General features: G+C 39.1%; 1 protein-coding gene across 1 annotated transcript; it reads right to left on the bottom strand.

The window, feature by feature from the left end:
- Positions 1–63294: 63294 nt before the first annotated feature.
- Positions 63295–63894, bottom strand: LOC147489545 (uncharacterized). The gene has a single exon (XM_086574675.1). It carries the CDS (start codon positions 63892–63894, stop codon positions 63295–63297), a length of 600 nt encoding a protein of 199 aa, XP_086430801.1.
- Between the last annotated feature and the right edge of the window lie 8195 nt (positions 63895–72089).

Below are 72089 nucleotides of genomic sequence, written 5' to 3'. Positions count from 1 at the left end.
CACTATATCTGTTCAATAGATCGAGAGTAGAACAAACTTTGATAAATTTAGACACGTAATTAAGTTTTAGTTTACTTACGTTTTGAGTTTCATCGTTCATTTCGTAGGTAAACTTTATATCTTTTTACATTTATCAAATGGCGCCGCTGCCGGGGATCGAACCCGGGTCACCCACGTGACAGGCGGGAATACTCACCACTTTATCTTTTTATGATTTATCAAATGGCGCCGCTGCCATCTTAGTTCACTTTCACATTGTTTTCGTAGTATAAGTACTCTTCTTAAAGTCACCCTTGTTCGATTCTAACTGTGGTTGTCTTTTCAGCATTAAACTTCCTCGGGGAAAAAAAAAAAAAAAAATTGCGCGAGTGCACCTCGTACTAAAGTTATTTGGAAATTAAAAGCGACCAAAAACCGAAACGACCAGCTCAAAACACGTAACTTCGAAGTTTACACCGGCTTTTCTTCCAAAGTGAAGCACCAGCATGGAAATGAATTTTGCCGATTTCCACGGGTTTGATTCGAACTTCGATCTTTCAAGTTTTTCGGTGTTCTAACTTGTTATATACACCAACACGTAAAACAAGACGCTATTCATAAAAGCGAAGCAAGGGCCTTGTCAGGTATTCCTTTCTTCCACACCTCGCATCTCTGTTTAGAGGTTTATACTAGTATATCGAGGATTGTTTGGAGTGTTGGCGTGTTTAGCTAAGTTGGTCTTAGCCTTGTATGAGATTAAGGTGCCGTCGAACAAAACACCGAACGTAATTACACGACAACGTCAACAAACAAGTCTATCTAGTATACCACCCACTACACCTCTAGCTACTATTTCACACACACCACCTGATATAATGCCTGAAGAAGGAGAGACTCCTCTCTCTGACTTCTACAAAGCCTTGAGCGATAGCCCCAAATCTTGCATCGTTCAAGCAGACCCAGTGGGGGATTTCCGAATCCCCCTGATAAGAGCCCAAAACTGTAGTTTTAACCCCTTAATAATCATACTGTTAGACCAATTATGTGAATAATAAGTAAGAGTTAATACTGATTACGTGTTTTTATGCATTTTAGGCTTCAAAGTCCATTATGTGCAGAAATGTGCCACTTTAGCGAGATAAAGGAGCAAAAGTCAGCAGAACTTCCGAATGCCATATCTTTGGACTCAGATCTCAGATTGAGGCCTACCTTATGTCAAAACGACCGGCTCGGAAAGAGCTTTGCAATGGTCTAAGCCTTGACCCAATCAGAGGAGCAAAAGTGGACGAAAAGTCTGTGGAAGCCAACTGCAGCTGAAGAGGCCTTTTTGGACTGAAAGAATTGGGTTTTGGGCCTGATTCTCTGGCCCAAAACATGGCTCCAAGCCCATGCACGATTTTTGGATCTGGATGTATAAAAACAAAAGCTTGACTCCGTGTTAATGGTAGCCAGAGGGCAGTTAGGTTAGGTAGATAGCTTAGAATAGAAAGTAGCCATTAAAATAGCTTCTAGATCTAGATTTAATTGTTTTATTTAATTAGTTTCAAATCATTTATTAGATTAAACCTTTGGATCTTGTTCTTCATTTGATTAGATCAATAAAGTAGTATTTTTTATCAATTTCGATTTTGTCATTTCCATTTCTAGATCTAATTTCAATTCTTGTTCTTATTTCATTTTAGTCATTAATTTAGATTTCATTATTGTTTAAATTAGTAAATTTTAATGCTTATTATTATGTGTAGTTTTAATTTAAATGGAAATGATTGCGAATGATTCAAGGCTAAACCTCCATTAGAGGGGTTGAGAAGCCTTGATGAAAGCTTGATTCCGTTTATCGTAGAGTCGCGTAATTTCTATTCCACGCCGAGGAAATAATTAGTTCACCATGAGAATGGGTTTAATTGTTCACATGCTAGTTATTAATTGGTAGAAATGCCATGTGTAATTAGGGATTAGGAAGAACCGATTGTTACGTATAGCGGTTCAATTCGGATTCTGACGACTTCACTTCGTCGCTAGTGGATTAAGTTGAGTTAAGGTGGAATCAATCCCCTCTAACTCCTTAACATCGAATCAACGTAGCATTCCCATAGTTGTCTGATAATCGACTAGTTGCATCTTGTGGGTAGTTGCACCATAGTTTAGTTGCCCCTTCGTAAAGCTCTCATTGACTTTAAGTAGAGTATTGAGACTAGAAAACAAGCATACGAAAGGACTAAGAGTGGAACGAACTTCCTACTCCACTTTATTTCCATAGGATTGAGAGTAGAAGAATTATTGATAATTGAGACTCGTAAAAGTTTAGTTTTAGTTTACTTACGTTGTGAATTCATCGTTCATTTCGTAGGTAAACTATTCATTTCACTGTTATCAAATGGCGCCGCTGCCATCTTAGTTTCACTTTCGTATTGTTTTCATAGTATTAGTACTGTTTTTAAAGTCCCATTTCACCCACCCACCCTTGTTTGAATCATCATACCGTGGTCGTCCCATTTTAGAGTTGAAAAATTCGAGCAAAATTTACACTTTGGCCTGGTATCTCATCCTTGAGCTGACCATACCCTATGTTCTATGGACGAAACGAGCGACCATACAAGAACAACTGTAATTTGAAAATACCTCGAGCCTTGGCATACGTGTGGTTAAATTTTTCGGTTTCGGCGGTTTTGATTCAAACTTTGCTCTTTCATATTTTTTTAGGTGTTCTAACCTCGCTATATACACGAACAAGCGTAAACAAGGCGCTATTTATAAAGCGAAACAAGGACCTTGTCGGGTATTCCTTTCTTCCACACCTCGCGTCTCCTGTTAGAGGTTTTATACTAGTATATCGAGAATTGTTTGGAGTGTTGCATGTTTAGTTAAGCTCAACTTAGTCTTGCATGAGATTAAGGTCCGGCCGAACAAAACACCGTAAATAATATACAATGTCACACCCGAATTTCGGCCCCAATTGAAAAACATTATTTGTTCCCGACTCTTCGATCTCCGGGTGTGGCGACTCTCCACTCCCAAAACCCATAAACAGTTTAAAATATCGCGGATAATTAAAACCAATAAAAATTTTAACTTAAACAACGGTTATCTTCATTACCAAAACAATTTACAAATGAAAATGCAAATAATCTTATCTCAACTGAAAATCTATATCACCTCGAGGAAAACAAAACTTATCACGAGATCAATGCTAACGCATGAACCACAAGCAAAGAACCAATCTTCTTCAACACTAAACTGTCAAAACTTATCAACTATGTTCATTGAATGAACACACCCGATAAGCAAACATGCAAATCGGGTTGACGATATAAACAATCTTTGGTGTGAGTAATACTAAAATACAAATATACTTATACATATATATACACAATCCACAAGGCAGTTAGTTCCTCCACCGAGGCGCCTTAATTTTCAACGACAAATATAACATCCTTAAGAATAATAATTAAGGCAGGTAGTTCCTCCACTGAGGCGCCTTAACCTCCCACTAACCACACAACAAACTATACACATAATAAATAAGGCATGTAGTTCCTCCATCGAGGCGCCTTAGGTTCAACTAAACAAATAACCAAACAAACGTATAATATACGTACCTCATTTCATGCTCAATCACAGAGTGGGTCGTCTCTGCCCAAGTAATTAATGTGATCCACCCTTCTGCAAAATCATATATAACCATCTATCTACAGATACATCATGAACAAACATATTACCATAATTATATTAATTAAGGTTTTCTTTGCGTGTCCCTAAAATCACGTCGTATCTATGTCTTACCTAGTTTCCCTGGCTACCACAATCGCTACCCAACCGAACATGTACATCCACATGCCTCCCCTTACATAATGAACCACTCCGTGCGTAACTACCACTGGCGGGATGCGCGCACCGTAAATCCTCACACGGAAGCAATTATGTAAATCGCGCCACTATTCGGCATAAAATATTAAGCATCATCGTTCTATTTTGCGAACGGAATAATCAAAGCACTATTCGGTCGCCCGGGGGCAGCCTCGAAGGCCATTCAAACAAGCTGAAGCGCCCGGAAGGGGCGCCCGAGGCCATTCGGATAATCGAAGCGCCGGAAGGGCCAATCACATGAGTTGTGGTAGTCGGGTTCTAGGATTTTCGTTATGTAATTTATTCGGTGTCATACATTAATGACTCATAAACATTTCTACTATATCACGTGCAGGTCAATTACCTTATTGCACTAAGCCATAATATCTAGAAACATCTCAATTATATCTCATAGTCACTTTCGTTCTTTCACGTGCCAATATATTATTGCACTACACCACACTCCCGTGGGCAAATATTTACCAATACTATGCTACCTCATAGTAGCATCTCACATATATAATAATGGAGTGTATATACATTTCTCCAAGATATTGTATTAATATATATATATATCCCAACATATTATATCATGTCACAATGCTTCAACGTATCACATACATTTTGATAGCATATTAGGAATATAATGTCTCCTAACATCTCAATATCGTCACGTGTCAAAAATACACAACATCAAGGTCAAATCTTTCTTAGACAATGACCACCCAATTATACTAGCTTCCACAGCATTTTAGCAGTTGATTTGTCCATACAAAATACAACATAAAACGTAGCACAATTAGACAGTCCACAGTCCACAATCAAAGCCCAATATATATATGCTTTACACACTACTCACGTCAAATCTAAATTAGATAATGACAAACAAAGTTATATAATCTCCGACAACATTTTATTACTATATTTGTCCATATAATCAAATAGGTGAAAAACTGGAAAAAGTCAACGGTCAAAGTCAAAGGTCAAAAGTCAACCGTCAATGGTCAACAGTCAAAGTCAACCGTCAATGGTCAAAGTCAAAGTCCACATGTCACGGTTAAAGTCAAACTGTCCTGGCCAAGGTCAACAGGTCTTGGTCAAAGTCAACAGGTCCTGGTCAAAGTCAACATGTCCTGGTCAAAGTCAAACTGTCCTGGTCAAAGTCAACAGTCAACGGGTCAACAGTCAACCCAACAGTCAACGGTCCTAACCGGTGGTCATTCCACCGGTCCTCACCCAAATCCATATTTAAAAGTTCAAACCCCTGTCCTGGCGGCTAAAGCCCGACAGGTTAACCCGCTATAACCGATCCGCCCAATTGGAAATCTCAAAATTAAGTAGATTCCATGCGACCCAATTCAAATTTTAGGACCAGCCCACATAAACCTTGCAAACCGGCCCAACCAGAACTAATAGGGTCCGGCCCAACTAATTAGTCCTAAGTCCAAAAACTACACAGCGACCTGGAGCACTAGATCGCTCACTCGGTCATCCCTTCCGCAGCAACAGCCGCTCCTTCCAGCCACCCCCAAAAAACCTTCACACACCACCCAAATCTATCTAAGCGAAAATGGTGTGGGTGAAAAACCCCACCACTTTGCTTCACCAAGCACCCCCGATTTTCAGTTAGAAAACACTTCAAAAATTTGTTAGATCCGACCACCATCACTGTTCTTGGGAGTTTTCGAACCCCCACAAACTCTCTACCACCACCATACCTCATACCAACAACCCTCAATATACCAAAACAGTTCAAACACGAAGTAAAAACAAAACAATCAAAATACTTCGATAACTTCGGAATGGCCGAAATGGCGTTTTTGCAGAGGAGGAGGTTAGGGGGCTCAAGGCCTCCCTTCCCCACCACCACCGTGTAGGCGGTACTAACAATTCTTCGATTAATATCAAACATGTACATAAAAAATCCATGGTTGATCGAACAAAAGCGGTCGAGGAAAAGAAATAGAACGGGTGGTTCTTCCAGAAACAAAAATGTGGTGCATTAATGCGGATCGAAAACAACCAAGACTAACCACTCCGCGGTAAGAATAAACTTTGAAGAGAAAAGAGCGGATGAATGAAGGATGAACAAAACATGGTTTTAAAGTCCGATTCGTGTCTATATACTGGGAAAACCTAAAAGATAAACTACTCACAAAAGCAGTTTATTTGGGTAGAAAATTAAGTAAAATCTAAACCGATGAAAATCATAGTTTGATGAGTGGTGAGAGTTAACTCTACTCACTTGTATTAGAACTTCAACGAATCCTTCGTCGTCGAACCGTCGGCGGCTCAACGCTCCCAAATCCGACTCTCTCTCTCTCTCTCCATTTTTTATATTTAATTATTCTCAACCCTATTTTCTAGAAAAATGTGTTTATATATACTTGGGTCCCAAACCCAAGCCCAACAACACCGAGACTGAAAACCAGGCCCACGTATCCCGAGTCCGATCCCATTTTAATTTTGAAAATAAAATAATTTAATTAATTAATAAATAGAAAAATCGTATTTTAAAATATGGGCTGCTACACCAACAACAAAGAACAAACAAGTCTATCTAGTATACCACACACTACACCTCTAGCTACTACTACACACACACCACGATATAATGGGGAAGAAAGAGAGACTCCTCTCTCGACTTCTACAAAGCCTTGGCGATAGCCCCAAATCTTGCATCGTTCTAGCTCCAGACCAGTGATTTTGAGAATCCCTCCAAATATTTTTAATTTGTTACTGTTTTTTCATGGTTTAGACCATGAAAAACCTTATCGGCTACGTCGTAGGATTGAACAAGTCTTAACAACATTCCACCATCCTACGGTTGAGTGCGGAACAAATTAAATTAAGGGTATTCCCTTTCACCTTAGCCCGATAAAGGCGTCTTGGTTAACTGCCCAAAGCCTAATTACGTGGACTTCGTGGGCTAAACTTGTTCACTGTTTATGGAACATTTTACCCACCCCTAAAGACGGATGAGATGCTTTCCAAGATTCATTTCTTTCGACAAAATCCTCATGAATCATTTTCAGAGGCTTGGAATCGTTTCACCGATCTGCTTATAGAGTGTCCACACCATAACTTAGCGAAAGACACGTTAGTTCGTGCCTTTTTCAAAGGACTTCTACACCACCATAAAGAAGTCCTTGACATAATGAATGGGGGTAGTTTCTTAAGCAAAGGAGCCTCGGAGGCTTATAAATTTTTAGAGGACCAAACTAAGCGAAATAATAATTGGGGGGGTAGTGACGATTACTCCCGCTCCGCTAGTTCTTCTTCAACAGTTAAGGCCGCCGGTATGTTTGAAATTAAACACGATTCCGAGCTTAAAACTCTAATCGAATCACTCACTAAAAAGGTAGAGGCCATTTCGTACAACAAAAGCCTATCCCCGCCATGAATGTAAATTCAAAACCATGTAGTTTACGTTGGAGTCCCCGAGCATCCCGACTCCCATCGTCCTATAGCCTATGAACGGGCTTGTTCCATTAATAGTGAACCTAACCCTTGGAGACAAAATCCCAACTCGGTTGGAGAAATAACCAACAAGTCACACCTCGAGGGGTACAATAATCAATATTTTAGGCCAACGCCGCGGCTTTAACCAAGCTCCACTACGACAAGGGGCGAGTCGGGGTAATTTTAATAATTATAACAACCAAGTGCAACCTCGACAAGGTCAAGCACAAGGTCAAGGTAATTATAATAATTATAATGCTAATAGAGGTATCGTTAGGTAAATAATAATTATCGGAATCCACCTATAAATAATTCCGTGAAATAGTTCCAGTCACACCACCCGTGACTACTACACCCACACAACCGATCGCCTTGACACTTTCATACAAGTGAGCCAAAAACTTTTCCAAACTATGGCTCAATCTAACCAACAGCCTTCTACAATCCGTTAATAACTTAACCCAACAAATTGGCTCAAGATAAAGCCCAAACCAAAGGTGTGTTGCCGAGTCCACGCAATACCTAATCCTAAAACAACAAACCACGACCTTTGAGGTAACGGATAATACTAGTAATGAATTTGAAAATGTAGGGAGATAAAATGTCATCACCACTCTCCGTTAAGAGTGGTTGATAACAAGGTAACTATGCCTATAGTTACCCCACCAAGAGTCCCTACACCTACTATTTTACTAGATACGAAATAGAAACTGAATAGCCTACCACTGTAGAGGTACCAGTTACAACACAACCTAAGAAACAGGAAGCCATGGTTAAACATCCAGCTGATACCATAGCTAAATATAGACAGAAACCATCGTTTCCACAAAAATTAGCCATGTTAACTAGGGATACAAATTACGAGGAGATTAGGGGACGTTTTCAAGAATCTAACTATAAACCTTCCCTTCCTCGAAGCTATTAAAAGCTACCACATCATGCTAAGTTTCTTAAGGAATTGTGTACTACTAGGCGTAAGACAAATATACCAAAAGGCGCCTTTTAACGGAACAATTCCCACCTTATCTAAACATAATGGAATTGTTAAGTACAAGGACCCCGGTCGCCCTATCATCTGATGCACCTTAGAGATTCCTATCTGACGACCGTTATTAGACACGGGGGCTAGTGTTAACTTACTCCCATTTTATTTGTATAGACAAATAGGTCTAGACAAGATGCAACCCACTAAAATGGCGTTGCAATTAGGCTGATCGGTCTATTAAGTATCCTAAGGGTGTAGTCGAAAATGTCTTTGGTAAAGTTCGAGGTTTCTACTATCCGGCTGATTTTGTAGTCCTCGATCTGAAATTCGCTAACGACTCTGTCCGATTATTTTAGGGCGTCCGTTCTTGGCAACCGCCAATGCGCTCATTAACTGCGCGATGATGGTTCAATGTCCATGTCTTTTGGCCATCTTCTTTGTCATTGAAGTCAATGTTTTTAAAACAAGGACACAGTTACCCGAATCGTCTATGGATGGAGAGGTTAGCATGATCGAAAGCGTTGTTCGAGATTATTTCAACAACACGTTCCCTGATAGTCATATGCCCAAAATTCTTTCCTTTGGAAAGTCAGATTCCAACATTTTCATTCCTACACTAGTCGATACACATATTATTGATGAGGAAGGGATAGATGATTTTCTTAAAGATGTAGAGGACTACCATAGTAATGTGGATATGACCAATCTAGATGAGGAAGTCGATGAGTTTCTTCGAGTAGGTGAAAATTCACCCTATCAAGAACTAACTTGCACAACATCCACCTCGATTCCCCTCCTTCCACCCCCTTCAAAGGAATCTCGAGTTTGCACTTTCGATCCTTTTGTTTCTCCCCGTGCTTCATAATTTTTAAATCCTCCTAGCAAACGAGATACTTGAAAGGACAAACTATTTGACACCTTCATTTTCAGAATTGAGACAGTCCCTACACACACAATGAATGAGTTCGGTGCTAAAACCACATCCTCATTGTGTACAAGCTGTCTTTCTACAACTTATCCATATCCATCATATTCTCCACAACCATTCACTTTTCCACACTCATTTACTAGAACACCCACTCATTCAAAAATGAAAAATAAGGTGCATGATAGGTTACACAATAGGGTAATCCGACTTCGCTTTCATTTCACTAGGTTGTGTCATAGGAAATCTTGGTGTGTCATTGTGTTTGGATATGTTTTATGTGATATTTATTTATGGAATGATCCACAACTATTTCGGTTGTTGATATATGATCAACTGCATGTTCATACATATATTTTAGATAAAGTCTCGAGTATCTGACTATAAACGACTCAAATTCTGTGTTTGGTGCATTTCCTTTCACTTTAATATATTGGTGAGTGCACCATTAAGGTAACCGGGCCCTCCCTATGGAGTGTGTGGTACATGTAATACGGATCCTAAGTCCACGGTTCACATAGTTCACGTTTTCCAATCTTGCATGTTTTTCTCGGATTTTTGAGTCATGTTTCTCTATGGTGTGAATTATGTCTTTATTGCTTATTGTTTTTCCTTCTAAATCAAAAAAATAAAAATAAAAATTAAAAATAAAAATAAAAATAAAAATAAAATAAAATAAAATAAAATAAAATAAAATAAAATAAAATAAATAAATAAAATAAAAATAAAAATAAAAATAAACATAGTAATCTAGGAAGTCTCGGGAATCTGACTTTAAAAGACCCACTGCTAAAAACAAATTTTCTAAGCTTCGTTGTAAAAAATTTGTTTAGGGGTGTTGTTAAATGTTCGTAATAAATGTTTTATGTCCTATTAGAGTTGCTTAGGCGTTTTATTGTATTACGATTCGGATTGGACATAATCTATTAATTTAGAGTTCATTCGTTCGCATAACTTACGTCATGCACGCACTTCGAGGCGTTTTCCACTATCTCGTATGTCATCCGAAGTCGGAATAGAGTGTTTTATGGATCATTGGATAGGAAATTCCCTCCTGATCATTTCCATATCTCATTCGCAAAAAATCGGACCGTAACGGCGCGCAATTTTGATTTGAAATTCGCGAAAAATCGAAAAAATCAAAATTTCGATTTTGGGTTTGGGGCCCAACCAGCCCACGACCGGTAGCGCTCAGCGCTTTTTACCTTCTTCAGCAACAGTTCATCGTTTTTTTCATCTTCCACCGCCATTAACAAGCTCCAAACCTAGAAAAATAAAAAATTAAAAAGAAAATACCATAAACCCACGCCAAAAAATCAAATCCTAACCCCAAATCTTCTCTAAAACTAAACCACCACAACCCCACCGATTTAAATAACTAAAACCACCAAAAATTCAAAATTTGGTCTTTACCACCACTCCACCACCACCATCGTTCTTTCAGTCGGTCAAGTCAAACCACCACCACCACACCATATTTAAACCATCACTCCATTTCAAACACTAGATGGCTCAACAACGCCGAATTATACCGAGAGCAAGTTTTCATCGCCGACCATTTCGCCCGCTTTCACGGTGACGAAATGGCTAGTAGAGACTGGAATAGTCTCGGTACTTTCGACCGAAGCCTTCTACCACGAAGACTTGGTCCGACGGTTCTACAACACCGGGGAGTTGGAGGGGAGTAGGATTTTGTGATGGTAAGGAAGAAGAGAAGAAGGAGTTGACTCACGGATCATTGGGTTGAGATTCTAAGCATTCCGCCTAGAATCCATCCGAGGCCACTTTACAGAGCCCCAGTTTGACGGGTAGAGCCATTGATGGGCGCATCGCATCAATGGGAGCTACAATACAAACTCCCATTGTGTTCGCCAGGCATCACTCAGGACCAACCACCGGGCTCTGACCCGATGGATTGGTCGGAATGTCCTAGGGAAAGACAAGGTCGGCGACATCGGTCCGACCTGCCTCCATCGCCCTATGGGTACTCCAGAGCGTAAGACGATTTCTGTATCCCGGAGTTTTTGCCGAGCATGATTAGGGGTCGGAAGGTCTTTGGCACCTCTTCCCCGTGTTAATCACCAAGATCATCTTTGAAGATGAAAGCGACTCGGTCCGAGGATTTACATTACCCCCGCACCGTAACACGCGTATCTATAGGGAGTGTGTCCAACAAGTTTGGAGGAGGGCTGAGGATAGAGAAGAAGAAGAAGAGGATGGAGGAGCTGAGAATGAAGAGGAGGAGGATGAGGATGCCTCCGAGGATGAGGAGGACGTGACTCGCTTTGATCGCGGATGCCTTCCGAGAGGTGTTGGTTCGATCACGAACGCATGGCTATGCTTCATAGGGGCATCGCGTTCACTAAACACTATCTGTCAGACCTCCGGACTCGACAGCGACTATTCATCACAACCGAGATCCGCACCCGAGAGAGGATGAGATGGGAACAGTGAGGTATCGAGATGGAAGCCCGTAGCGCCGGTTTAGAGTGGATATGCTTGCACTTCCCCCTCATACGGACTCTGCTTCGAGGACACAACTTCCTACGAGGCATGAGCGCCGTCGACGAAGGGCGACTCGCTGCTTGGACCTTCCGGAGCCCGTGAGCCACCACTAGAGAGTGTGCCCTCCCCACCGAACGCGAAATTGTTTTAGAGAGTCCGAGGATTGATAGTGGTTGTTGTTTTATTTACTTTTGTTGTTTTTATTGTAATATAACTTTTATTTCCGTAATGTGAATTTTGTAGTGGTAATCGAATGAAATTTTAATATAAGGGCCTATTTTCATTATGCATGGTTGTTTCATATTGACCCCACCTTCCCAACTTGTTTGGGGGTGGTTTTATCAATTCAAGCATGATTTTTGTATAACCCTCGTATTAGAATTAATTGCGAGTCAAGGTGAAAATATGGTTGTTTAGGCGAAATATGATCAAGTATCATTGTAGGATGAAATCTAGATTAAATAGGTACATTCTATAATAAAATCAACCTAAAAGATACCGGGTTTGAATTAGAATCCGTGGTTATGAGTTGTTTCCGTTTTCGAGTTTGGAAATTTTAGGATTTCCTGAACCGGCCGTAATTAGTTTTGGCAACTTTCCGATCCTTTTTAGCAACTTTAAACCTATATAAACTTGATACAAACTATTCTCACAACTCACACTACACCTAAACTCCATCACTCACCCTTCACACCCGCGATTCCCACGTTTCGACTTCATTTTTGCAAATCAAGAACTCTTCGGGCGCCACGCTTCCAGAGTAAGCGCAAGCGCTCTACACTTCGACGAAAATTTTACTCGAGCGCCCAGCGCTTCATTGAAGCGACTTCGGCGCTAAAACACTGAATTCCAAAATACTAAGAAGCGGCGCGCTTCAAGTCAAGCGACCGACCCCTAGTTACCGGAATTCCAAAATACAAAGAGCGACTTCTAGCCCTAGTTGAAGCGCCACCTGACTTCCGTGGACCAGAAATTTTCCAGTTTTCGCCAAGCAGTATCCGGATCTTTCGCAGCTATTCCAAAGCGTAATTTTGAGATGACATCTCCAACATTGATACCGAACAGTCTTTTCGAAGATTTGTTCCAAAGCACTACTTACGGTGCTTGGTTTCAGCGAGGTGATCACATCGTTGGTTTGGGAACCTCTTATGGTAAGACCGGCTGAACTTTATTCTCCAAAGACTTGCATCTTATTTTTATAATAACTGCATTTTCTTTGAGAGACCGGATGGAGAACAAGTGTTCTCCATCAACATTGACGAAGAACCAATGGAAATTACCGTGTTCTTGCTAGCATTTGTTCTTGGACTTGCTATGTCCGCCGAGATACAAGACCCATGGTGCTATTAGGTCGATAATATGCATGTCTACACTTATGAGTTTTTGCACGAGGCTTATGGGGCGGGCATTTTCCAGATTGAGGACCAAGGGGACTATAACGCGTTGCCCTTGGTAGCCCAATGTCCATGAACATAGGAACTGTTATGTTTTGGATTATGCTAAACATTTTAGGGGAATGGCGTTTTTCTTCTGTGAATGACGCCACTTGCAGCGTTTTCCTTGCTTTAGCCACGGGACGCCGGTTCTATGACCTTCCCAGAACTTTGATGTCTAGTTTAGCACGAGCCTATACCATGCGGCATAAGTACCTTCTTATGCCTGTTCTAATTTCACGTATTATGCTATGTTTCTTTCCTGTTTTTTGTACACGTTTCACGGATTGGATTAGGGTAGACACGGTGCGACCCACCAATAGTCTTATTCGATCTTTCCGTGCAATGACTTGGCAAGGGTGGCGGATATAACCTCACCAGGTTGCACCCTACACCCCATCAAACCAAGTGGCACTTAATAGGTTAGCAACCATAGATGATAAATGGCGTGAAGCCTGGCAAATTATCATAGCATGGCAGGACGCGAAGGAGCCTCACTTCTTTATAGAAGTGGAGGATGACGAAGATGACGAATAACAAGCGGGAGTGGAGGTAAGTTTTATTTTACGTTAGTGTCCGCTATGTCCCAAGCAATTTAATTCATTAACCCCATAATGGGTAGAACTTCGTGATAGAGTTGAGTCGGTTTATTTCCTATATTAGTACGTTCTAACCTTCTTTTACAGATGTTCCTGAATTTCACGCGCTTCAATGGTATTTTTCCTACCCATTTTATTTAAATGCTTTGAGGACAAAGCATGCTTCTTGTTTGGGGGGGGGGGCATAGAAACACGTGTAATTAAGACATCTGCTAGGATATAAATATGTATAATATGCATTTGTTTTCTAGTTAAAATTTCAAAAATTTAAAAATATAAATAAATAAGTTATGCTATACACTTAGGAATATTGGTATTGTTTCTTTCTCTATGCTCTTAACAATCTAGAAGTCTCCATGAGGTGTTTAATCGAATAATTGTTAGAAACTTAGGTTAATATATAGGTAATAATCTTTGCATCTATCTATAAATATATTACATGAGTATCTATGATTGTTAGCAATAAGTTTCTCAAATCTAGGCTAGAGTACTTATTCTACAAATCCTCGTGAGAATATAGCCTAAAGCCTTATATGAGCTAAACATTTGAGAAATGACACAAGGGAGAAGTAAAATCCGGATAGAGAAATCACACGTCCACTTGCTAGATCACTAAACCATATCCTAAGCGAGAATTTAGGCCCTCTTTGGATCGATATAGCCGAAATTCAAACCTATGAATTATTTTCCTAGTTAGCCCCTCTGAGCCTTTCATTAGCCCTTCCATAAACCACAATTCCTTTTACCCCCGCTAAAAAAAAAAAAAAAAAAAAAAAAATATATATATATATATATATATATATATATATATATATATATATATATATATATAATAAATCAACCTACCCAATTTAGAATAAGTCCGAGAATAGAATGAATGAAGAAAGAAGAAGAGAAAAACCGTGTAAACAAAAATTAGTTAGTGCTTCCGTAAAATAAAAGAAAATAAGTTTCCATCCAAGGAAAAGAAAAAAAAATAGAAATAAAATAAAAACTCCAAAAATAGAATAAAAGGGAGTCAAAAGCCAAAGAAAAGAAAAAGAAAAATATGGCTAAGGATGGAAACAAAGTGTAGAAGCAAAAGTAAATAACAAGGTTTTCTCTAGTTACATAATATGAAGACTCTATTATCTCGGACTTGTCCTTTAGAATATCCATTTCCTTCCTTCTTAAACCATCTCCTAATCCCCGCAACACCTAATAAAGACCTTTAGCTCAATTAGGAATAGGTTAGTGTGATAGTAAGTGGCAGATGTGTTTGATCGACTCGCTTCCCATTGTCATTGAGATTGTAAGGTAAAGTGTGCCCAATCTGCATAATCGGAGTAGCTTAAACTTGAGTGGAAAAATCAGAGTGTTGTTTCTTGACTATTATTGTGAGAACCTACTTAAGGACGCTATTCCGAGTTCTCAGAAACAAACCTGCTAAACATTTTATAGTACTACTCATTGTGTATATGTTTATTGTAGATGATGGATTATTATGCATATATTAACTTAGGTTTTTGACTTGGTTATTCTTGTTCATTGCTAGAGAGAATAACCAAAGTAACTATGCCTATAGTTACCCCACTAGTAGCCCCTACACCTGCTATTTTACTAGATACCAAAATAGAAACTGAAGAGCCTACCACTGTAGAGGTACCAGTTACAACACAACCTAAGAAATAGAAAGGTAAGGTTAAACATCCAGGTGATACATATGCTAAATATAGAGAGAAACCACCGTTTCCACACAAATTAGCCATGTTAACTAGGGATACAAATTATGAGGAGATTAGGGACGTTTTCAAGAATCTAACTATAAACCTTCTCTTCCTCGAAGCTGTTAAAAAGCTACCAGACCATGCTAAGTTTCTTAAGGAGTTGTGTACTACTAGGCGTAAGACCAATATACCAAAAGACGCCTTTTTAACAGAACAATTCCCAACTCTATCTGAACATAATGGAATTGTTAAGTACAAGGACCCTAGTCGCCCCATCATTGATAATGCACCTTAGGAGATTCCTATACGACGACCGCGTTATTAGACATAGGGGCTAGTGTTAACTTACTCCTGTTTTATTTGTATAGACAAATAGGTCTAGACAAGATGCAACTTACTAAAATGATGTTGCAATTAGCTGATCGGTCTATTAAGTATCCTAAGGGTGTGGTCGAAAATGTGCTGGTAAAAGTTCAGGATTTCTACTATCCGGCTGATTTTGTTATCCTCGATACAGAAGTCGCTAACGACTCTATCCCGATCATCTTAGGGCGTCCTTTCCTGGCAACTGCCAATGCGCTCATTAATTGCCGCGATGGATCGATGTCCATGTCTTTTGGCCATCTTGTTGTTGAAGTAAATGTTTTTAAAACAAAGACACATTTACCCGATTCGTCTATGGATGGAAAGGTTAGCATGATCGAGAGCTTCGCTCGAGATTATTTCAAAAACACGTTCCCTGATAATCATATGCCCAAATTTCTTTCCTTTGGAAGTTCAGACTCCAACATTTTCATCCCTACACTAGTTGATACACATATTATGGATGAGGACGAGATAGATGACTTTCTCAAAGATATAGAGGACTACCATAGTAATGTGGATATAACCAATCTAGATGAGGAATTCGATGAGTTTCTTAGAGCAGGTGATGATTCACCCTATCAAGAACTACTTTGCACAACATCCACCTCGACTCCCCTCCTTCCACCCTTTCAAAGGAATCTCGAGTTTGCACTCGATCCTTTTGTTTCTCCTGTGCTTCATAATTTTTTAAATCCACCTAGTAAACAAATACTTCAAAAGGACAAACCATTTGACACCTTCATTTTCAGACTTGAGACAGTCCCTACCTACACCATAAATGAGTTTTGTGCTAAACCCACATCCACCATATCTTCCACAACCATTCACTTTTCCACACTTATTCACTAGGACACCCTCTCGTTCAAAAATGAAAAAGAATGTGCATGCTAGGTTACGTTGTAGGTCTATCCGACTTCGCTTTCAGTTCACTAGGTTGCGTCATAGGAAATCTTGGTGCTTGATTGTGTTTGGATATGTTTTCTGTGATATTTATTTATGGAATGATCCACAACTATTTCGGTTGTTGATATATGATAAACTGCATGTTCATACATATGTTTAGATAAAGTCTCGAGTATCTGACTATAAACGACTCAGTTTTTGTGTTTGATGCATTTCCTTTCATTTCCAAATATTGGTGAGTGCACCATTAAGGTAACCGGGCCCTCCCTATGGAGTGTGTGGCTGTAAGTACAGGATCCTAAGTCCACGTTTAACATAATTCACGTTTTCCACTCTTGCATGTTTTCTCGGATTTTTGAGTCATGTTTCTCTATGGGGTGAATTATGTCCTTATTGCTTATTGTTTTTCCTTATAAAAGTAAAAAAATATTAAATAATAAACATAGTAATCTAGGAAGTCTCAGGAATCTGACTTTAAAAGACCCACTTAAAAAAAAAACAAACAAATTTTCTAAACTCTGTTGTAAACAAATTTGTTTGGGGGTGGGGTATTCGTGTTTCCGTCCTATAATGTTTTATGTCCCATTAGAGTTGCTTAGGCCGTTTAATTGTATTCTGATTCGGGTTGACATAATCTATGAATTTAGAGTTCATTCGTTCGCATAACTTACGTCATGCACGCACTTCGAGGCGTTTTCCACTATCTTATATGTAATACACGGTCAGAATAGAGTGTTTTATGGATCATTGGATTGGAAATTCTCTACTGATCATTTCCATATCTCATTCACAAAAATCGGACCGGTAACGAAGCGGCAAATTTAGTTTGAAGTTCCGCTAAAAATCGACAAAAGTCGAAATATCGAAAATTGGGCTTGGGCCCAATTCGCGTGCACCGGCAGCGCACCTGCGCCCCTATGTGTACACCAACAGTCGTGCGTTTTCTTCTCCAAACCGCCATTAACAACCAACAAAGCTTCAAACCCTAAATAAAAAATATAATTAAAAAGAAACCTAACTACACCACGCCACACATCCAAATCAATTTCAAATCTTCTCAAAAATCTTTCCACCACCACCTCCACCAAGTTAAATCACCAAAAACCACCGAAAAATAAAGAAATTCATGCTGCCGCGCCACCACACCACCACCACCATCGTTGTTCCAGTGAGGTTGTTCCTCATTGCTTCCTACACCTTCTACAAACCCCAAATCAGTTCAAACTTCCAATGGCTCAAAGACGCCAGATTTTGCCAGAGCAAGCATTTACTGGCGAACACTTCGCACCATTTTACGGTGACGAAATGATTAGTAGAGATTGGAATAGCTTGTGGTACTCGACCGACGCCTTTTACCACGAAGAGTTAGTCTGACGGTTTTACAACACGAGGGAGTTGGAGGGGAATAGAATTTTTGTTACGGTGGCAAAGAGGAGGAAGGAAGTAACTGCTTGGTTGTTGGCTGAGATTCTAGGGGCATTCCGCCTAGAATCCATTTTGATGCCACGTTACAGGAGTCCCAATATAATGGGGTAGAGCCTTTGATGAACGCGACTGTTACCAATGGGAGCTACAATACAAGCTCGCATTGTGTTCGCCAGGCATCCCTCAGAACCAACCAGCTGGCTGCAGCTCAATGGATTGGTCGGAACGTCCTAGGGAAGGAGAAGGTCAGCGACATCGGTCTGAACTTCCTCCACATTCTATGGATACTCTAGGAGCAGAAGTATGAGTTCTGTATCTTGGAGTTTTTGCTTAACATGATCAGGGGAGTAGGGAAGTCTATTGCACCTCTCCCCGTGTTGATAACCAAGATCATGCTGAAGTTGAGAGCGACTCCGACGTCTGATAGGATTTACCTCACCCTACACCGAAATCCTCGGATTTATAAGGAGTGTATCCAACAAGTTTGGAGGTTGCCTGAGGATAGGGTAGAGGACGAGGAGGATGGTGGAAATGAGAATGACTCGGAGGATGAGGAGGACTTGACTTGTTTTGATGCTGATGCTTTGGAGAGGTGTTGGTCAGATGCAGAACGCATGGCTGTGATTCATCGGGGCATGCGTTCACTTAATACTATCTGCGAAGACCTCCGGACTCGACAGGCTACTATCTACCATAACTTCGAGATTCGTACCCAGCGAGAGGATGAGCGGTGGGAACAGATGAGCTGAATCGAATCTCAGCCGGTTCGAGCCGATATGCTTGCACGCTTTCCACCTCACGGGGATTCTCCTTCTGAGGATACATCATCGAGGCACGAGCGTCATCACCGAAAGACGAATGGTGTTGGCCCATCAGGAGCTCAGGAGCCATCTCCTGAGCGTGTGCCCTCCGCTACCAGTACCGACGTGTTTAGGGATAGTATAGCTTGATGATTTTTATTTGTAGTTTTATTATTGTTAGTTATTTTAATGTAAGTTTTAATTCCGTAATTTGAATTTTGTAGTGAAAGGGCATTTAATGCCAATATTAATATAATGTCATTATTTTCATCGTATGTGGTTGTTTAATGTTGATCCCACTTTCCCAAATTGTTTGGGGTGGTATTATTTAGTCCAAAGATGATTTTTATATGACCCCCATTTTTTTTTAGAAGTTATTTCGAATCGTATGAGAATATTGCCGATTAGGCATATCTATGAATAAATATCATGGTAGGATGAAATCTCGATAAAATAGGTAGGTTCTATCCTAAATTCAACCTAAAAGATACTAGGGTTGTTTTAGAATCAAGAATATGAGTTGTTTCTGTTTCGGGTTTGGAAATTTTAGTATTTCCGGAAATTGTCGTAAAAACTTTTTGGCAACTTCCCGATCCGTTTTAGCAACTTTAAACCTATAAAAACTTCAGTCATTCTACACTCACAACCCACACTACACCTAACTTCCATCACTCACCTTTCACTCCCACGTTTCCGGTTGTTCTTCACCATTTTCACAAATCGGCAGATCTCGGGCGACTTGCACCCTAGTCTCGCCGAAATTTTTCACTGAAGACCTCTCTTCAAGGTGAGCGACTTCGCGACCCCAACCACTGGAACTCGAAAATCATCAGAGGGCACCTGCTTCCAAGTGGGCGCGCACTGCGCGTTCCGACCCTCGAAACACAAAAATTTCCAGTTTTCTGCGGGTTGTTCCCGAATCATTTGCAGCTGTTCCAGAGCATCATTTTGAGATGACATCCCCTACAATAATACCGGAACAGTCTTTCAAAGATTTGTTCCAAAGCACTACTTATGGTGCTTGGTTTCGCGAGGCGATCACATACGTAGGCTGGGAACCGCTTATGGTAAGACCTAATGAACTTTATTCTCCAGCACTGCATCTTATTTTTATGATAATTGTATTTTCTTTGAGAGACCGGATGGAGAACAAGTGTTCTCCATCAACATTGATGATGAACCAATGGAAATTACCAGGTTCTTGCTAACATTTATTCTTGGACTTGCTATGCCCGCTGAAATACAAGTCCCATGGTGCTATTGGATAGATAATATGCAGGTCTACACTTATGAGTTTTTGCATGAGTCATGGGGCGGGGCATTTTCCGTATTGAGGACCAAGGGGATATATAACGTCGCTTTGGTAGCCTTTGTCCATGAAAATAGGAACTGTTATGTTTTGGATCATGCTAAACATTTTAGGGGGAATGGCGTTTTTCTTACGTGAATGATGTCACTTGCGGCCGTCTTCCTTGCTTTAGCCATCGGGCGTATGTGCCCCGACGCCCTTCCTTCGAGAACCTTGATGTCTAGTTTAGCTCGAGCCCATAGCATGAGGCATAAGTACCTTCTTATGCCTGTTCTAATTTCCGTATTATGTTATGTTTCTTTCCTGTTTTTGTACACGTTTCACGGATTGGATTACGGCCGCGACAATCGCGACCTACCAATAGTATTATTCGATCTTTCCGTGCAATGACTTGGCAAGGGTGGAGGATACAACCTCATCAGGTTGCACCCTACACCCTGTCAGACCAAGGGGCACTTAATAGGTTAGCAATAATAGATGATAAATGGCGGGAAGCCTGGCAAATTATCATGGCATGGCAGGACGCGAAGGAACCTCACTTCTTTATAGAAGAAGAGGATGAGGAGGATGATGAATAAAGCGAGAGATAAGGTAAGTTTCCATTCTAGTTAGTGTCTGCTTATGTCCCAAGCAATTTGATTCTTGTTAACCCCATAATGGGAGGAACTCTTATAGAATTGCGTTAGTTTTTATATTAATATGTTTTAACCTTGTTTGCAGATGTTCCAGAATTTCACGCGTTTCCATGGTATTTTTCTACCCTCTTTATTTAAATGCTTTGAGGACAAAGCATGCTTCTTGTTTGGGGGCATAGAAACACGTGTAATTAAGGCATCTGTTAGGATATAAATATGTATAATATGCATTTGTTTTCTAGTTAATATTTCAAAAATTTAAAAATATAAATAAATAAGTTATGTTATACACTTAGGAATATTGGTATTGTTTTCTTTCTCTATGCTTTTAATAATCTAGAAGTCTCACGTAGCTTTTGCATTAGAATAATTTTTAGAAACTTAGGTTAATATGTAGGTAATAATCTTTGCATCTATCTATAAATATATTACATGAGTATCTATGATTGTTAGCATAAGTTTACGAAATCTAGGCTAGAGTACTTATTCTACAAATCCTGTGAGAATATAGCCTAAAGCCTTATCTGAAAGAAACATTTGAGAAATGACACAAGGGAGAAGTAAAATCGGATAGAAAATCACACGTCCACTTGCTTGATCACTATGCTATATCCTAAGCGAGAATTTAGGCCCTTTTAGATCGATATAGCCAGAAATTCAAACCTATGAATTATTTTCCGCTAGTAAGCCCCTCGAGCTTTTCTTTAGCCTTTCATAAACCACAAATCCTTTTAACCCCTGTTAAAAAAAAAAAAAAAAAAAAAAAAAAAAAATCACCTACCCAATTTAGATAAGTCTGAGAATAGAATGAGGAAGAAAGAAAAAGAGAACAACCTGTGTAAACAAAAGTTACTTAATTGCTTCAGAAAATAAAGAAAAGATGTTTCCATCCAAAGAAAAGAAAAATAAAAATAGAAATAAAATAAAAACTCCAAAAAAATAGAATAAAAGGAGTCAAAAGCCAAAGAAAAAGAAAAAAAAAATATATGGCTAAGGATGGAAACAAAGTTTGGAAGAAAAAGTAAATAACAAGGTTTTCTCTAGTTACATAATATGAAGACTCTATTATCTCAGACTTGTCCCTTTTGAATATCCATTTCCTTCCTTCTTAAACCATCTCCTAATCCCCGCAACACCTAATAAAGACCTCTAGCTCAATTAGGAATAGGTTAGTGTGATAGTAAGTGGCAGATGTGTTTGATTGACTCTGGCTTCCTTGTTGTCATTGAGATTGTAAGGTAAAGTATGCCCACTGCACACTGGAGTAGCGAAACTTGAGTGGAAAAATCAGAGTGTTGTATCTTGACTATTATTGTGAGAACCTACTTAAGGACGCAGTTTCAGAAACGAACCTGCTAGGCATTTCAATAGTATTACTCATTGTATATATGTTTATTGTAGATGATTGATTATTATGCATATATTAGCTTAGGTTTCGACTTGATTACCCTATATACATTGCTAGTGAGAGGTATAGTTAATTTAGAGCATGAATAAGGAAACAATAGTTTTATTTCTTAGTCGTTGTAGTATAGATGAAGTTTGTGAGTACCTTCACTGGAAAACTCTCACGAGGCTATAACTCGTCCACTAGGGAATTCCTAGTGGTTTAAGGCCTTGTTGTATATGGTCAATGCAATCGCACTAAGCGAAACAAGAGTAGATAGAACTCTATTTTTGGTCACTTATTCTAATTTCTCATCTTTGCTTGAGGACAAGCAAAATGCTGTTTGGGGGTGGTTTGATAAGAGCCCAAAATTGTAGTTTTAACCCCTTAACCATCATACTTTTAGACCAATTATGTGAGTAATAATTAAGAGTTAATACTGATTACGTGTTTTTTTATGCATTTCAGGCTTCAAAGTCCATGATATGCATAAATGTGCCACTTTAACGAGATAAAGGAGCAAAGGTCGGTTGCTAAGGAGTTCCGTGATTAAAGGTCAAGATTCAAGAAGACAAAGCCTTTGTAAAGCCCGGTCAAAAGCTGAAAAGTCGACGTGGGCAGAAACAGCACACAAAGTCAGCAGAACTTCCGAAGGCCGTATCTTTGGACTCAGACCTCAAAATTGGGCCTACCTTATGTCAAAACGACCGGCTCGGAAAGAGCTTTCCAATGGTCTAAGCGTTGACCTAATCAAAGGAGCAAAAGTGGACGAAAAGTCTATTGAAGCCAAATCTAGCTGAAGAGCCCTTTTCGGACTGAAAGAATTGGGTTTTGGGCCCGATTTTCCGGCCCAAAACATGGCTCCAAGCCCATACACGATTTTTGGATCTGAAACATATAAAAACAAAAGCTTAGCTCTTTGTTAATGGTAGCTAGTTAGACCTAAAAAAGGATATAGTTAGACCTAGATTAAAAATTTGATTAGTTAGCCTCCATTAATTAGTTTTAGAACTTAGTTTTAGAATTTCAATTAGTTAATTAATTAGTTTTTCATATCTTGTTTTAGATCTAGTTTCATGTTTAATTAATTATTTTAGAACAAAGTAGATTATTAATTTAGTATTTGAATCATTGTTTTATTATTCATTAGATTAATAAAATAGTGTTCTTGGTAATCTAGTTTCATTTTCCATTTACTTATTTAGTTCAATTCTTAGATTCAATTATTTGTCTTTATTATATTAAAATAATTTTTACATGAGTAGTTTCCATTTGAGTTTAAATAAGCAAAGTTTCAATCTTTATATCATGTCTTGTTCGAATCTGATTGGGAATGATAGCGTGATGATTCTCGGCTAAACCTCTATTAGAGGGGGTTGTGAAGCCTTGATGAAGGCTTGATTCGTGTTAATGTTGAATAGTCGTAATTTCCTTTCCACTCTAGAAATGATTAGTTCACCATGAGAATCGGTGTAATCGTTCACATGCTAGTTATGAATTGGTAGAAATGCCATGTGTAATTAGGGATTAGGAATAACTAGATTGTTCTGCGAAGCAGTTCAATTCGGATTACGACGATTCGTCGTTAGTGGATTAAGTTGAGCTAAGGTGGAATCAATCCCCCTCTAACTCCTTATCATAGATTCGACGTAGTATTCACATAGTTGCTTAAATAGTCGACTAGTTGCATCTTGTGGGTAGTTACATCGTAGTCTAATTATCATTTCGTAAATCTCTCATTATACTTAGAGTAGAGTAATTAGACTAGAAAACACAGCATGCGGAAGGACTAAGAGTGGAACGAACTTCCTACTCTACTATATCTGTTCAATAGATCGAGAGTAGAACAAACTTTGATAAATTTAGACACGTAATTAAGTTTTAGTTTACTTACGTTTTGAGTTTCATCGTTCATTTCGTAGGTAAACTTTATATCTTTTTACATTTATCAGCCACGTCAAAGGCAGAGAAAAAGTCAGCATCACCCATATAATAGGCAAACAAGTAAGCATGTGAATAAGGACACGAGTGCTTTGCTAAAGAGATTTGATGGTAATTGTTTGAAGTGTGGGGAAGTTGGGCATACTATTCGAAGATGTCCTAAACCAAATAAAATAGTAGGCAAGTGTTATAAATGTGGACAGTTGGGACACTATGCTAAGAATTGCACTGGTTAATGTTAGGTATGTTTGAATTTGTTGTTTACTAGTCCCTTTATTAGTACTTAGCATGTAAGAAATTATTGTATGATTATGAAAATAAAATGCTGGTTGTTTTAACGGTTAGTTTCTTATGATTTATAATTGAAATTGTTCAACATGTTATAGTGTTGTTTTCCTAACGGAGTTTTCTATTTTAAGTAAGTATTGGCTAAAGATGAAATTGTTATTTTAAAATTTCATATTTGAGTAATTTGGAATTTACCCAAGGAATAAGGAAAACCCTTTTGATAAAGGTTGGATTTGAAAGTTTTTTTTTATATATTGTCCAAGTATGTATATCGTTGGTGTGTGATCCAATATACATAACATCTCTCTGTATGCATCGTTGGAGTTTGATCCAGTGTATACATGTACACCGTTGGAGTGTGATCCAGTGTGCATACCACACATTATTGGTGTTTGATCCTATTTGATGGTAGAGAGTTAGTATGCATCGTTGGTGTGTGAACCAGTGTATACTTGCATATCGTTGGTGTGTGAGCCAGTGTGTATGCATCACATTGTAGGTGTTTGATCCTATGTGATAGTGGACATGGTATAAGTCGTTGATGATATGAATCTGTTGAACTGTGAAAGAATGATTTTAATTAAGTGTTGGCAATTGAAGAAAACTAATTACGTTTATTCCTTTTAAGGTGTGTATACTTGCGTATACACGTATGTCTCATTTTTATATAGGTGTACTATAATTATTGGGTGCAAGCTGTAAATGATGTGTTTAATTTAATCTCCCTGCTAACATGTTTTACATTATTAAAGGTTAGTTGTTGGGATATAATCCGTTAACTTTATACTCTATAAAGAATTATTGTTTGACGTACTGTTGTTTGGTTAATCTATACTCTACCTTGAATCTCGGGACGAGATCCTTTTAAGGTGTGTATATTATAACACCCCGTGTTTTTATTCTTTTATTTTCCTAATAATAATAATAATAGATAATAGATAAAATAAAATAGGATAAGTGTTAGTGGAAATAAGAGATGTGGGTTTATGGGATAAACCTTCTTCCCTATTTCGGGGGTTTTGTTTTTTTTAACAGAAAGGAAACAGAATAGGGTTGGTCAAAAAAACATAGTGAGGGTTTTAGAAAAAAAAATGGAGTTTTACTGAAAGAAGAAAAGGTTTTGAACGAGGAAGATCGTCCTTTCGCGCAACAGTCGACTTCGGTCTTTCAGGATTTTTCTCACTATTCGGTTTATAAACAGTGAGTAATTTTTCTATTTCACTGAATCTAGAGTTTGACATGTATAAAGAAATAATTTTGTCGCCTTTGTCTCTTCTCAAGATTTTAATCATTTCTTGCCATTCCGCTATTATCCTTGTTATCACGCATGCGTTGTATCGTTAAAACTTGTTAAATGCTAGGATATTGCTCGATTGATATTAAACCGTGAAACTCTGAAAGTGAAGTGTTTGTTAACTCTGAAGTGAATTGTTAACCCTGTTGAACTCTAAGATTTTAAAGTGAACTGTTAGAAGTTGACTAGTGAAACTAGGAAGTTTACTCTGTTAGAGCTCGGACAAGGCTGTTAATGGCGTCATCAAGCCAACAGAAGGAAATTGTTGAAAATTGTTTTAGGTTGAACTCCTTTTTGTTTTGATTGGAAATTTTGGTGGTCTATCGGTGATGATTTCTTGTTGTCGCGATATGGGCTGTTGAAGCTCCGGAGGAGCAGTAATGGCGTCTAAACAAAACCAAATCGTCATGATTTTGATTGTTTGAATAATTTGGTTTGTTGGTTTTGTTGTAAGGTTAGGCTGTACCATTGATTGTTGATTGTTGAAGGGAGATTGGGTACTGGAGAGTGTGAAGGGAAGCTTTTACAGACATTAATGGGGTAGGTCGGGATTTTTACAGTATAAGGAAATTATGATTTGTTGGTATAGGTACATGGGGTTTTTCCCCATGAACCAAACCGCTGGGTTCTTGTTGGATATGGATGGCCGGTGGTGGTTGCATAGGTGGTGGAAGCGCTGGTGAAGTGAGGAAGAAGAAGAATAAGACATAGTGTTGGTCGTTTCTTTTGTTGGGCTTGGGCTTGGGCCGAGATGGCTTGTGGTCTTAAGTGTTTAGTTGGGCTTGGAAAGGTTAAGACTTTGGGCCTTTGACTTTAGGCTTTTGGGTTAGAGGAGTTTGGGGCTGGTTGACTGCTGTTGACCCTTGGCAGGTCGACTTTGACTTTGACCAGAGTTGACGTTTGACCAGGGTTGACTTTGACCAGTTGACCCAATTTGACCTTTTAACTCGGATTATGATTTGGGCTATTAGGATAGGTCTAGGGCTATTAGCATGCTTGGCTTTAGGCTAAGACCTTTATATATACGTGTGTATATGTATTAACTACTATGTGATATTTCAGTTTTTATGTTATACAACGCTATGACACTTAGACATCGATATATTAATAACGCGTAAACAATAATACATGACTCAAGATACTCCTTCGTTCTCTGAAATAATATATGCAATAAAGTTCAATAATGTGTAAACAAATTACCACCTCTTTTAGAACTCTCCACGCCCCAAGTTTTGGAATTGAGTTTTATGACTGTTGATGTCATATGTTAGGTGGGCATTTATTGAATGTGCCACAAATGGCCCGTTAACGTTATCTATGGGTGTTCATTGAATGTGCCATGAATGACCAGATTCTTTGGACTACCATAGAGAGGAACTAAGGTATTCGCCTTGCAGGTTAGTTGTATTATTTGATTATGCGAGTGTTTGGGTTTACTTTTGAATACCTAATATAATATCTACGTAGGTTATATAGAAGTTCTAACTTTCTTTTGCAGGAGGGTAGGACTTAATAACATTTTGTGCAAGGACGCGGTCCTACCCTTATAGAGCAGTGGATATCGGTAAGTTTTAATTCAATGATTTAGATATTAAAACGAGTTATTAGAATGAGTTAATATAATGGAAGTTTTGGTTGGGAAGAAACTATGCCGGTTGAAATGACGGAACTACCTGTCTTCCAAGCTGAGAATGATTAAGTTATGGGAAAATATAACGTGATTGTTTGGATAATTAAAGTATGATAATGGTTATATGTGGTTAGTCTACTCATACCAGCAAATTCCATTTTGCTGACCCATGTTTGCTTTGTTTTGGCAACGTGGGTGTGTTCTTGGGAACATAGGTGGAAGGCAGTGGAACCGCGGCGTGTGATTTGGATTCTTACCTGGAGCAGTCCGGGAGGTTATTTTATTAGGTCTGATCTTTTGGAAGTATATAATAACGTAGTTTTCTTTTCATATGACATGAAAAATACGATGTTGAAGACCTGTTTTTCTTAGAGTGGTTTGATGTTTTATTGGGACGGAAGATAGACTTTTTATAAAGTAATAAAGATAATTTTGGAGATTATTTTTGTTGTTAAGATTCTTTTATGATGTGGGTTTTAGGTTTTGACATGTGTTGTATCCACCCCGTCATAGCCTGGGTTTTAAGACAATTGAACCGAGTGATGTTTGAGATATTTATATTTCAAATATTCATTTTTTTTTAATTGTTTAGAAATTCGGGCTGTGACACCCAGGAACTTGAGTTTTACCTGAGCGCGACCCTCGCCTTGCCAAGGCAAAACTCGAAAAAGCGCCCCCCGCGTCGAAGCACCTGAAACTTGAGTTTTACCTGAGCGCGACCCGTGCCCTACCTAGGCTGATTCTGAGCGCACCCCGCACCCTCTACTCTGAAATGCCTGATTTACATAGGTTAGTTCAAACCTCCATTACTTCAAGTTATTCAGTGTTTCTAACTCGTTTTACACACTGAGCACGCGTATTGAAGACGCTATTCATAAGCGAAGCAAGGAGGCATTCAGGTACTTCTTTCTTCCACACCTCGCATCTCCTGTTAGAGGTTCATACTAGCATATCAGGATTGTTTAGAGTGTTGTCGTGTTTAGTTAAGATTGGTCTTAGCCTTGCATGAGATTAAGGTCAGGCCAAAGAAAAATGCCTAACGTAATCAACCGGCAACGTCAACAAACACGCGTTTCTAGTTTACCACTCACTACACCTCTAGCTAATATACCACACACCACACCTGAAATAATGGCTGAAGAAAGAGAGTCTCGTCTCTCTGACTTTTACAAATCCTTAAACGATAGCCCAAAATCTTGCATCGTTCTATCAGACCCAGTGGGGGATTTCCGAATCCCCCCAAATATATTTAATTTGTTACCCGTTTTTCATGGGTTAAATCATGAAAAACTTTATCAGCACATGTGTAGGATTAACCAAGTCTTTACTACATTCCACTATCCTACGATTGGTGCTGAACAAATTAAACTAAGGGTGTTTCCTTTCACTTTAGCCGATAAGGCGGCGTCTTGGTTAACCGCCTGCCCTAAATTCAATGGGACTCGTAGGCCAAACTTGTTCAACTATTTATGGAACATTTTTACCCACCACTGAAGACCGATGAAATGCTTTCCAAGATTCATTTCTTTCGACAAAATCCTCATGAATCATTTTTAGAGGCTTGGAATCGTTTCACTGATCTTCTTATAGAGTGTCCACACCATAACCTCGCGAAAGACACGTTAGTTTGTGCCTTTTTGAAGGGACTGTTACACCACCACAAAGAGGTGCCTGACATAATGAATAGGGGTAGTTTCCTAAGTAAGGGAGCCTCAGAGGCTTATAAATTTTTAGAAGATCGAACAAAGCTAGTTCTTCTACAACAGTTAATAATAACTGGGTAGTGACGATATCTCCCTTTCCGCTAGTTCTTCTACAACAGTTAAGGCTGCTGGTATGTTTGAGATGAAACCCGATCCTGAACTTAAAAATTTAATCGAATATCTCACTAAAAAGGTAGAGGCTATTTCTGTTCAACAAAAGCCTATTCCTGTCATGAATGTCAACACCAATCCATGTAATTTCTATTTGAGTCCTGAACATCTTGACTCCTATTGTCTTTTCGCTTATGAACAACAAACATCACAACAAGATAATGTTTGCTCGATTAATAGTTATCCTATTCCTAACGCCCCTTGGAGACAACATCCTAACTTTAGTTGGAGAAATAATCAACAAGTAACACCTCTAAGGTTTAATAATCAAAATGTTAGGCCAGCAAACAATTATAAACAAGCCCCACCACGACAAGGTCAAGGACAAGGTCAGGATAATTATAATAATTATAACAACCAAGCTCCACCACGACAAGGATAAGGTCAGGGTAATTACAATAATTATAACAATAATAATTATAATGCTAATAGAGGTATCATTCTTGAAAATAATAACTATCAAAATCCACCCATTAATAATCAACATGACATAGTTCATGTCACACAACCTATAGCTAACACTCCTCCATAACCGGATCGTTTTGATGCCTTTATGCAAACCCAACAACAGATTTTACAAGCCATCCAACTTTCCTTACAGCGGTTAGCACAAGAGAAAGTACAACCCAATGGTGTGTTTCCAGGTTAAGCGATACCTAATTCTAAAATAGTAAACACAACCTTTGAGGTAAAAAGTAATACTAGTACTAAAAATGCAAACATAGGTGAGCTAAATGCCATCACCACTCTCCTAGTTGATAAAAACGTAACTATGCCTATAGTTACCCCACCAGTTGTCCCTATATCAAAGATTGTACTAGATACCGAAATAGAAACTGAAGAGCCCCCTGTAGAGGTACCAGTTAAACCACAGCCTAAGAAATAGAAAGCTAAGGTTAAACATCATGTTGATCCATACGCTAAATATAGAAAGAAACCACTGTTTCCCCAGAGATTAGCAATGTTAAACAAGGATACAAATTTTGAGGAGATTAGGGAAGTTTTTAAAAATCTAATGATAAACTTACCTTTTCTCGAAGCAATTAAAAAATTACCTCACCATGCTAAGTTTCTCAAAGAGTTGTGCACTAAAAGGCGTAAGACAAATATTCCTAAAGACGCCTTTTTAACATAACAATTTCCAATTTTATCAGAATATAATGGAATCGTTAAGTACAAGGACCCTAGTCGTCCTACTGTATAATGCACATTAGGAGATTCCCACACGACGACCGCTTGACTAGACTTGGGGGCGAGTATTAACTTACTCCCGTATTATCTATACAAACAAATAGGTCTACAAGAGATGCAACCTACTAAAATGACGTTGCAATAGCGGATCGATCTATTAAGTACCCTAAGGGTGTGGTTGAAAACATGCTTGTTAAGGTCCAGGATTTCTACTATCCTGCTGATTTTGCTATCCTCGATATAGAAGTCGCTAACGACTCTGTTCCAATCATTTTAGGGCGTCCTTTCTTGGCAACTGCCAACGCGCTCATAATTTGCCGCGATGGTTCGTTGTCCTTGTTTTTTGGCCATCTTTCTGTTGAGGTAATTGTTTTTAAAATGATGAAATAGTTACCAGATTCGTCTGTAGATGGGGAGGTTAGCATGATCGAGAGCTTAGCTCAAAATTATTTAAATAACATGTTTCCAGAAAATCAAATGCATAAATTCCTGTCTTTTAGAAGTTCAGATTTCGCCGATGACTTCTACTTAGAGGAAGTCAACACCATCTTCGAGTCTACACCTATCGTAGACCCTTCTGTTGCTCCATCTACTGAGTTTGAAGACCTGCTGCCTAAGCAAGTATTCATTACTCAAGTAGAGGACCCACCAAAAGCATTTATCGATATTCCTTCCACCCCTGTGTTTAAACCTCTTCCTCCTGAGTTAAAATATATTTAACTTGATCTGGATGGTAGTCATCCGGTAATAATATCTTCTCTATTATCTAAGGATGAAGAGGCACGCTTGATTAGGGTGATTAGGGAACATCGTTCTGCTATTGGTTGGTCCCTAACCGACATTAATAAAATTAACCCTAATGTTTTCTCTCATCGTATCCATTTGGAGGATAATGCAAAGACTTCTCGCGAACCTCAGCGTTACTTGAACCCTGCCATGAAAGAAGTCGTCAGGGAAGAAGTCTTATGGTTACTCGATGCGGGTATCATATACCCAATCTCTAATAGCGAATGGGTAAGTCCCATTCATGTGGTTTCTAAGAAATCAGGTATTACCATGGTACGTAGTGCCAAGGGTGAATATGTTGACATGCATGGTCCTATGAAATGGAGGATCTGTATTGATTGTAGACGTTTAAATGCCATGACATGAAAGGATCATTTTCCTTTACCCTTTATAGATCAGATGCTCGAACATCTAGCTGGTCATTCTTTTTACTATTTTTTTGGATGGCTACTCTGGCTATTTTCAAATTATTATTGATATTGATGACCAAGAAAAGACTACCTTCACATGTCTTTTTGGAACATACGCCCATAAGCGAATGCCTTTTGGCCTTTGTAATGCTCCTAGTACCTTCCAGTGGTGTATGCTTCATATATTTAGTGACATAGTAGAACGCTTCATGGAAGTTTTTATGGATGATTTTTCTATCTATGGAGACTCTTTCACTGACTGCCTATCTAACCTATCTAAGGTTTTGACACGGTGTGAATAGAAGAGTCTGGTTTTGAATTGGGAAAAATGTCATTTCATGGTGAAAAGGGGCATCGTGCTAGGTCACATTATATCTAGTGATGGCATCGAGGTAGATAAGGCAAAACTAGATAAGATAGCCACTCTACCCATACCATGGACTGCCCGTAATATTAGAGCATTTCTAGGCCATGCAGGTTTTTATAGGCGCTTTATCAAAGATTTTTCAAATAGCTAGGCCTTTAACTAATCTGCTTTTAAAGGATGTCATCTTTGATTTTAATTTTAACTGTAAACAGGCTTTCAAAACTTTAAAAGCTGCCTTAATCTCTGCACCCATTATACAACCTCCTGATTGGTCTAAACCTTTCGGACTCATGTGTAATGCTAGTGATTATGCTGTTGGTGCTGTCTTGGGACAGAAACTAGATAATAAATCCACTATCATTTATTATGCTAGTAAAACTCTAAACGATGCTCAAAGGAATTATACAACTACTGAAAAAGAATTCTTAGCTGTCGTTTATGCTTTAGATAAGTTTCATCCTTATTTGGTTGGTTCTAAGACTCTAGTTTACACGGACCATGCAGCACTTAGGTACCTTCTCGCAAAGAAGGATGCTAAGCAGAGATTAATCCAATGGATTCTTCTCCTACAAGAGTTCATATTAGAAATAAAGAACAAAATAGGGGTCGAAAACGTTGTTGTCGACCACTTATCTAGACTTACAAATGACGATGATAGTGATTCCGAGTTCATACCGGACTCTTTTCTTGATGAGCATCTGTATGCTATTTTTTCTGCACCATGGTATGCTGACATTGTGAATTATTTAGCATCGGATATTCATCCTGCTGATTGATCAAGAAATGAACGTAAGAAGTTCTTGGCCAGAGTTAAGCTATACTACTGGGATAAGCCCTATCTTTTTAAGTATTATGCGGATCAGATTATTCGTCGTTGTATTCCCCAGTGGGAATATAATGAGGCTCTCTCATTCTACCATGACAAAGAGTGTGGTGGCCATTTTAGTGGTATGAAAACAGCTGCTAAAATTCTTCAATGTAGCTTTTATTGGCATACTCTCTTTAAAGATGCCCAAGTGCATTGCAAAATGTGTGTTCGTTGCCAACAACTTGGGCGAATCACGAAGCATAACATGATGCCATTAAATCCAATCATGGTGGTAGAAATTTTTGACGTATGGGGAATTGATTTCATGGGTCCTTTTCCAGTTTCCCATGGTTTTATATATATTCTAGTTGTCGTGGACTACATGTCTAAATAGATAGAGGTCATGGCTTGTCGTAGCAATGACCATAAGACAGTTGTGTTTTTTGTTAAGGAATACATTTTCTGTCGATTTGGCATTCCTAAAGCCATCATTAGTGATGGTGGAACATATTTTTGCAACAGAGTTATTTCATCTCTAGTGAAAAAGTATGGAGTTACACATAAGGTAGCAACTCCGTATCATCCACAAACTAGCAGACAAGTAGAAGTTTCTAATAGGGAAATCAAAAAGATCTTAGAAACAACTATAAATCCTTATCGGAAAAACTGGTCAAAGCGTCTATCTGATGCCTTATGGGCATATATGATTGCTTTCAAAACTCTTATAGGTGTGTCTCCTTTTAGACTTGTATTTGGGAAACCTTGTCATTTGCCCGTTGAATTAGAGCACCGTGCTATGTGGGCTATAAAAAGCCTTAACTTCAATTTTGATGAGGCGGGTGTCAAGCGCAAGTTGCAATTGAATGAACTTGAAGAAATCCGTAGCGATTCTTATGATCTCGCGAAGGATTATAAAGCTAACATGAAATGTGTTCATGATAAACAAATCTTGCACAAAGAGTTTGTGGTAGGTCAAAAGGTCTTGCTTTACAACTCCCGTCTACATATTTTTCCAGGGAAATTAAAAACCCGTTGGTCTGGTCCTTTTCTTGTTACTGAAGTCACCTTTCACGGGGCAATCACCTTGGTTAATCCTAAGGACAACAGTACCTTTCAAGTCAATGGCCAACGGTTGAAACATTTTCACGATCTATTGTCTCCTGATGTAGAGGATGTCCTTTTACAGGACCCTGTCTATGAGGACTGACCTTTTTGCTGGTGTACTTCCTTTCATTTTCATATATTGGTAAGTGCACCATTCAGGTAATCGGGCCTTACCTATGGAGTGTGTGGCTGTAAGTACCGGATCCTAAGTCCACGTTTAACATCACTCACATTTTCCACTCTTGCATGTTTTTTCGGTTTTTGAGTCATATTCCTCTACGGTGTGAATTATGCATTTATTGCTTTCTCGTTTTTCTTATATTAAATCTTTTTCATAAAAAATAAAAAAAATTGTTAAAATCACAAACATAGTAATTTAGGAAGTCTCAAGAATCTGACTTTAAAAGACCCACTTTTAATACAAATTTTCTAAACTCTGTTGTCTAAAATTTGTTTGGGGGTGGGGTATTCATTTTTCCGTCCTTGATTGTTCAACGTTCCTTTTGTGTTGCTTAGGCCGTTTAATCGTACTTCGATTTGGGTTGACATTATCTATGAATTTAGATTTCATTTGTTCGCATAACTTACGTCATGCACACACTTTGAGACATTTTCCATCTTCTTATATATCACCCATGGTCAGAATAGAGTATTTTATGGATCATTGGATTGGAAATTCTCTCCTGATCATTTCCATATCTCATTCGTAAAAATTAGACCGGTAACGAAGCGGCAATTTTAGTTTGAAATTGCGCAGGAAAATAGACAAATTTCGAAAAATCAAATTAGGCTTGGGCCCAATATCTCACATGCACGTGCCCCGCACGTGCGTCCCTTTCCTACAAACCAACAGATCGCGAGTTTCCTTTTTCCCCACCGCCATTAACAAAGCTTAATACCTAGAAACCTTAAAAAAAAAAAAAAAAAAAAAACCCACTCCTACAATACAATCCCAACTTCAAATCTTCTCCAAAACATTCCCCCACCAATTCCGACCTTTTTAAACCACCAAAAACATCGAAAAATCAAACAATTTCGAACTGCCGCGCCACCACCATTTTTTTTTTTAGTAAGGTTGCTTCAAATTGTTTTCTCCACCTTACTCAAACCCACAAATTTTATCAAAACTCCAATGGCGCAAAGATGGATAATTTTGCCGGAGCAAGCGTTTACGGCCAACCACTTCGCACCGTTTTACGGTGACGAGATGATTAGGAGGGATTGGAGTAGGTTGTGGTATTCGACTGAGGATTTCTATCACTCCAATTTGGTGGAACAATTCTATAAGAAGAAGGAGTTGGATGGGAATAGAATTTTTGTTAAGGTGGCCGGGACGAGGAGAAAAATATCTAGGAGGTTGGTGGCTGAGATTTTAGGCATTCCGCCTAAACACCATCTCGACGCCACATTGCAGGAATCCCAATTTACTGGGATCGAGCCCTTGATGAATGCGAAGATTTTGGAAGTAAACTACAATGCGAGCTCGCATTGTGTTCGCCAATCGTCTCTGCAAACCAACCAGCTGGCTGTAGCTCAGTGGATTGGTAGGAATGTCACGGGAAAAGAGAAGGTCAGTGACATAAGTCTGAACTATCTTCATAGGCTATGGATACTCCAGGAGTAGAAGTATGAAATTTGTATTCTTGAGTTTTTGATTAGTATGATTAGGGGAGTTGGGAAGAGTATTGCACCTCTCCCCATTTTGATAACAAAGATCATGATGAGTTTGAGAGCAAATCCGAAAACTGAGCATACTATGATTAAGATGCATACGAATGTCATAGCATATACGGACTGTGTTCAGAAGGTTCGGAGGTTGCCTAAAGATAGGGTAGTTGAAGACGATGAGTCGGAGACTGACTCGGAGGATGAGGATGGCACAGCATGTTTTGATGCCGATACCTTTGAGAGGTGTACGTCTGATACAAAACGCATGTCGGTGCTTCATCGTGGCATGCGTTCTCTCAATACTATTTGCGAAGATCTTCGAACTCGCCAGATGGTCATACATCGTAACTATGAGACTCGTGCCCAGCGCGAGGATGAGCGTTGGGAACAGATGAAGACAAAGATGGATGCACAGCCCAAGTTCCAATAAGATATGCTTGAACGCTTCCCACCCCAAGGTGGTTCTTCTTCTGAGGAGGCGTCTGTGAGGCACAAGCGTCGTCACCGAAGGACGGATGGCTCTGGCCCATCGGAAGCTCAGGAGTCATCTCCTTCCCATGTGCCATCCACTACCAGTAGCACGTTCTTTAGGGATATTATGGGTTGATATTGTTTTTATTTAGTTCGGATGTTAATTTTGAATTTTGTAGTTAAATTTGAATTTGCTAGTTAAATGTTGTTTGAATATCAATTTTAATATAATGTGATTCTTTTCAAATTGTGCGTTGTTTTTATTGTTAATCCCACCTTCCCGAATTGTTTGGGGGTGGTATTATTTATTTTAGCATGATTTGTTATATGATCCTCCATTTTAGAATTTGTTTTGGAGTGAGGGTTGAGAATATTGCCGATATTGGCATGCCTATGATTAGATGTAGTGTTATGATGAAATCTATAAGAGTTTAGAAGTTACTATTCTAAATTCAATCTAAAAGATATTAGGTTTGTTTTAGAATCAAAAATATGGGTTGTTTCCATTTTTTTATTTCGGAAATATTTTGTTTTCGGCAATTGCCTTAAAACTTTTTTGGCAACTTGCCGATTCATTTTGGAAGCTCACAACCTATATAAACTTCCTTCATTCTACACTCACAACCCACACTATATCCCACTTTCATCTCTCACCTTTCACTCTAAAGTTTCCCTTTTTTCTTCTTCACTTTAGGACTTCAGCTGCACGGAGCACGCCTACGCCTCAGTTGAGCACCACCTGCACTTGAAGTGCCTAGAACTCAAAATTCACCTGAGCGCGACCCACGCCCATCCCAGGCAAAAAGTGAGTGCGCCCTGCGCCTAAGTGCCTGGAACTCAAAGTTCACCTGAAGCCACCCCATACATACAAGGCTTAGGTTGAGCACCCCACATCCACATCCAGGGCACGAAAAATTCCAATTTTTTTTGTGGGTTGTTCCAAGATCATTCCAGCTGTTCTAGAGAGTGGTTTTGTGATGACATCACCTATAGTCATACCGGAGCAGTCTTTCGAACACTTGTTAGGAAGCGAGACTTATGGACATTGGTTCCGCGAAAGGATCTTGCAGTTAGGATGGAGGCATCTACTGGTAAGTGAAGACGACTCGTATTCACCTCAGCTTACTAAATATTTTTGCAATAATGTTAGGTTCTATTGTAACCAGGATGGAGAACAAGAATTCTCCGTCATGGTTGATGACACGCCACTAGAATTCAATAAGTATGTGGTAGCGTTAGTTTCGAGAATACCAATACTTGATCTTATTCACACGTGGGGATATATGACCGATAATGCATACCTCTATGACTATATATATTTCTATGAGTATTGTAACGCCCGCATTTTTAAAATACGTTTTTATTTATTTATTAATTAATTAAATAATTTATTTTTAAAAAAAATTGGTTGGATTGGACTCGGGACATGTGGGCTTGATTTTCTGGGCCCGAGTCTGTGTTGGGCTTGGGTTTCGGACCTAAGTATATAAACAAATTGTTCTAGATAATAGGGTTCTGGGAGAATAAAAATATTAAAAATGGAGGCAGAGAGAGAATCTGGTTTGCTAGAGCGTTGGAGCGCGACAACTCGGACTCGGAGAAATTCGTGGAGCTTGGGATTAAGGTGAGTAACTATTTTGCTATATCACCGGATTTATAGTTTTCGAATATCTGTGTAAACTGTCTAATGTTTCTTTTTTTATACTGCTCATTATATTGTTTTTATTCGGACTAGTGTCGTGTTGTTAAAACTCAAACTCGAAAAAGATTAGATATTGAACTCGGGCTGAATCGGGGACTCGGTCGTCAATGGATGGCGCCGCGAGTCCAACAGCAAGAAATCGTCTAGTTTTTCCATTTGAACCTTTGTGTTTATGTTTACTGTAATACTATGATATTGTGCTTTTGAACTGTCGAAGCTCGGAGGCCGTTAATGGCGGCATGAGCACGGAGGCGTCCTGTTCATTGTTTGAACTTAAAAACTGCTGTAGTTGTTGTTGATTTGAACTTGTGATTGTTGAATGTCGGGGGGTTAGGTGTTGGATGTTGATTAAATTGTGATTGGGTCGTGTACTGAAGGATGGGGGTTGCTAAACCTTGGAAGTTGTTAATGGCGGTTCGCCCAAAACACTCCAGTAAAAGGTGTTGAACTGTTTTTCGGTGGTTTGTGTGGTGAATTGATGATTGGTTGAAGTGGGGGAGTGTAGTAGAGTGAGGGGGCAGCTGTTGAAAGCTTGTAACAGCCATTAATGGCGGTTCGAAATTTTTCTAGATCTAATTTCGAAGAAGATATATATTGATTGATTTGAGGGTTTCGGTTTTGTAAATATTGTGTGGTTTTTCATTCTCGTCATATTCGATTTGGTTGGGACGAGTGGGGATTAGTGGTGGCCAGCGATTCGGTGGCCGGTGGTGGCAGTTGGAGAAGATGAACTGTGGACGGTTTGGGCTTGGACTGGTTTAGATTGTTGGGCTTTGGATTGGTTGATTGGGCCGAAATCTTTTAGTTTTGTTTGGGCCCGATTTTAATTAAGTTTTGGGACCAGTTTTAGTGTTAGTCTATGGGCCGGTTTCATTTGTTGTTGGGCCCGATTCTATTTTGTTTTGATTGGGCCGGTTTTAGTTCAAATTTTCAAGCCGAACTCAGTTATGTTTTGGGCCTGTTCAGTATAAGTTTTTGGGCCAGTTTCTAATAGTGCTTGGGGCCAGTCCATAGGACTTAAAATAGATCTATATGGGTCTTTCAACTTTTGGACTTTCGGGTTATAAGGTTTGGGCTTGGCCAGTTGGGTCCGAACCATTACCTTGGTCATGAGCCTATGAGCCATGCACCTTTGACCTTAGCCATGAACCATGGCTATGACCCTGAACTTGTCGAACATGGAAACGACAATTTGACTTTGACAATGACAGTTTGACTTCGACCATGACGTGTCGACTTTGACCATTGACCATTGACCGTTGACTTTGATCATGATGTGTCGACTTTGACCATTGACCATTGACCGTTGACTTTGACCATGATGTGTTGACTTTGACCTTTGACTTTGACCATTGACCATTGACGGTTGACTTTTCCAGTTTTTCACATATTTGTTTTTATGGATAAATGTAATAATAAAACGTTGTCGGATATTGTATAACTTGGTTGGTCATTATCTAATTTAGATTTGACGTGAGTAGTGTGTAAAACACATATATATTGGGCTTTGATTGTGGACTGTGGACTGTCTAATTGTGCTACGTTTTATGTTGTATATTATATGGACAAGTGTAGTAATAAAATGCTGTGGAAGCTTGTATAAATTTGGTAGTCATTATCTAATTAAGATTTGACGTTGATATTGTGATATTATATAATATGTTGGGATATATATATAATGCAATATGTTTGGGGGAAATAAATGTATAAACACTCCATTATTATATATGTGAGATGCTACTATGAGGTAGTATAGTATTGACGAATATTTGCCCACGGGAGTATGGTGTAGTGCAATAATATATTGGCACGTGAAAGAATGAAAACGGTTATGAGATATATTGAGATACTTGTAAATATTGTGGCTTAGTGCAATAAGGTAATTGACCTGCACGTGATATAGTGGAATTATTATGAGTCATAAATGTATGACACCGGAATAAATTACGTAACGAAAATCCTAAAACCTGACTACCACAACTCATGTGATTGGCCCTTCCGGCGCTTTGATTAATCCAATGGCCTTCGGCGTAAGTAATGTGATTGGCCCTCCCCGGCGTTTCAAGAATTTAATGGCCCTCTGGCGAAATTTAATAGTGGCTTGATTATTCCGTTCGCAAAAATAGAACGATGACGCCACGATATTTTATGCCGAATAGTGGCATTACTTACATAATTGCTTCCGTGTGAGGATTTACCTGGTGTGCGGCATCTCGCTCAGGGTGGTTACGCACGGAGTGGTTCATTATGTAAGAGGAGGCATGTGGATGTACATGTTTGGCGTTGGGTAGCGATTTTGGTAGCCAGGGAAACTAGGTAAAACATAGATACGACGTGATTTTAGGGACACACAAAGAAAGTCTAAATTAATATAATTATGGTAATATGTTGGTAAATGATATATCTTTAGATAGATGATTGTATATGATTTGGCTGGTTAGTATTTTAGTTAGAACCTAAGGCGCCTCGTGGAGGAACTAAATGCCTTTTTATTATGCGTATGGTATGTTGTATTAGTTGTTGGAAGTTAAGGCGCCTCAGTGGAGGAACTAACTGCCGTATGGATTATGTATATATTTGTATAAGTATATGTTGTTTTTAGAGCTACTCACACCAAAGATTTTATAATCTTGGCCCGATTTGCATGTTTGTTTATCGGGTGTGTTCATTCAATGAACATAGTTGATAAGTTTTGACAGTTTAGTGTTGAAGAAGAGTGGTTCTTTGCTTGTGGTTTTATGTTAAGCGTTACAGATCTCGTGATTTGTTTTGTTTTCCCTTGAGGTTATATAGAATTTCAATCTAGACAATGTTTTTGTATTTCATTTGTAAATTTTATTAAAGAGTTATTGAAAGGAGAGTTGTAACCTAATCTTATTTGTGAATTTTTGTAATGCAGAGGACATTTGTTTAATTGAAAATTTTTATTGGTTTTTATTATCCGCATATTTAAACTGTTTATGGGTTTTTGGGAGTTGAGAGTGCGTCACACCTCGGAGATTGAAGAGTCGGGAACAAATAATGTTTTTCTGAATTCTGTCGAAATTCGGGGTGTGACAAGTATTATGGGGGAGAGGTGTTTCGTATAATGGACCAAGGGCGCTATAACATAGCCCTTGGTAGCATGTCCCTCAATGTAGGCGCCACCATGTTATTCATCCTGATGAATATTTTAGGGGATTAGCAGTTTACTTCTACCAATAGTACCACTGGTGACGTTTTCCTTGCTTTAGCTGAGGGACGTCGCCAATATGACATTCCCCAAGTATTAGTGGCTAGTCTTAAGAGAGCCCAAAGCATGAGGCATAAGTATCTTCTTATGCCTGTTTTGGTGTGTCGCATCATGCTCAATTGTCTACTTGAATTATGTACCCGGTTCACGGATTGGAAAAGGGTTGAAGTCATGAGACCCACCAATTGGGTGGTTCACTCATTTCGAATAATGACTTGGCCGAGATGGCAGGTGCAACCTCATTTGGTTGCTGATAACCGTAAAAATGATTAGCTCTACTCACGAATAAATGATAAAATTCAAATGTAAGTAAAACTAAGACTTATACGAAAACAGTGTTTATCAAAGATTTCTACTCTCGATACTATTGAAATAGAGTTGGAATAGAAGATTCGTCCCACTCCTAGTTCTTTAGCATTCAATGTTTTCTAATATTGTGAATCTATCAAAAGTCTAATGAGAGTAATGGTAGGATTATACTACGATGCAAATTCAAATAACAAAATACTAATTATAATGATTCAACTACGAAATGCTACGGAATACTAGGGTTTGAATCTAGATAAAGAATTAGGGGAAATTGAATCCACCTTAACTCGACTTAATCAACTAATAAAGATTCGTCGTGATCCAAATTTCAATGTTTCGCATATCAAAATGGTAATTCTAATCCCTAATTATACATGGCATCTCTACCAATTAATAACTAGCATGTGAAGCAACCAAACCCATACTCATAGTGAACTAATTACTTTCTAGAATTGAATAGATTATCACGACGATTTCTAAGTTAACAAAGATCAAGCTTCATCAAGGCTTCTTCAACCCCCTCTAATGGAGGTTTAGCCTAGAATCATTATGATACCATTTCCATATGAAAGTGAATTACAGATAATATAAAGATTCTAACTTTATTAAATTCAACTAAACAATAATTTAAATCTAAATTAACAACTAAGAAATCATTTAATAACAAGAATTGAAATTAAATCTAAGCAATTTTAAATAACAAAATCGAAATTATCAAGAACTAACTATTTTATTTATCTAATAAATGATAAACAATGATTCTAATAACCAATCTAAAACAAGAAATGAAACTAATTAATGGAATGAAAACTAATTAATTAACTAATTCAAAAACTCAAAACTAGATCTAGATTATTCTCTAATGGCTACCTTCTATCTAAGCTAACTATTACTTAAGAGCTAAGTCTTGTGTGTGGAAATGAAAGAGACCAGATCCATATTTTCGTGCATGGGCAGAGGATCCAAGTTTTAGGCTGGAAAATCGAGCCCAAAGCCCAATTTCTTCAGTCCACAGGGCCTTTTTCAGCTAGCTTTGACTTCAACAAACTTTTCATCTACTTTTACTCTTCTGATTAGGTCAAAGTTTGAACCATTAGAAAGATCTTTCTGAGACGGTCGTTTTGACAGGTACGCCCAATTCCGAGGCCTGAGTCCAAAGATACGGTCTTCGGAAATTCTGCTGACTTTTGTGTGTTGTTTCTGCCCGCGTTGACTTTAATTTTTCAGCTTTTGACAGGGTTTTACAAAGGCTTTTTCTCCTTGAATCTTGGCCTTTAATCACAGAACTTCTTAGCAATCAACCCTTGCTCCTTTATCTCGCCAAAGTGGCACATTTCTGCACATAATTGACTTCAATGCCTGAAATACATAAAAGCACGTAATCAGCATTAACTCTTATTTATTACTCGCATAATTGGTCTAAAAGTATTATTGTAAAGGGGTTAAAACTACAGTTTTGGGCTCTTATCAAACCACCCCCAAACAGCATTTTGCTTGTCCTCAAGCAAATATGAGAAATTAGCATAAGTGACCCAAAATGGAGTTCTAACTAATCTCGTTTCGACGAGTGCGATTGCATTGGTCATATGCAACAAGGCCTTAAACCACTAGGAATTCCCTAGTGGACGAGTTATAGCTTAGTGAGAGTTTTCCAATGAAGGTATTCACAAACTTCATCTATACTACAACGACTAAGAAATAAAACTATTGTTTCCTTATTTATGCTCCTAATTATCTATATATCTCACTAGCAATGAATAAAAAATAATCAAGTCGAAACCTAAGCTAATATATGCATAATAATCAATCATCTACGAATAAACATATATACAATGGATAATACCATGAAATGCACTAGCAGGTCCGTTTCTGAAAACTCGGAATAGCGTCCTTAAGTAAGTCCTCACATAAATGTCAAGGCAAAAACCATTCTGATTTTTCCGCTCAAGTTTCGCTACTCCAGTGTGCAATGGCACACTTTACCTTACAATCTCAATGACACACAAGGAAGCCGGAGTCGATCAAACACATCTGCCACTTACTATCACACTAACCTATTCCTAATTGAGCTAGAGGTCTTTATTAGGTGTTGCGGGGATTAGGAGATGGTTTGAGAAGGAAGGAAATGGATATTCACAATGGACAAGTCTGAGATAATAGAGTCTTCATATTAAGTAACTAGAGAAAACCTTGTTCTTTACTTTTGCTTCTACACTTTGTTTCCATCCTTAGCCATATATATTTTTTTTTCTTTGGATTTTGACTTCTTTGATTCTATTTTTGGAGTTCTAACTCTTTATTTTCTTTTCTCTTTCTTTTTCTTTTTATTTGGATGGAAACTTTCTTTTCTTATTTGAAGCGACTAACAAATTCTTCATTTCAAAGGTCTTTCTCTTTTCTATTCTTCATCTCTATTCTCAAACTCATTCAAAGAATGGGTAGGTTGATTTTATTTTTATTTTGTTTATTTTGTAACAGGGTAAAGGATTTGCAGTTTATGAAAGGCTAAAGAAAGGCTCAGAGGGGCGACTAGCGGAAAATAATTCATAGGTTTGAATTTTTGGCTATATCGATCTAAAGAGGGCCTAAATTCTCGCTTAGTATATGGTATAATGATCAAGCAAGTGGACGTGTGATTTCTCTATCCGGATTTTACTTCTCCCTTGTGTTGCATTTCTCAAATGTTTCACTCATATAAGGCTTTAGGCTATATTCTCACAGGATTTGTAAAATAAGTACTCTAGCCTAGATTTCAGAAACTTACTGCCAACAATCATAGATACTCATGTAACATATTTATAGATAGATGCAAGGATTATTACCTACATATTAACCTAAGTTTCTAAAAACTATTCTAATGCAAAAGTACTTGAGATTTCTAGATTATCAAGGGCCTAGAGAATGAAATCAATACCAATATTCCTAAGTGTACAACATAAACTTTTTATTAATATTTTTAACAAAAAAATTTTTAATTTTTGTTTTTACTAGAAAACAAGTGCATACCGTACATATCTATATCCTAGCAGATGCCTTAATTACACGTGTTTCTATGCCCCCCCCCCCCAAACAAGAAGCATGCTCTGTCCTCAAAGTATTTAAATAAATAGGGTAGAGAAATACCGTGGAAATAGGTGAAATTCTGGAACATCTACAAAACAAGGTTAAAACATACTAATATAGAAAATAAAAATTGACGCAACTCTATAAGAGTTCCACCCGTTATGGGGTTAATGAGAAATAAAGTGCTTGGGACATAAGCAGACACTAACTGAAGTAAAAACTAACCTTAACTCCCATTTAATCATTTTCCTCCTCATCCTCAATAAAGAAATGCAGTTCCTTCTCATCTTACCACACCATGGTAATTTGCCAGGCTTCACGCCACTTATCGTCTATTATAGCTAACCTGTCAAGCGCCACTTGGTCGGATGGGATGTAAGGCGCAACCTGATGAGGTTCTATCCTCCACCCTTGCTAAGTCATTACACGGAACGATCGAATAATACAATTGGTGGGTCTCACAATGTCGACCCCAACCCAATCCGTAAAACGGGCACAAAAAATAGGGAAGAAACATAGCATTATATGGCAAATTAAAACAGGCATAAGAAGGTACTTATGCCTCTTGCTATGGGCTCGGGCTAAACTAGACATTAGGGTCTAGGGAATATCATAGAGTGTACGTCCCCCAGCTAAAGCAAGGAAAATATCACAAGTTTCGTCATTCACAGCAGAATAACGTCATTCCCCTCTAATGTTTAGCATGATCCAAAACATAACAGTGCCCACGTTCATAGACAGGCTACCAAGAGCGACGTTATAATCCCCTTGGTCTTCTATCCTAAAGATTCCTGCCCCGTAATGCTCATGCAAATCCTCATAGTTATACATGTACATATTATCTACCAAATAGGCCCATGAGTCTTGTATTTCGGTGGGCATAGCAAGTCCAACCACAAAGGCCAGCAAGAACCTGGAAATTTCCATCGGTTCATCCCCGATGGTGATGGAGAACACTTGTTCTCCATCTGGTCTATCAAAGAACTTACAATTATCATAAAAATACGATGTAGGCGCGGGAGAATAAAGTTCATCAGGACTTACCATAGTGGCTCTCAGCCTGCTAGAATGACTACTTTGCGAAACCACGCACCATAGGTGTCACTTTGGGACAAGTCTTCAAAAGACTATTCTGGTATGATACGAGGGAATGTCATCCCCAATAAACTCACTGGAATAGCTGCAAAGGATCCTGGAACAACCCACAAAAAATTGGATTTTTTCGTGCTCACGGGGTCAGGGAGCGGGGTGCGCTCAGCCTATGCCTGGGATGGGCGCGGGGTGCGCTCTGGTGAATTTCGAGTTCCAGGCACTTGGGCGCAGGGGCTCACTTTTGCTCGATGGGCGCTGGTCGGGGATGAAAACCCGGAATTCCAGTGTTTTGGGCAATGTCGTCAGCACGGGCTTGGTAGTAGGGCGGTCGCCATCTCGATGAAATTCTAGCCGACAAAGCCCTAGTGGCGCAAGTGGCGCTCCATCAGGGTGCGCCAGCCGAAAATGCTGAGTTACTAAAATGGAGAAGAAAAATGGGAAACGTGGGAGTGAAAGGTGAGAGATGAAAGTAAGGTGTAGTGTAGGTTGTGAGTGTAGAATGAAGGAAGTTTATATAGGTTTTGATCTTCCAAAATGAATCGGCAAGTTGCCAAAAAGTTTTAAGGCAATTGTCGGAAACAAAATATTTCCGAAACCGAAAACGGAAACAACCCATATTCTCTATTCCAAAACAAACCTAATATCTTTTAGGTTGAATTTAGGATAGAAACTGCCTAACTCATCGAGATTTCATCCTACCACAATATATATTCATAACCATGCCCATATCGGCAATATTCCCAACAATCATCGCAAAATTATATAATAAATTTGTGGATCATATAAAAATCATGCTAGACTAAATAATACCACCCCCAAACAATTCGGGAAGGTGGGATTAACAATAAAATCAAAGCACAATTTGAAAAACCAAATTATATTAAAATTCAAATTCAAATACAATTAACTACCGAATTTAAATTTAACTACTGAATTTAAAAAACTTAATATCCGAACTAATAAAAACAATAAAAACAACTAAATAACATCGAAACAACATATTTTTAGAAAACCTAACCACGTGATGAAGATGGACCTTGAGATGGAGATTGGGCCAGGGATGAAGATGGGGCCTGAGATGAAGAAGGGCCCGAGCCATCCGTCCTTTGACGACGACGTTCATGCCTCTCAAACTCATCTAAAACAGAAACCTCCAGGGGTGGCATGCGTCATAGAATCTCTACTTGGAACAGGAATTGTGCTTCCATTGCTACCTTCATCTCTGACTTCAACTCTTTATAATGCGCATCGTGACGCTGAAGGAGTATTCCCATGTTATACAAGAGATCATCCTGACCCTTTTCGTGGTTTTCAAAACTCGTCTGAAAGTTCTTTTGTTTATTTCGAATTATAATATGCCTATCTCGTACATCTTCACAAATAGCATAAATGCAACGCATGCTAGTATGCAACACTGTCATGCGTTCTGAATCAGACGTATACTTCTCTAAGGCATCTTCATCCAAACATGTCATGTCCTCCATTTCCTCATCTGAATCAACCACCCTATCCTCTGGCAACATCCAAGTCTTTTGGATGCCCTCCGTATAAATAGTTTCATTTGAATGCAATTTCAACATAGTCTGCTCAGTTTTTGGTTCCCCCCCCCCCCAAGACAACATTATCTTCGTAATTAAAGTAGGAAATGGTACAATACTTTTCCCAACTCCTCTAATCATATTTATCAAAAACTCGAGGATACAGAATTCATACCTCTTCTCTTGCAATATCCAGATAACGTGCAGACATGTCAAACCGATGTCACTCACTTTCTCCTTCCCAATGACGTTCTTACCAATCCACTGAGCTACAACCAGTTGATTGGTTCACAAAGATGATTGTCGAGCACAATGAGAATTCGTATTGTATTGACCCTCCATGAGAGTGTCTTTCATCAAAGGAGGAATTCCAGTATATTGGGATTCCTACACGGTGGCTTTGAGGTGGCGTGCAGGCGTAATGCCTACAATCTTAGCCAACTTCTCTCTTGATAATTCTCTCCGCGTCCCGGCCACCTTCATGAAAATTTCTGTCCATCCAACTCTCTCTTCTTATAAAATTGTTCTACTAAATCGGAGTGGTAGAAATCATCTGTAGAGTACCACAACCTATTCCAATTCCTTCTAATCATCTTGTCACCGTAAAATGGCGCGAAGCGGTCGCCCGTAAACGCTTGTTCTGTCAAAATCCTTCGTCTTTGAGCCATTGAGGTTTTGGAACAATTTGGGGGTTTAAATGGAATGTGGGGATGGAGTTTGGGACTCCCTAACTAAGAAAGCAATGGTGGTGGCATGGCAGTTCGAGTTTTTAGGCTTTTTGGTGGTTTTTGGTGGTTTAAATTGTTTGAAATTGGTGTGGGAGAGGTTTGGAGAAGATTTGATATTGATTTGAACTTTGGGCATGGGTGTATTTAGGTTTTTCTTTTTCTTTTTTTTTTATTTTGTTAGGGTTTCAAGCTTGCTAATGGTGGTGGTGGAGAAAGGAAATCGCGAACTGTTGGTTTGAAGGAAAGGGACGCACGTGTGTGGCACGTGCACGCGAGATCGGGCCCAAGCCCAATTTGATTTTTCGATTTTTGTCGAGTTTTCACGCAACTTCGAACTAAAATTGCCGCTTCGTTACCGGTCCGATTTTTATGAATGTGATATGGAATTGATCAGGAGAGAATTTCCAATCCAATGATCCATAAAACACTCTATTCAGACCGTGGTGACAAATTAGAAGATAGAAAATACCTCGAAGTGCGTGCATAATGTAAGTTATGTGAACGAATGAAATCTAATTTCATAGATAATGTCAACCCGAATCGAAATACAATTAAACGGCCTAAGCAACACAAATGGAAAGTTGGACAATCCCGGATGGAAAACGAACACCCCACCCCCAAACAAATTTTTGGCAACGAAGTTTAGAAAATTTGTTTTAACGTGGGTCTTTTAAGGTCAGATTCCCGAGACTTCTAAATTACTATGTTTATGATTTTAACAATTTTTATTTTTTTATGAAAAATATTTAATATAAGAAAAATGAAAAACAATAATTACATAATTCACACCATAGAAGAACATGACCCAAAAACCGAGAAAACATACAAGAGTGGAAAACGTGAATTATGTTAATCGTGGACTTAGGATCCGGTACTTATAGCCACACACTCCATAGGGAGGGCCCGATTACCTTAATGGTGCACTTACCAATATATGAAATTGTAAGGAAGTTCACCAAACAACAAAATAAGCCGTTTATAGCTAGTCAGATACTCAAGACTTTAACAAATAACTAGGTATATATATATATATACCCTGCAGTTTTCCATATATCAACAACCTAAAGAGTTGTGGGTCTTCCTATAAATAAATAACATGGAATGCACCCCCAAACAGAATCAAACACCAAGATTTCCTACGACGCAACTTAGTGAAATGGAAACGAAGTCTGATAGATCTAGAACGTAACCGCGCATGCACCTTCTTTTTCATCTTTGAACGAGAGGGTGTCCAAGTGAATGATCATGAGAAAATCGATGTTTGTGGAAAATCGATGAGAAAATCGATCTTTGAACGAGAGGAGTAAAAGTAGACAAAAAGTCTGCTGAAGTCAAATCTAGCTGGAAAGGTTTGTGGACTGAAGAAATTGGGCTTTGGGCTCGATTTTCTGGCCCAAAATATGGCTCCTCAGCCCATACACGAAAATGTGGATCTGGTCTCCTCTATTTCAACACACAAGACTTAACTCTTAAGCAATAGTTAGTTTAGGTAGCAAGTAGCCATTAGAACATAGTTTTCTAGATCTAGTTTTACATTCCATAAATTAGTTTTCAATTCTTCTTTTTAGATCTAGTTTTTACTTTGCAATAGATTAGTTAGAACAAGTATATGATTAATTGAGATTCATATTTAGTTTTATAATAAAGTATTAGTTTTTAATTCTGATTTAGTTTATTGATTAAAGTCTTATTTAGTTTTTTAGTATTGTTAAATTCATAAATTAGTTGTCTTTATTTCATAATTTGTTAATCATAATCTAGTTTAATTATTAAATTCATTAGAATTAATTTTGATCTTAGTTGTTAATCATTTCATAGGTATTAGTTTAGTTTTGAATTATTGATTAGAATCTTTACATTATGTCTTGTTTAAATTCAATTGGAAATGATAGCGTAATGATTCTAGGCTAAACCTCTATTAGAGGGGGTTGAAGAAGCCTTGATGAAGCTTGATCTTAGTTAACTTAGAAATCGTCGTGATAATCTATTCAATTCTAGAGAGTAATTAGTTCACCATGAGAATGGGTTTGATTGCTTCACATGCTAGTTATTATTTGGTAGAGATTGCCATAAATAATTAGGGATTAGAATTACCAATTTGTTATGCGGAAGCATTTTGATTTGGATTGTGACATTTATTTGTTAGTTTATTAAGTTGAGTTAAGGTGGAATCAATCCTCTCTAATTCCTTTTCCTAGTATCAAGTTAGCATTTCATAGTTGAAGTATCATATCTTGTTAGTATAATTTGCATCGTAGTATAATTTCTTTCATAAAACTCTCATTGACTTTGGTAGGGTTGATAATCTTAGAAAACGTAAATACTAAAAAACTAGGAGTGGAACGAATCTTTTACTCCAAATCTATTTTGATAGAATCGAGAGTAGAAAAACTTTGATAAAACCTTAGTAGAAAATAGTTTAGTTTTACTTACGTTTGAGTTTCATCGTTTATGCATAGGTAAAACTATCATTTTACGTTTATCATAATACATGTTATATAACATAGAATGCTTTAAATATATGCATAAACTAGAAAAGCTGCAGAGTTCAGTAAGTAGTATGCATGCATAAACTAGTAGAGCTGCAGAGCTCAATAAGTAAATAGTATGTGAGCTACATAGCTTAATATTATATACCTATAGAATAATTGTTTTCCAAATCATGAACTGAAGAGCTAAGTCTTTACTTAGCCTGTTGAGCAGGGGTAGAATCAAACTATGGTTCACCATCAATGCTTGCTGCTGCACCATCGTCAAGAACTCCTGGTTCACTCTCAAGAATAGACTGTGTGGTTCGATTAGCTGGAACAGTTAAAGGCTGAATAGAACACTAACCTGAAGCTGGCACTAGCAAAAAAGGAAGCTGAACGGGAGGCATGTCATCATCGGTGTCTTCTTCAAAAGCTGAGGAGGCATCTGGCATAAGTTCATTTTGAATGGCAGAGATACTGGTGTCTAGATCAGGAAATAGGATGAAAGGGTTGGTTACACCCCCTGATCATCTAACTGGGAAACATACCCAGTAGCCTCAATAGCCTCCTCAAACTTAACTTGTCTGGCTACATTGAAGGACTCTTCATAAACATCAAGCACTCTCAGAGCAAAGCGAATGGCATTTTCAGTTGACCTCTTCTTCACCTCCTTCACCACTTGGGAATAGAACTCAGAGGTCTCTGCCAAGAGGTCACCAGCCTTCTTATCAGAGTGAAGATGTTTCTCTTTTAGAGCTCTCTCATAGCCTGACATGACCTCATTTGCATGGGTAATGGCTTGGCCAAGGGTTCTTATCTCGGTGTTCCTACGGTGAAGTTCCCCTTGGACCTGGTCATGCTTAGCTTGCAGGGTGGTGAAATGGGAGCACAGTTCCAAAAACTTCATTTTCCAAGTGGCAACATCAGCAGCTCCTTTTTGGGCTTTTTCCAGAGAGCCCCGGAGGTTGGAGATCGTATCTCTCATATTCTTGAAACCAGTATCAGATTTCTTCTCTCTGGCCAAGAGCTAGTTAACCTTGATCTGCAGCTCCTCAACTCTTTTCTCAGCAACCTCTTCCACCCATATTAGCTCACCAATAGCCATGTCATCAGTGGATGTACCGGCTGAGGTGGCAAAAATGGGCTCTTTCATGGCTAAAAAGTTATTCACTAACTGGAAAAGGATACAGAGTGTGTAAGTGACACAATGAGAGAAACAGAACATTGAACAGAGAGGGAAAGTCTTACCTTGGCAAGGTGAACAGCAGATCGGTGAAAGGACAAGTTCAGGCTCCCAGCCATGTTGGCTTCAGCCTTGTCAACAGGAAGTCGCGCAGCTTCGAGAACTCCAAGTGCAATATCAACATCATTAACAAAGTGTTTGTTGGTAACAGGTAGTTCATCAGTTCTTCCCTAACGCCTCATCTCCATAATCATCTCCCTTTCAGGGGAATCTGGAGATTGTGGAGAAAAAGGAATGTCATCACTCACCCTCCTCCTAATCACTGAATCAAGGAGGAGGGAGAGCGACAGTTACAGCAGTTGTTTCAGCAATTCCCTTCCCCTTACGATTATCAGGGAGGGAAGGGTCAACAATCAGAGGGACATTATTACCAGTTTGTTCAGAACCTATAGGAGGATCTAGAACTGGTAGGGATGCAGCTACTTTCTCAAAAGACTTACCAGGATGGGGAATACTATCAGGAACCTTGAAAAGTGTTTCTTCATTCACAGCGAAAGGACGACATGTCATTTTCTTGCCAGATGGGGCAACATCAGAAGCAGGAGCAGGATCAGGATCAATTCTCTTCATTCTTGAACAGTTGGACGCACGTACTTCCCTTTTAAAATTACGAGCCACCATCAGTTCAAGAGGTAACTCAGGGCCTCTCCTGCCAGTGATCACACAATCATCACTGACAGCAGGTTCCTAAACTGAGCTCGATGTCGCAGCATCACTAGAGGCGTCCACAGAACTCTTCTCCTTACAATTTCCTCTTCTTCTAGTAATCAAAGAGGATTCATCCTAAATTAGGGGAGGAAGAAGTCCAGCATCCTGATCCACAGGAGGAAGAAGAGTTGTGCACCCATAATTCACAATGTTTATCCCAAAGGGGGAAAAGACGGGGGCAAGTTGCAGCAATTCTTCAGCAGACATGTTGAAGTATTCAAAAAGATGGGTGGGATCAGGAACTATCACCCAAGGCATCCTCTGTTCCTTGAGGATCTTCTTGATGAAGTCCACCGTAGCAGCATCAGTTGTAGATAGTTGATTCGAGGGGGAAAAGTCATCTAAGGAAAAAATAGCAAAGAAACTCAATCGAAAGATTCTTATAGTAATTGCAAAATTTGTAAGGGAGACTTACTGGTTGGAGCATGAATGTGTTTTCTGGGAAAAGGAATTCCCACAGGCTCACCATCAACATCAGAAAGACAAATGTCCCACGCATCACCCAACACACAGAGGTGGTGATTAGCCCAGCCTTCGTCACTCTGCTTTTCCTCGAAAAAGACAATCGAAGAGTTCTTGTCTCTAGTCATGAGATAGTAGTACAATTGGTCTCAAATACGCCGGACCTTATAAAAGTACCTGATATTAGCAAATTTACGTTAACTAACTATCTATGCGTAAACACAAATAATCAATTAACTAAATAAGTGCTTAAATCAATATTCCTACTCTCAATTCATTATGCAATATATAAAGAGTATGGATTCGTTCCACTCATAAACCATCAAGATATAAATAGAATTCAACTAATCAAACAAAAGGAACAATGATGAAAGTAATGATTTGAATAAGAAATTAACTATTATGATGATACTACAAATTTATACTAAATTAACTAACAATATAATGATGTGAATCAAAGATAGAGAATGTTAGAGAGAGAATTAAATCTACTTTTCAATTCCTAGAAGTGTTAGAATAGATTGTTAAGAAACCCTAATCTTTATATTCTCACTAAAAGGTTAAATATAAATCTTAGACTTTTATGATCCCGAATTCAATTATACCATCTCTAGTCATAATCAAATTAGCATGAGAGGAAGGTTTGTTTTCCATTCTCATGGCAAAACTCACAATCCTCTAGTTTAGATTTTTCTCTTCTTATCTCTAAGTCAAGAAAAATCCAAATTTTAAACCTTAATCAACAAATCTATGCTAAACAAATCAAGTCCTCTCAAAGCTTCATTAACCTCCCTCTAATGGGAGTTTAGCTTTGATTCATTGGACTGAAATTACTTAAACAATAAAGGGAAAACATAATAAAAGAACTTGAAGGTATTTTTATTAAAGGTTTAATGGAGGCTACAAACATAAACTAATTCAAACCCTAAACTAAACTATAGAGGGAGAGAGAGAGAGAGAGAACACTAATTACACTAATTAAACTAATGGGGGAGTAGCGAACTTTATTTTAGCCTTAACCCTCTTTATATAAGAGAAGATTAGGTTACAATTTTGTGCATGGGCTTTTAGGCTAGTTTATGGACCCATAAATCAAGTCCATAACCCAATTGGTTAAATCCAAGACTTCCAATTCTTGTCGTGTTACTGTAGCACGTGTTTCACTAATTTATACTGCTCTAAGCCTCTAATCGAGTCAAGGCCTAGACAATTGAAAAGAGCTTTCTGAGCCGGTCATTTTGATATATAATGGGCCTAATTCTGAGGCCTGAGTCCAAAGATATGGCCTTTTGAAGTTCTGTTGACTTTTCTTCAGCTCTCTAATCCGGTTTGACTTTCACTTAACAGTGTTGACTTGGGCTTTTTCTCCATTAGACTTGGACTTTCTTCATGGAACTTCTCTAGCAATCACTTTAGCTCCTTTTAGTGCCTAATTAGTAACGAATTGACATTTATTCAACTCCGAAGCCTGAAATACTCAAAAACACGTAATTAGTGATAAACCTATATTATTAATAACATAATTGGCTAAATAGAAATACTATTAAAGGGTTTAAACTACAATTTTGGGCTCTTATCAGTACCCAAATACCCAACGATTCAAAACAAATCCACACCTCTTGGCCAATATGGCAGAGTACATGACCAAGAGCAAGATTGAAGTGAATCAGGCACTTTCTTAACAGTGGGTGAAGGGGAAGAGTAAGTCCGGCCCTGAGATGACCAATGGTGATGAGCGCCACTTCTTTATAGGCAAACTCATTTGACAACCTCCCCCACTCTAGGCCGATATCATCAGGGATGTGAAATATCTCTCGGATCAGTTCCGGGAAGGAAAGATCTCCAAAGTTTACAAGTGACCAGTTGGGATTCATGATCGGAAAAGAGAGAAAGTTTCAAGTTTTGGTTAAACCCTAAACGGGAGATGAAAAGGTTCGGTATACAGGGAAAAAGTAGCATAAGAGATAATAAGGGCTTTCTCACCAGATCATTTCTATACAGATAAGATGGACGGTTACGATTAGCCCAACCATTGCATCTTTTCGGGATGGAACTGCCATCATTACCTTTTTTGGGAAATGGTGTATCTGTTCAAGCTGTCTTTTTAGAGCCTTAATTAGTTGAGTATGTAAGCAGTTCTAACAATTGTCTAGGAAAAAGATTCTCGCGCCAAAAGTGATGTAGCTTCAAGCGCCCACGTGCTAAATGGTACGAGAGGGGGCATCTGTAAGGGGGATTTCCTGTCATTGGATAGATGACACATGTATGGGAAATAACCTAAGACTATAGATGTCCAGAATGAGACGAGGACCATCTGATCAATTTTGTGAATAAGTGATCTCGTGCTTAGCATGAGTGTTTAGTGGACATGTGTCAGGCACGTGACTGACCGCCTCTAAATATAACAGTTCTCCAAGTCATTAGGAACTGATATGGACAGTTCATGAACAGAAGAAAACTGAAGAGGGCGATCTTTGATGATAAGGAAGGAATCGTGATGGCATATCTTTAAGAGTTACCTTTTAGATATAATCTTCCCATATACGATAGGACATTATGATAAGCAAGAAAACCTATCTCTCATAAGATATGGTCTAGATTCAGACTTCCATAAGGAGAAAATTCCTAATAAGAAGGTAGAGTCCAAAGATGGAAGGGAACTCACAAGCGGTGATGACAGCCCTAACCCTAGGACTATCAAAGCTCTTCCTATATAAACCATAGGGATTCGCTCTTAGGAACTACTTAAAATAGGGTTTGATTCTCCTAAATAAACAAGGAGATACGTAGGCAACCGCCAGGTGGTTCAACCCTGAACTCACAATTATCGCATCCCTTCTCTACTCAATAAAAGCTTCTAGATCACAAGGATTAGAGAAAAATCTGGGGATACTCGGAAACTCCCCTATATGCTACATAGCCTAGACACTTTTTACCATTTGGAACCTACAACACTAGACAAGTGCAACAACATCAGGCAAATTGCATTTAAGACATCAAGAAAAAGAGCAAGGAGAATAAACATGCATTTTATAAAGGCAAAATATGAACTGCCTGAACACACTCAGGAAACTAGTTCTTTCAAAACTATCGAACTGCCTCTTATATGGAAACCAGTTCGTCAAGATCTCAAAATTAAATCAGATAGTAAGGCGAACTACCTAGGTCACCCCAGGTTATCAGCTCTTAATGTATTTGGCCAATGCCACGCAACAACAATAAATAAGGCAAACTACCCAGGCAAGCCCAGGAAACCAGCTCTATTGTATCATAATGACCAATCACAAAGACAAGAAAAAACAAGAGAACATTTTCTCATAACTGATAAGATTTAAAAATTATTCGGCAAATTCTCAGTGGTTAGGGGCTCTAGCACGTCCTCCAAAGCAGCTCCATCCAGGGTAAGATCCGAGGCAACATCATTTATAAGAGCAGGCCTTCACATACAAGAAGATCGGCACTAGCATCTCCAAGTACGTCTAACATTGTTGCACCTCGAGCCTCACGTTCTGGTTCTTCTTGTAAAGCAAGGTATTTCTGCTCCAGATCGTTGTAGTCCTTAGCCAGCTCGGTCGCCTCTCCGAACAGAGTCACATAGGCGTCCTTCGCCGCCTTAGCTGCAATTGTTACCTTCTTCACGTACCCAATGTACAGTGTCACCTCGTCATTCGCTTCCTCCAATGCCCCTGCCATGACCATTTTCTCCAGAACGACCTGATCGTGTTTCTTCTTCAATTCATCAAAACTGGCTTGGAACAAGACTTGAACAGTATGAATGTTCTCCACTTCTTCCTTCATCTTTTCTCGTTCACCCTTTTAAGCCTCAGCGATCAAGGCTAGCTCTTTCAGTTTCTGGTACCCAGATAATACCTACGGAGCAACAGCACGCTTACACATCAGCGCACCATTCTGCATACATAAAGCAAGAAGCCAAATAACACAAACACTTACAAAACAATGCCCAAGATCCATCACCCTCACATTCGCAGCAAGGTCTCCCATGGCGTCGAGAACAAAATAGCTCGCTATAGGAGTCGAGTGGAAGCTACAATCAGAGGTCAGCATGTACCGAGTGTCACTAGTGTCAGGATCGACATAGGAGACCCCCTTCCTAAGAGCACCGCCCTTTCCCTTGCCAGAACCAGTCTTGGCACCAACCTTACTCGAAGCCTTTTCTTTGTCTCTACCAACAGGCGGAGCAACAGCAACAGCAGCACTATCTTTCTCCTTTTCGAGGGAGTTCAGATCCACATCTCTCAAGTCAACCCTCTAGAACGACCTACCTCGGGAACTCGAACCACCATCAGTTCGCCTACTCGTCCTCTTGACAGAACGTTAACTCAAGTTCCCCTTCATTATACCTTACAGACGAGCCACCTTGGCTGCCCTATCATCATCAGCACCAGCCTTCCTCTTTAACAAACTTCCCGATACATGAACTGGCACACTATGTTCATCTATATCCACCAGAGCAGGCCCACGCCTCCGGGAGTGTTCCCGGGAAGATGGTTCAGAACCAGGGTGGTGGCCCTTCCCACCAGAATGCTTGGTCACACCACCATCACCCCCAGAGGTCCCACCACCACCTACAAGCCTCACCGGCCCACTTCAACTCTTGTTCCTAGCCTCCCTGGTTATAACCCCACTCTCTTCCCTCTCTATTACAAGTTTGGTAGAAGATTCACTTACAGCCTGACCACGAGCTTTTTTCTTCTAACTCCTCCTCTTCAACCTTATATGACGATCTCCCCTCTCCACAAAGTAGGTCGCTACCTCGGGCAACTTCTCCCGCTTCTCAGCATGTCTAAGCTTAGCGAACTTCTCAATCACACCACGATTCGATCGCTAGGTAATAACGACCTCTGCAAAACAAAGACCACCGATGTCAATTTAATAAAACAAATATTACTCAACATACAACAAAGGACACCAAAACATACCAGAAAAATTGCAAACCCTAGTTTGCACTCCAAACCCACTAGCACAAAAATTTCTAATTAACAATAACGGCCTCCTCTCCCAAGGCTCGTTACTCACACCATCTAGAACGCTCGACTTCCTTGTCCGCATCTTCAAACTAAAATTATTGGCATGAGATCGCTCCACAGCGAAGTGCTCAAGAATATCAACAACCTCAATATTGTACTCCCCGCTATCGTTCAATCGATCGAACACTCTAAGCAACCACCAGGTGTTGCCAACGAACTGGCACGACGCTTTCTTACAAAAGTTCAAAAAATTGCAAGTAAGTTTCGAGAACGGTATCCTCATACCAGCTTGTAACTGCCACTCGCAAACAACTACCCCAAAACCTAGTGGTACGTAACAGTTGCTAACCATGTCTGCATCCTCCCCCAGTTCGTGTATCTCCAGGTCGCTTACATGTATATCATAAGCTTCCCTTAACTCTACAAAAGCTTTCATAGCATGCCTATCTATTACTCTAGGCAGTAAACCACTAGAAAATGACGAAAACCTATTACAAGAACTGCTCGCCACAGCGACCACAGAGTCAGAACCAACTTCTTCAACTTCCTCACTCAGTGAAACCTCTCGAATCTCATCAGATCAAGTATCACCTAAATCAGACATACTTCCTCTTCTTTCACAAGTTACCAACAATAACTAACAACTACAAATGACCTCACAACCCAACAAAAAAAAAAGCAAATGGCAAAAGAAAAATCGAAAAACAAAAATGGCAGAGAAAAAGAGACTAACCTTACGCTCTCGTTCTCAATAGGTTGCAAAGTGATGAACCCTACAATTCTCCAGGCGTATATCGCAAGCCACCGGTTCGTTTCCCAAAAAAGTGTAATCATTTTATTTAGCCCTAACGTGATACGTCGCACCACAAAACGAGGCGGTTAGCTACGACCTTTTAAATCAACCGTCCCACGTGCCAACTTAAATCTCTCACCAGATCACTACACAATAACAAACAACTTGCTGAGAGGGGGTTGTGTGAGGGAGTAATATACACTTCCATTAATATTAAGCATGTGTCCAGCACACCAGGATGGTAACACTTATTTATGCATCCAGGTCGCTCAAGATCAGATTACTTTATGGTCATGCGACCTCATCAGCACCCAGAACGTTGCCCCTTCAGAACGTCCGCCTCCAGAACGGCAAGCGTCTAGAACTCTCATATTGTTCATCACTTCAACGACTAGTAACATATGGCATGGCTGTTACCTTAAAGACCAAAGCTACAGATGCGCTCGCTATTACTCCACCGTAGGACGCCTTTATGGCTCTTTAAGTGCCATCAAGTCCAGAACTTTACTGGACGCGGGAAAGGGGGAGGCGCGAGCACCCTCACCTATATAAAGAAGAGGAGGAACTACGTCTGACCTGATTCAAGTTCCCCAAGAGAGAGAACTTGATATGTAGGCAGTTCATCCATACGAACTCGATCAATCTAATCCAATAATCCCAATCCCTTGATCAAACCTACATTTGTAAGAATTACCAAAAATATCCTTTACAGATGCACAGTCACAAATTGAAAATTAGAACTTCACACATATGTACAAGTGACGTCCGTCTTTCCGAACTCCTCAAATGACACTATAAGTGATCACATGCAGGTTTCTTATCAGTTTGTAAAGGGAGAGCGAAATTTTCCTCAAATTATACAAATATGTGGCGATTGTATACGGTTTACACCTTCTATTGAAAGGAATTTTTTGTAACTGGAGTATAGCCCCATTCCTCTACCAATTTGGAGATGCTCTTACCAACGTTGGATGAGCCCTCACCTATACCTATTTGTGTATTTAATTCATGGTGAGATATGATCTCAGGTTACTATACAATTGGAGGGCTCATACTTACTAAATTGAATTTTGGTTATGTGTGTGTAGCTCAGTTTGAAACTTCAATGCCTAGCCTAAACAATTTCTATCAAGTCCAACAATAATTGAAAAGACTTGAATCCCTCCAATGAAGTCAAGACGATGGCCTATGGGGCAATGTAAATGTCTTTTTTTTTTCCTGAGGGATTAATAAGACATTACACAAAGTGTTTTATGACTTAGCTCTAATTTAGATGAAGGAAAGGGATGGTTTTGGTTGATAGGAATGGTTGGTATTCATGGATAAGAAGATTCCTACGTATCCAGCACCATAGAGTGAGACTGTGATCAAGTATGTTAGAATCAAGTGTGATGGAATCAAGCCAACATAGTTCTGAGGGTGGTTTTTATAGAGATTATGAGCAAATAGTTGGCAGGACACGTGTGGTGGTATGGACATGTGTGCTACTTAGATGGGCGACACGTCCTCACAGATTGCATGTACGTGTGTGGTAGCTCTAGATATTATGCTATTTGAGCTGTCATAAAAAGAGTGGTTAAGGATGTAATGATGATGAGAGTGTGGTCAAGGGAGTGATGATGGTAATGACTTGAGTGTTGTAGTGGGTAAAAGTCTGATACTATGATAGTAATGATGAGGGTGGCAGGTGATGACGTCACGAAATGAAGTCGAGTGACGAGTTGTTGATATTGAACTGATCTTGACGAGTGAGCGAGTGCTTGTGTTCTTGGAGTTGAGTTGAACTGGCAAAGTCGTTGTGTGTGGATTGCACATGCTTGAGAGATAGGATGTCCCTTACATGCAGTTAGTTTGTCAAATTGTACTAAAGCTATTCCTACCAGTAAAGTTTTACATGTAAATTGAGATAGGATATATATGATTTTGTAGTACAAATATACATTAGGGGCATTAGGCCAAAAGTATGTGTGTACTTTAATTTCAATTGTGGTTCTATTTAGGGCACCCTTCTATTTACAACTCCTATACAAGCGTTTATCCCAAGTATGTCTAAATTTGTTACACTTTGAAATGGCTACAAAAAATATGAGCATTTACATTATGGATTAAGTGTAATCTTTACTTGCAGATTGCTACATATTATACTACGGACTATAAATAGTTTTCATCGTTGAATCCAAACAATCAAGATTAGGTTTATGTAGACATCAGAGAATATAGCATCTCTGTACAGAAATGGCGATATTAAGTATATCACGTAGCATATAGAATCATTCAAACTCGTGATTGGACATTTAAATTGTTTGATATATTAAAATGGACACTATTCCAATTATGATAAGTAGAATAAGCTTGATGCAAAACTGACTGTTAACTAGGCGTAGCTCCTTGAAATCTCTTCTTGTTTCTGACTTGCCAAATAGCATCCAAGATGACACAGAAAAGCACAAAAGGATTAAAGAAACCTATATCAGTGGGTTTCTTTAAATTCATGTAGAAGGATAACCAGTTTATCACATCAAAATCTTCCACTTCAGTTCTAAGACCAAAGCTAGATAAAAACCATATTCCTCTAGACCATGAACACAAGAAGAAAAGGTGGTATAGATCCTCTGAAGTATTGTTACAAAAACAACACATGGGGTCAATATTTAAGTGGTGAGCCACAAGGACTTCACCCGTAGGAAGGATGTTATGAGAAGCCTTCCATATAAAATTCTGAACTCTCAAAGGGACTTTGAGCATCCAAATCTGAGTATATATCATGGGATTGAAATCACTGGAAGAGGCACTTGATGCCTTATTCCTGATGGTGAGGGCGGTCTGATAGGCTGACTTCACTGTAAGTTGCCCTTTTTAGTGAATTGCCATATAAGGTTATCGGGGAGACTTGGTCTTGCTTTAGTGGATATGATGGCACTCTTTATAGGTGGAGGCAGACTTTTGAGAAGAGCTATATTCCAATCTCCATTAGGGAGAAGGGCATCCCGAACAGTCACAATTGAATAATTAATACTCTCTACCCAATGCTTCAGAGGCCTATACTCTCCCAAGAAAAGCACCCATGGATCATTCCAAAAACTTATAACGCTTCCATTACCAACTTGCCATGCCATACATGTGGCCACTATTTCCTTAGCCTTAGAGATGCTACTGAACATGAAAGAAGAATTAGAAGGTCTAGAAGTATCATCTGACATGGGCTTAAGAAATTTCCCATATTTGGCTCACATCAGGTTTGTCCACAAACAATCCTCTCCTGTTAGAACCTTCCAATACAACTTAGCCAAAAGTGCTAAATCGACTTCCTTGAAAAATCTCAACCCTTGCCCCTCTTCTTTCCTTCGACAAATCTTATCCCATTTACAAGTGTGAATGGCCTTAGAATTTGGGGAGCCCTTCCACCAAAAATCTCTGCAAATCTTATCCATTCTCTCAGAAACTATAATGGGAATAGCAAAGGTGGACATGGTATAAATGGGAATAGCTTGGGAAACAGATTTGATCAAGGTTGTTCTGCCAGCTTGGGAAAGGATGCTGGCTTACCAACCATCTATAGCTTTAGAAACTTTGTCTGCTAGGAAAGAGAAATCTTGAACTTTGGATTTTGAGAAAGATAATGGAGAACCCAAATATAAATCCTTCAAACCAACAGAGTTAATACAGAGAATGGATTTAATGATTTTTGTTGGTGAACATAAGTATTTGGGCTAAAAGAAACACTTGACTTGTCATAATTCACTAGTTGCCCAGATGCTTCACAGTACTCATCAATAATATCACTCATAACCTCAACATCTTTAATATAAGTCTGACAAAAGACTATCAAATCATCTGCATAGGCCATATGGGTAATACCAAAAGCCCCTCTAGAGACTTTCAAACTTCTCATGAGGTCAGTTTGTTCAGCTTTAAAGAAAAGTCTTGACAAAGATTTCGATACCAAAATAAATAGGTAGGATGACAGAGGATCCCCTTGTCTGATTCCACAAGAGGGAAAAATGGTCTTTAAGGGAATCACATTAACAATAATGTTATATTGGACAGTGGAGAGGCAAAAGTTAATGGGTTTTATCCATTTGGTAGATAAACCTAAGCTATGAAAGATTTGGGCAATAAAAGTCCACTCAACCCTGTCATAGGCCTTGGCCATATCCAGTTTGATGGCACATCATCTTTTTTTTTGTTTTCTCATTGACTTGATCTTATACAAGACCTCATGAACAACCCCAACATTGTCTCCAATATCTCTTTTAGGTGCAAAGGCTCATTGGTGAGGGGAAATGATCAGTGACAGGAGAGGTTTTAGTCTATTTGCCAATATTTTAGAGAGAATCTTATATATAACATTGCAAAGACTTATGGGTCTGAAGTGTTGGATTTTGGTTGGATTTTAGATTTTAGGGATTAGAGAAATGAAAGTCTTATTGAGAATAATTCCAAATTGCTATGTCCTAAAAAAAGGTTTGAACCACCTCTATAATATCTATTTTGACCACATTCCAAAATTTCTTATAGAAAACAGGCTGAAAGCCATCAAGTCCTGGGGCCTTCAGATTACTCATTTTTTTTAGGACTTTAAAAATCTCGGTGGGAGAGGGAATGGAGATAAGATTATCATTTTGTGACTCAGAAATGCATGGATTAAAAAGAGAGACAATGTTTTGGTTGGGAGAAGGTTCAGAAAAAGTAAACATCTGAATATAATACTCATTAATAGACTTCTCAATGATATTAGGATCACTACACCAAGTTCCATTATCCAGAAGAAGCATATCTATAGAATTCTTACTCCTCCTATATGAAGCATAGGTATGAAAGAACCTTGTGTTTTTATCCCCACACTTAATACTGGTAGTCCTAGAATTCTATCTCCAATAATGCTCTTCACGGAGCAAAGGTTCTTCCAAGGTTGCCCTAATGCTAACGGTGGACAGATGAATAGCATTAGAAAGATTAAGATCATTGAGAGAAGCTAGTTTATTTTCACATACCCTTATCTGATGAAAAACATTACCAAAAATTTCCTTATTCCATTGGGAAAGAGTTTTTTGTATATTAGAAATCGTAGAGTGAAGAATGAAAGAGGGAGAGCCAGAAACAGAGAGATTCCATGCTTCATTAATAACTTGAGTACAAGACGGTTCTCTAACCCACATCTCTTGGAACCTAAAAGGTTTTTTCCTAATTTTTTGTTTGAGAAAGAAGTTGAGAAGTAAAATGAGATGATCTGATGCAGCATTAGGTAGATGATGGATTTTAGCTTGTGGGAAGAGATTAAACCAATCATTATTAGCTAAGCCTCTGTCAAGTCTCTCCTTAATATTAACTATACCTTTTCTATTATTACACCAAGTATATTTAGGACCAGAGAAACTAAGATTAACAAGGTTCAAATTAGAAATCAAGTCTTGAAACTCTTGTACGGCTTTTAGTTTCACTTTATTACCATCCAGTTTCTCATCCATGCTAAGAATAGCATTAAAATCACCCCATAACAGCCAAGGACCACACACAATTAGTAGCAACAAAACGTAAATGATCTCAGACTAAACTGCGTTTGTGAGAAATGGGATGACCATATACTAAAGTAATAAACCAGTCACCTTCTGCAAGATAGTTTGAAAATTTACGTGTGATAGCATGTTTCCCAGCTCCAATGATTTCTATATCAATCTTATCCTTGTATAGCAAAGCCAAACCGCCACTATGCCCAACATCTACCACAAAAGCACTCGGATACCTCAAGGATTTTTGTAAACTCTTTATTTTAATACTGCTAGCTTTAGTTTCTACTAGAAATATAACATCCGGGTTGTGTCTCCGAATCATTTCCTTTAGAGTCTGAGCTACCGTGGAGGTTCCCATACCCTGATAATTCCACATCAACATTATATACGTGGTGGCCGGTATTCTCTAGGATGCTTCCAAAACCCAACTAACTCACCAGTCTTTCAAGCAATTACTCGCATAATCCAACTCCAGTCCTTGAAGAAAGAAATAGAGACTAAACCAATCGAACACATAATAAATCAGATGGAATCAAATCAAAACGTAGCTGTTAACCTGTTTCGCAAACCCAGAAGAGAAAAACATTCAATCACTTTCTAACCACCCTCCAGGAGGCTCATCAAAACTGAAGAAAAACCATAGAATATGGACCACTTTCTCTGAATAGAAACTCAGCAAAATCATCCATAAATTGATATTCCACCAGCTCCAAAAGACCTGTAAAGAGACATACACTCCACCACAAGAAAAAAGACAAGCTATCAATAGAAAAATCCTCTCTCCTGCAATTCATCCCTAACTAACAAATAGGAAATTAGTGGATCAAGACCTAGTTTCATTTCAGCAAAGCAATCTGTCATCGGATTATTGTCACTTTTAACCCAATTGGCTGCTGATACAAATGCACAACAATAGATGCACCTCCACTACAAACTTTACTCAGAAGAAACCGGACAAGAAACTTGAAAAAATTGTAGAAAAACCAAATCCGGAGAAGGTGCAGGAAAGTGATTGAAAAAAATTAGCTACTGGGAACTGAAATCATCATCTTATATAACTAGGAATGGCCTGAAGATAAACGGAGTTGACCTGGATCTCACCGGAATCACTGTGGGTTGTCGTAACATTGGAATAAACTACCACCTTTGGCAGGCACCGCCATCAAACTGGGAGCAAAAAACTAACCAATTCAACTGTAAAGATAACGTGATGAGAAGAAACACACTACCCAATTTAGTTGCCTCAAATAAGATCATGCTCAGTTGTCTTCTTCCCAAAGCTCATTCCTTTTTAACCTCTCAAGCCAGATATCCCGAGCACGAACCAGTCAACTTGAGTTCTGACCTTTTTCTCCGCCTCAATTACACTCGAAAAACAGTGCCAATCAGTCGGATCTATTAACCTCAGTGCGTGACTCAGTCTGATTCGGCCCTGACTCGCTCAAACCCTATTCTGACCAGCAAAGTTCCTCTGCTATTTTGACCTAGAAATTATTCTTAACAAAGCTTAAGAATTTTGTTATGGTAATCTATCGTTTTTTTTTTTTAATTTTTTATTGGGATGGGCCAGTTTTCTATTTTTCTTGTTTTTGTTTTAGTGTGTTAGTCACTTGGTTTCGTACAGTCTTTTTAATGAGAGATGTGACACTTATATGATTAAATAGGGAAAGATGTGACCACTTCTATGATTAAATAGTTGGTCGTATGTACTGTAAATTGTTGCAGGCTTCAAAACTCATCGATGTATTGGTGGTGCCGTGGTGGTTCATCGGCCTTGAGTAGTGACATACAACAAATAGTTCTCATAACTTGATAGCGTAAAATATGAATGCACACCATGTACAGTTCATACATAGGGGCTGGTCAATAGTTCTGATAACCAACCCGAATTAAACCGATAAAAAATGGTTTCGGTTTTGGTAATTAGGTTTCAGTCGGTAATGGGTTTATGAGTTCGGATAAGATATTGGTTTGGTTTTGGGTTTTTCCTCCATTGAACCGATAAGATGATATTTTAGTAATATTAATGATTGTTTTTGTATATGTTTTATCAATTGTGTGGCTAAAATTAATCGATTTAATTTAGAGACAAAAGAAAATTACTAGTTACTTGCAAACTTCAAACACCATCCTACAAACGGTTCAACTTAAAATGACTCACCATTCACCCGCCCCCCATCTTCCATCCTCCCCCATTCATCATGTCACTGTCAACACCCCTCTGTCACCATTAAACAACGGCGTCGCCACTCCCATTTCTCTCTTTATTCCTTTTTTCTTTTACTTTTTTTGTCACTTAATTTTTTATTCTTCTTCTTCTCCACATTACAACCACCACCACTCACCAATCACATGGATGATTTCAAAATTTAAAAAAATAAATGTGGACTGTTGGAGTCTCTCTTTGTTAGATTTGATAATAACTAATTATTTGTGAACTTACTGTTTCGACCCCCACCTACGTGGCAAACGTCCATTAGTAGGGGTCTCTATTTTATTCATTTAATCAACAGGGCTAAAGCCCAATTCCCAATATCATGGATCAATGTACAGGCCCATTAACTCATATGGCTAAGGCTGAACCTTAGCCACATGGATTGCTACTAATGTACATTGATTTATGTCCAGATTCATTTCTTATCAAAGAGATAATTATCAGTTGAGAGTTATATTCTATCACAATTACTCAAGCAACACGATTACTTGAGCTACAAGGACTCTCTACTCTACCTATATAAATACCACATTATTTTTCATAAGGAACTACGTGGAAACTTGATCCCTAGAGAACAGATCTTGGGTACGTAGGCAGCCATTATTTGGTTCAGTTTCATCTCCCCCAACATCAAATTCCTCTGTTTCTTAGTGTGTTCTTTACCATTGCTCTCGTTGTGTTGAAGCAGTTTATTGCCGAAACATAATTGGCGCCGTCTGTGGGGAATAGAGAATTCATTATCACGTGAAACAATCAAGATGGTAAGCACAAGAAGCAGACCAAATAGTCGACATATTCCTCCTCCGCTAATAATACTGCAACCCTCGAATTCAAATCGCCAATGCAAGAACCATTGAACAATCAAGTTGATCCTAGTGGTAGGATCGGTTTCAACATCCGATCAGAAGTATAAGAACCGCCACCGCCTCGCCATCGCGAAAAGGCCGTACAACCGCCGCACCAACCCTAACGACCCTCGACAAAGAAAATCGTCAAGTCGGTAATCCTCCATGCGGTCCGCCCATCGTCCATGTCAATCCTTCAGGTTGACATGGATATGGACGTGACATTACTCTCACGCCAACTAGCGAAAAGGTAATAGTAATGTACCAATTCACCCCTAATACGGTTGAGGGGGAGTTACGACGAGTCAAAAATTTAAATAGGAACTTGAGAAGGAAGTCGGCAAAGAGGCAAAGGCGGTGGGCGATGTTGCAAATTCAACAACATCAAGGCGACCACGGCGGGGCGCAGCTATTTCCAAAGTATGGGACCGTCTTTTGACGATCCACTTCGCCGCCCTCGAGAACGTGCTATTTCTCGAAAGACAATCAACCAAATTACTGCGCTCTAGAGTAATGACCCTATTACCCGTACTTATGGGGAGAATCGGATTGGCAGGGATAACTACTACCCTAGACATGTCCGATCTCAAAGGGAAGATTTACCTCTGAGAAGCAATTTCAGGGAAGACCGCCATCCGAAATATGTCCGACACGACTGGGAAGGCGGACATCCCGCATAAAAAACAACAAAACATGGAGAAGTGGTATAATTATTCCGACCACCCGGCCAAGGGTGACTACCGGCCTAGACAGGCTGGTTACAGGGATAGACTAAGGCAATCACCTGTCGGAGCTAATCGTGCATACCACCAAAGATCTCTAACTCCAATAAGAGATAATGGAAGGTATCCTTCTCCACATGGGCACGACCGAGGGCGTCCAGTTGTTCGAGCCAATACTTTAACTCTAACGTAACAACAAAATGAAAGAGTTGATTGCAAAAGAACTTAACGATAGAGAGTCAAGGGATGTAAGAATAAAAAACTTGACAGTCAATGATGGCGTACTTGATAAGTTTTCGGTCGACATTCAAGAAGCTTACCACCATCCCGACTTCAAACAACCCGATTTTGAACTTTATGATGAGTCGGAAGGAGATCCTGGCTTGTATGTTCTATCGTTCAAAAATAAGTTGGTGTTATGGGGTGGAGATGATCCGCTCATATGTAAGCTCTTTCCATCGACTCTAAAAGGAGAAGCGTTACGCTGGTTTAGTGAGTTGCCTTCAAGATCAATTCACCAATTCAATGAACTAGAAAATCAGTTTGTTAATCGTTTCCGCCACAATTGCAAGACGCCAAAGGATGTCGACTCACTTCTGAACATCAAGTAACAACGCGTGGACGAAGTTACGCACTTTTGTTACTAGGTTTCGAAGGCGGCAGCAGATGTTCCGTGGTTTTCGATGGGATGCTTCTTTTAAGCCTTTAAAGAAGCATTATATTATGAAAGAGATGAAGTTCGAACTTCATTGTAAAGGATCTTTACCACTCTCTAATTAAAGATGTCCCTTTAAAACTCGATACGATCGTATGTTAGGGCTGAACAACACATCCGTGTCGAGGGGAACCTATCGGGCGAAAAAAGAAGGGACAAAGATATTTGAGTAAAGATTTTTCTCAAAGCAAGAATTTTAAGCCGGGCAAGGATACCGGATCAACAACATAACGATGGAAAGAATGACAATCGAAGCAAGTCAATTTCAATCGTGATGGAAAAACTTTACCTCGAAAAGCCGACCCGCTCAATCCCAAGTACTGCTATATGAGAAGTTGAAAAGTGGGAATCTTCTTTCCCCGCCTTTATCCACTTTCGGAAGATACCAAAGCGACAAGGGACAAAGCCTTGTGGTGTAAATTCCATAATGACTATGGCCATGAGACAGAACTTTGTCGCTCTCTCCGGGGTCGGATTCATAAATTAGTGGAGAAAGGACTTTTAAACGAATATCTTACGAAAAATTCTCAACAGGCAGTTGCTGCAACTTATGAGCATGTCATTAATGTTTCCCATTCTCATGTTGAGTTTCTTTCCAAAAGTCAGAGTAAGAATCAAAAGCATTTGAAAGTTAGTTATGTTGGTGAGTTTAACCGTATCAACAAAGTCGATTTTGTCAAAGGAATCCAGACCAAAACTTCTGAAGAAGAGCCCCTCCGATTCACTGATGATGATCTCCGTGGTGTATATCACCCTCACTATGACGCAGTTATAATTTCTGTGTCTATAGGTGCTTCTCGTGTTCAACGGGTAATGATCGACCACGGGGGGCCACTTCCAGTCATTTTCAGTGGATGTTATTCTCGATGCAACTTCGGAGGGTATGATCATCGCGAAGACAATCCTATCATCGGTTTTGATCGGACAACATCTTCAAATGGTAGGAAGAATTACCTTACCAATCAAATTAATGAACAAAGAAGTTGAGCTCGATTTCTTATTGATGGACTGTCGCGTTCCCACTATAATGCAATTTTGGGCGTAGATTGGATACATTCCATGGGGTCAGTAGTCTCCACATTTCATCGGTGTGTCAAGTTCCCATTATCCGGGCATATTTGCAAGGTTAAGTAGTGACCAGTATCTACCCATGCCCGTCATGACAAAAAGCAATGGATGACTATAAAAAATCGGAAGTTCGAGGTAATACGATCCTTGCAAGTGCCCCGCCTGCCTACACGATTGCTGCGTGTGCCCTCCATCTATAATATTGAGGCTCATATGCAAGGGGGCCCGACGATGGATCGACTTTTGGAAGTGCAAGTAGGAGATTCAGGAAGAAACCACTTTTATTTCACTGAACTTTCGAAATGAGAACAACAAGAGTTGGTTTCCCTTTACAAAAAATAAGCGTATCTTCGCTTGGAAAATTGAGGAAATGCCGGAATAGACCCTTACATTTGCTGTCATAAACTTGACATTGATCCAAGTTTCAGGCGGTTAAGCCAAAAACCAAGAAGAATGGCACCTGATCGAAGCTCAAAGTTAAAGAGGAGATTGATAAGCTATTTGCGGTTAACTTTATCCGACGAGTTACTTACCCAAAATGGCTTGCTAATGTCGTCGCAGTGCCAAAAAAGAACGGACAAATCAGAATTTGTATTGACTTTACAAACCTTAACGCAGCTTGTCCGATTCATCCGTATCCATTGCCACGAATTTCCAAACTAGTGGATGCCACTTCGGGATTCCAACGCCTATCTTTCATGGATGCTTCTTCAGGGTACTACCAGATCTCTTTGAATGTTGATGACCAAGAGTTCACCACTTTCATTACCGACCAAGGCATTTTCTGCTACACTGTTATGCCTTTTGGTCTGAAAAATGCCGGTGCAACCTTCCAAAAGCTTGTCAATACAATTTTTTCCGATCTGCTGGGGATAATAATGGAGGCTTATATTGATGATATAGTCGTTAAATCGAAGCTTACTGGTGATCATCTTTCCGATCTTCAAATTGTTTTGATCGGCTTTAACCAAGATAACATGAGACTCAATCCCGCCAAATGTTCTTTTGGCCTCTCTTCTTCGAAAATTTCGGGATACCTCATGACTCGTAGAGGTATTGAGGCTAATCCCGATCGATATCGTGCCATTATTGATATGCCATCACCAAAAATAAGAAGGAAATTCAACGGCTTCTTCGGTCGGCTTGCCGCTCTTCATAGATTTATTTCTAAATATTACGATCGTTGTCATCCCTTCTTCCGGACTTTAAAGGGGGCTGCAACTTGGAACGTTGATTGTGAGATGGCATTGCAACAACCGAAGAAATACTTGGTCGACCCTCCTATATTGACAAGTCCTTCAACAGTCAACCTATTGGCATGTACCTAGCAGCTACAACTCAAGTTAGTGTTGTTTTTTTGTCGATGATGGTAGACCCATCTTTTTATCGGTAAAGACGTTAACCGGAGCCGAAGTCTCGTTATTCGTAGATGGAAAAATTGCACTTGCATTGGTTCATGCCGCTCGTCGGTTAAAACCATACTTCCAGGGGAGGTTGGTCAGAGTTTATACTGAGTATCCCTTACGCAAGGTCTTTTGTAATGCACAAGAATCAAGCAGATTAGCCGAATGGGAAAGTTATCTTAGTGCATATAGCATTGTCTTTGAAAGTCGTACTGCTGAAAAAGGACATGCTCTAGCTTCTTTGATAGCTGATTTTCCGATTGATGATTCTCCTATTGACGATTTCTTGCGCCAAGAAGAATCTATGGAAGACATTCTGCCACCAATAACTGGGGGCGACGAAGACCAACTTGCAAATGCAATTCCTAATCCCATTAACCTATGGATTGTTTATTCATATGGCTCCCATAATAAATCTGGGTCTGGAATTGGATGCGTTTTTGTTAAACCCGGCGGAGAGAAGATTGAGAAATCTATAATGACTTGGCTTCACCGCTTCAAATAACGGGCCGGGTATGAGGCTGCCGTTTGTGCCTTGAGAACGACTTTGAAAACCGGGGCGAAAGCTCCAGGTTATACACGGATTCGCCTTGTAGCCAATCAGTTTGGCGGGTCTTTTGAAGCAAGAGATGACCGTATGGCGGCTTATCTTGGTTTTATACATAGCCTTGCTCGACAATTTGATAGCATCTCTATCACTCAAAGACCCCGAAATGACATACGTCATACTGATTCATTGGCTTATCTATCCGCCGCTGTTTGAAGCGAAGAGTCAAGACACATCACTGTGGAGTTCCAGAAAGAGCCAAGCATTGACTTTACCGAAAAAGAATTGCATGACTTGTATGTACATGAAAGCAATTACTTGTTTTGCTTGTACGCAACAAATAAATAAATACGACCACGATAATCGCATTCCAATCATGACTCGGAAGCGAAAAAGGGAGATGGAAAATTCACAACATGACCATATTTTGGATCTTCCATTAGAATCTGTAGATCCATTTGTTCCTCCTGAATTCGCTCCCGAAACAGATAGTGAGTTGGTACATGAAGTAGATGATAGTCCTGAAGTTCCCGATATGATACTATCAGAGCCAGTGATGATCTCCGATGAGCAAGATTGGCGTCTACCTTATATCCACTACTTGCAAGTTTCTTCGCTTCCCCGGAAACCAAAACTTG

This window comes from Coptis chinensis, chromosome 7 (assembly GCF_015680905.1).
Source record: "Coptis chinensis isolate HL-2020 chromosome 7, ASM1568090v1, whole genome shotgun sequence".
Taxonomy (NCBI): domain Eukaryota; kingdom Viridiplantae; phylum Streptophyta; class Magnoliopsida; order Ranunculales; family Ranunculaceae; genus Coptis; species Coptis chinensis.
Note: the sequence above shows the minus strand (reverse complement) of the source record. Positions and strands in the feature narration are given on the sequence as shown.

Excerpts from the sequence above, each read along its gene's own strand:
- LOC147489545 (XM_086574675.1), bottom strand. The coding sequence starts at position 63,894 with ATGGATGAGAAACTGGATGGTAATAAAGTGAAACTAAAAGCCGTACAA.